The 62,389-nt window shown below is 44.5% G+C and overlaps 2 protein-coding genes and 1 long non-coding RNA gene across 8 annotated transcripts in view; 2 read left to right on the plus strand and 1 right to left on the minus strand.

Moving 5' to 3' along the window:
- Positions 1-13,257: 13,257 nt before the first annotated feature.
- On the minus strand, positions 13,258-17,875 carry LOC147574080 (uncharacterized). Its single transcript, XR_015243903.1, has 3 exons — positions 17,332-17,875; positions 16,814-17,020; positions 13,258-14,175 (listed from the first exon to the last, which is right to left on the minus strand). It is a non-coding gene; the product is annotated as an uncharacterized LOC147574080 (long non-coding RNA).
- On the plus strand, positions 17,859-44,922 carry COPS3 (COP9 signalosome subunit 3). Its single transcript, XM_025920313.2, has 12 exons — positions 17,859-17,991; positions 21,562-21,691; positions 24,758-24,870; positions 24,963-25,012; positions 26,793-26,885; positions 28,305-28,484; positions 31,362-31,502; positions 33,126-33,299; positions 36,206-36,292; positions 42,943-43,056; positions 44,217-44,297; positions 44,598-44,922. The coding sequence occupies exons 1-12, from the start codon at positions 17,937-17,939 to the stop codon at positions 44,649-44,651; spliced, it is 1,272 nt and encodes a 423-aa protein (XP_025776098.1). The 5' UTR covers positions 17,859-17,936; the 3' UTR covers positions 44,652-44,922.
- Positions 44,923-51,864: 6,942 nt separating this feature from the next.
- FLCN (folliculin) overlaps positions 51,865-62,389 on the plus strand; it is a 19,479-nt gene continuing 8,954 nt past the window's right edge. The window contains exons 1-7 of one of the 6 annotated variants that reach the window (XM_086686222.1): positions 51,972-52,086; positions 52,702-52,780; positions 54,633-54,747; positions 56,840-57,112; positions 58,389-58,535; positions 59,881-60,102; positions 61,278-61,438. In XM_086686222.1, the coding sequence (XP_086542348.1) occupies positions 56,864-57,112; positions 58,389-58,535; positions 59,881-60,102; positions 61,278-61,438 (779 nt within the window). In that variant the 5' untranslated portion in view covers positions 51,972-52,086; positions 52,702-52,780; positions 54,633-54,747; positions 56,840-56,863. Of the gene's footprint in view, positions 52,087-52,529; positions 53,734-54,632; positions 54,748-56,839; positions 57,113-58,388; positions 58,536-59,880; positions 60,103-61,277; positions 61,439-62,389 lie in introns of those variants that run through there. The other 5 variants (XM_086686225.1, XM_086686223.1, XM_086686224.1 and 2 more) reach the window with 5 other exon arrangements.

Raw genomic sequence — 62,389 nt, forward strand, 5'->3', positions numbered from 1 at the left:
ACAGGCAGGGTGGTCAGGGAAGGCCTCTTGCAGGAGGTGATGCTGGAGCAGAGACATAAATGATGAGAATAGGGGATGCAAAAAACAGAAAGACCGAGCGGTCCAGAGAGAGAAAGCAGCAAGGTCAAAGTCCTAAAGCAGGGAAAGAGGCTTTAGGGGGTAGAGAGGCCACTGAGACCACAAGCTTCATTCTTATATTTCCTTGGCACCATACTTGCTGAACATCTCCTATGTGCTTGGTGGTGGATATCAAGCAGTGAACAAAGTCCCCACCCTGATGGAACGGACATTTTTGGATCTTTCCGAAATTATGGTGAAGGAAGGGTAAGGTAGTCCACTCTGAGGCCAGAGAGGTAGAGCCACAAGGAAGCAGTGTGGAGCGGTTAAGAAAGTATTTGGGCTGTGCTGTCCCACTGACCCACGCTCCAACCGGGGCACACAGTAGGTCCTCAGCACCTTGGCACAAGTGGTTACTCTCCTGACATCTCCCGGATTCAAGGGAAGAGACCAGGTCTGATTCGTCCCTGCATCCTGAATGAGTGAGTGAGTGAATGAATGTGATCCTGCAAGTAACCTTGTCTGGTTACTCCCTGACCGCCTCAATAAGACTCCCCACTGTGTTTCTCCACTTGGATATTCATTCTTTAATTATGTCACCATGTGTTGCTTCCTAATTTTATTATAAAAGTTTTCACCCAGAGGAGTTGAGAGACTTGTATCATGAAGATACATATGCCCACCACCTGGATTCCACAGTTAACAGTTTGCTGTATTTGCTTTACCATACGTCAGTGCGCCTCCCCATCCATCAGCCCATCTTATTCTTGGATGCATTTCAGAGTAAGCTGCAGACAGCAGCATACCCCACCCCTAAACACATCAGCCTAGGTAGCTTTAAGGGAGTTCAATATATTTAAAGGTAAATTTTATAAATGAAATGCACAAATCTTAACTCTATCATTCCATGAGATTTGACAACTCATCCCTAGGAATTCATCCCTAGGAAGATATGGAACAATGCTATCTGAATACAGTAGCCACTGGCCATGTGTGGTTGTTGAGTAATCAAAATGTGCCTATTGCACCTGTGGAGCCAAAGTTTCCATTTTATTTAACTTTGAATAATTTAATTTAAATAATCCACATGGAGGAGCCTGGGTGGCTCAGTTGGTTAAGCGTCCAACTCTTGATTTTGGCTCAGGTCATGATCTCACAGTTCGTGGGTTCGAGCCTCATGTTGGGCTCTATGCTAATGGCGTTGAGCCTGCTTGGGATACTCCCTGTCTCTCTCTCTCTCTCTCTCTCTCAAAATAAACATTAAAAAAATTAAAAATAAAAACAATAATGATCCACATGACTGGTGGCCTGCATGTCAAACAATGCAGCTCTAGAACATTTCCATCTTCCCAGAAAGTTCCTTCCTGCTCCTCCTCCATCAAACCCATCTCCCACTGTTCTCATTTTTTTTTTCACCATAGATGAGTTTTGCCTGTTCTAGAACTATAAATGGAATCATATGTTATATATTTGTTTTGTGACTTCTTTCACTTAGCATGTTTTTGAATCATTTGTGTTGTTCACGTTGTATCAGAAGATTCTTTTATTGCTGAATTCTATTTAATTGCAGGAATATATGTCATTTTGTCCATTTTCCCATTGATGGGCATTGAACTATTTCTAGTTTGGGGCTATTATGAGTAAAGCATCTATGGACTCATACAAGTCTTGGTGTGGATTTTCTTCTCTCTTGAGTAAATACCTAAAGCGGGATCATTGAGTCCCAGGAAAGGTGTGTGTTTAGTTTTATAAGAAACTTCCAGATATTTTGCGAACTGATTGAGCCATTTTACACACCCATAAGCAATGTATGCGAGTTCTGTTTGTTCCACATACTCACCAACATTTGATGTTGTCAGTCTTTTTAGCCATTCTGGTGGGTTATCTCACTGTATTTTATTTCTCATACAACACCATGTTTTGCTTCCTTTTTCTAAAATGATTTGCTTTATGGGGCACCTGGGTGGCTCAGTCAGTTAAGTATCCAACTTTGGCTCAGGTCATGATCTCACGGTTCATGGGCTCGAGCCCCACATCGGGCTCTGTGCTGACAGCTCAGTGCCTGGAGTCTGCTTTGGATTTTGTGTCTCTCTCTTTTTATGCCCCTCCCCCACCTCTCTCTCAAAAATAAATAAAAACATTAAACTTTTTTTAATAAAATGATTTGCTTTGGGGCACCTGGGTGGCTCAGTCGGTTGAGCGTCCAACTTCAACTCATGTCATGATCTCACAGCTCATGAGTTTGAGCCCCGTGTCGGGCTCTGTGCTGACAGCTCAGAGCCTGGAGCCTGCTTCAGATTCTGTGTCTCCCTCTCTCTCTGCTCCTAACCCACTTGCATTCTGTCTCTCTCAAAAATAAATAAACATTAAAAAAATTTTTTAATGATTTGCTTTATTGTTTACTTGTCGGTTTTTATTTTTTGTCTTCCCCTTTTGGAATGTATGTTGCATAAGGGTAAAACCTTGTCTGGTTTGTTTAGTTTTATGTCCCTAGTGCCTAGAACAGGGCCTGACACATAGTATGTATTCAATAAATTCACTTGTGCATGCATTCAGCAAACAGTTTTTATGTGCCTTGAACAGAGTAGATATCACTAATCCCATTTGATAGGTGAACAAACTGAGACTAAGTGACAAGAGACATAGCCATGTTCAGCATAGCTAATAATAAATGGCAATCAGAGCTAACAGATACGGATGCCTCCTATGTGTCAGGCACCATCTAGGCTCTTTCTGTGAATTGTCTCACTTAACCCACAAAGTTGCTATGAAGAAAACTAATATTAGCCCATTTTAAAGGATAAAAATACTGAAGCACTGAGAGATTAATAACTTGCCCCTTGATGTGGTCATTTTAAATAAATGATTTTGAGACGTGTCCCTTCAAAAGATGGAGCTGAATTCCTGTGCACTGGGATACAGCTGGATTTACTTATTCACTTCTGACCAATAACATGGTAGAAGAATAGGTCATTAAAAGGCATTGTGGCTTCTCTCTCTCTCTCTCTCTCATTACTCTCCCTGCCATGTCTATGGACACTCAAGCAGCCCCATGGAGAGGTCCCCATGTTAAGGAACTCAGGCCTTCTGCCAATACCCAGAGAGGAACTGAGACCACCTGACGTTAAGTAGTCATGTGAGTGAGCCACCTCAGAAACAGACCCTTCCACCCCAGTCAAGCTTTCGGATGATGTATCTTCAACTGATACCTTGACTACAATCTCACGAGAGACCTTGGCTCAGAACCACCCACCTCAGCTGGTCTCAGATTTGTAACTCAGAAACTGTGAGACGGTAAATGTGATTTCAACCCTCCGAGTTTTGGGGTAATTTTACACATCAATAGGTCACTAATACACTAGGTCACTAGCAAGTGTTAGAATTGGGATTCAAATCAGTCGGATTCCAAGCGCCACCAAGACCACAATGACATCGATCTTTCACCGAGTGTCTCTCAGGGGCCAAGCTCTGTGAAATGGTCTCCATGCATTAGTGGCTTTGATCGGAACCCGGTACCTGATCTTTGCACTGTAGTGCAGTGACTGGGGACGCAAGTTCTGGAGTTCGACCGCCTCCATTTTAATCCTGACTCTGGCACTTACCAGCTATGACACTTTGACACATCTTTAAACACCACTCATTAAATTTCCTCATTTGCAAAACAGGAATAATAATAGCACCTGCCTCGTAGGGTTCTTGTGGGATGACATGACTTTTTGCACTTCAAGCTTTCAGAACTGAGTCATACACATAGTAAGCACTCAATGCGTATCGGTTGTATTACCTCACATGTTGTTTTCTTTGTCAGTCATGGTGACCTACACACAGCGTGCAAGCACTTTATCGTGTTGTATCTTCACAATGACCCCACAGGTAGGTATCTTCATTTCACAGGGTAGAAATAGCCTCAGGGAGGTAGAGTAACTCTTCCCAGGTCACACAGCGGGCCTGTAAATCAAGTCCATATGACTTCAAACCAATCCTTTTCATCATATGACCCTCCGACCTCTGAATTAATCTAGATGTTCTGCTAACCGGGTTAGGGCGGACAGAGAACTCACATTTACTGCGGGCTTACTGTGTGCCAGGCACTGCGCCAAAGGCTTTCCATATGTTCTTTCATTCACCCACGGGCCATAGCAGTGATTCACTACATGTTTCCCCAGGTTCCTTCCTATGCTTGGCACGTGAAAGTCACGCAAAGAGTTCTTGGTGAATTAAAAATAGCCTACAGTGTGCCAAGTTGATTTTTATGATAAAAAGGATTATTTTGCCCTATTGGTGGAGGACCCCGCCTGCCAAAAGCATTGTCTTTGCATAAAATAGATAGGATCTCCTCCCACCCCACCGCTTGGACCGGTGTCTTCTTCCACTGTCCAGGCTAGTGTTTGCTGGTGATTCCTCCCAGGCAACATGATGGCCGCAAGAATAAGGCTTCATAACTCCACGGTGGGAGGCGGGCAGAAGCTTGGATCTGCGTGCTGTTCTTTCTGTCTCTACAGCATAGCTGTTTGTACCAATCCCTTCCCCCCCGGCCCCCTGTGCTGGTCTACACTGAGATGCCTGTGGTCCTGGCCTGTTGCCTCTTCACAGAGTCCTTGAACTGCAGCCTCTGTGTTCTGACCGTCTCCTTGCAGCCCTGGGTACACGTGAGCCACAGCATAGCCCGTGCAGGACGCTACCTCAGGTCCACTTGGTGCTGGACACCTCCCTCAGATATTGCAGGCCTGCCAGTGAGGAGCCGTGCTGATCTGGCACCAAGTTAACACGATCCTTCTCCAAGAGGGCTTGCCCCCTTCCCCGTTGATGCCAGGGAAGCTCTGGGAACGCTGTGGTTTCTAACTGACCTGTCCTTTGAGGCTTTCGACTCAAGAGTGAGAAGAAGCCAGGGTCAGCATCTGAGTGCTTCACTATCTAATTTTCCTCTCAAGCTCCTGGTTCCAGAAGCCTTTCCCATTTCTTCCTAGGTGTCTAGAAACTCCCTTTGGATAGAGTGCTCCCCACGGCAAAGAACACCATGCATTTCCTTTGCTATACAGAGGGAATTTTTACAATTTAGAAATTTTTTTTAATATTTATTTATTTTTGAGAGAGACAGAGACAGAATGTGAGTGGGTTAGGGGCAGAGAGAGGGGGGAGACACAGAATCCGAAGCAGGCTCCAGGCTCCCAGCCGTCAGCACAGAGCCTGACGCGGGGCTCGAACTCATGAGCTGTGAGATCATGACCTGAGCCGAAGTCAGATGCTCAACCGACTGAGCCACCCAGGCGCCCCTAGAATTTAGAAATCTTAACCAAAAAGCTGACTTTGAATCCAATGGCCTTTGTATTCTAGCTGCTGCTATTTCCCCTTCCCTTTCTGGGGCTGCATAAACCTCATGGCTTAAGCTTATACAGCAAAAGGGGTAAAGAGAAAGAAGCCAGCTAACTCATAAGGGGAAGGTACGTCAGGAGGTTTTTCAGATATGCTCTGCCCAAGAAAAAAAAGAAAAGGCTTCACCAAAATTTAAAACTTTTTATGCTCCAAAGGGGCCTACCAAGAACGTAAAAGGATAACCCACAGAATGAGAGGAAATGTTTGCGAATCGTATATCTGGAACAGGACTTTTACTCAGAGTCTGGAAAGAACTCTTACAACTCCACAGTGAAAAGACAAATAACTCAACATAAAACGAGCAACGGGTACGAATAGACATTTCTCCAAAGAAGACACGGCCAAGAAGCACAGAGAAGACTCTCCACATCATTGCTCATTAAGGAAATGCTAATCCAAACCACAGTGAGATACCGCTATATACTTACTAGTGGCTAAAACTGAAAAGACTGAAAATTCTGAATGCAGCAAGAACGTAAAGTAACAAGAAATCTCACGCATTACTGGTAGGCTTGTAAAATGTGCCACAACTTTAGAAAATAGTTTGGCCGTGGCCTCTAAAAGTTAAACTTTGGGGCGCCTGGGTGGCGCAGTCGGTTAAGCGTCCGACTTCAGCCAGGTCACGATCTCGCGGTCCGTGAGTTCGAGCCCTGCATCGGGCTCTGGGCTGATGGCTCAGAGCCTGGAGCCTGCTTCCGATTCTGTGTCTCCCTCTCTCTCTGCCCCTCCCCCGTTCATGCTCTGTCTCTCTCTGTCCCAAAAATAAATAAACGTTGAAAAAAAAAAATTTAAAAGTTAAACTTAGAGTTACCATATGACCCAGAAATTCCACTCTTGGATATAAATCCAAGAACACTGAAAGACTATATCCACACCAAAACTTACACATGAATATTCATCACGGCATTACTCATAATAACCAAAAGGTGGTAATAACCCAATTGCCTATCAACTGATAAACAGATAAACAAAATGTGGTATTATTCATGCAATGGAATAGTATTCAGCCTTGAAAAGGAAGGAAATTGTGACCTGCTACACCATGGATGAGCCCTGAAGACATTATGCTAAGTAAAAGAAGCCAGACATAAAAGGTCACATACTGCATAATTTCATTTATCTGCAATTTCCATATTAGGCAAATTCATAGAGATGGAGAGTAGATTAATGGTTGCCAGGGGATGGGACGAGGTAAGAGGGAATGGGGAGTGACTGCTAATAGGAAAGTGACTTCTTTTTGGAGTGAAAAAAATATTCTGGAATTAAGTAGTGGTGATGGTTGCACAACTTCGTGGTATATGAAAAACAGCTGAATTATAAGTAAATTGTAAAAGGGTGAAAGATTATGGCATGTGAGTTATATGTCAAAAACTGAACAGAAAGGGGTGCCTGGGTGGCTCAGTCGGTTGAGCATCTGACTTTGGTTCAGGTCATGATCTCACGGTTTGTGCCCCATGTCGGGCTCTGTGCTGACAGCTCGGAGCCTGGATCCTGCTTCAGATTCTGTCTCCGTCTCTCTGCCCCTCCCCTGCGCATGCTCTCTCTCTCTCTCTCTCTCTCTCTAATATATTAAAAAAAAAAAAACAGAAAAAACTGAAAAGAAAAAATATACTATGCCTCGAGTATGTATGTTTCATAGTTTCCTTACATATGAAGCAGATAGAAGATACCATGACATTTATAGTCCAGTCAGTTCTTATGTCAAAATTAAAGGCTCAAATAAATAATGTTTATTTATTTCTGAGAGAGAGAGAGCGAGTGAGCACGAGCCAGGGAGGGGCACAGACAAAGAGGGAGACACAGAATCCAAAGCAGGCTCCAGGCTCTGAGCTGTCAGCACAGAGCCCAATGCAGAGCTCAAACGCGGGAACCGTGAGATCATGACCTGAGCTGAAGTCGGATACTTAACCGACTGAGCCATCCAGGTGCCTCAAAGCCTCAAAGATTTTAAACACTAAGACATTTGAGTGTTGATTAGCTGTTTTGTTTTAGGATTTTAGAAGACATTTTTGTCTTTTTTCTCATCCTGGGGGAAAGAATTCACTTTTTCACCATTAAGAATCATGTTAGCTGTGAGCTTTCTGTAGATCCCACCCCACCCCCCCCCCCCCCCCCGTTTTTAAATCCAATTAAGGAGTGCCTTTCTATGCCTAGTTTTCTGAGAGTTTTTTAAAATCATGAATGGATGTTGCATATTGACAAATGCTTTTTCTGCATGCAGCAGTTTATATGATCATACAGTTTTCTCTTCTTCATGCTATTGTTGGCTGGATTACAATGATTTTCAAACAATGAACATCTCATACATTCCTGAGAAAAACCCTACTTAGTCATGGTATGACCTTTATTTTTTTATTTTTTTATTTTATTTTATTTTTCAACGTTTATTTATTTTTGGGACAGAGAGAGACAGAGCATGAACGGGGAAGGGGCAGAGAGAGAGGGAGACACAGAAACGGAAACAGGCTCCAGGCTCTGAGCCATCAGCCCAGAGCCTGACGCGGGGCTCGAACTCACGGACCGCGAGATCGTGACCTGGCTGAAGTCGGACGCTCAACCGACTGCGCCACCCAGGCGCCCCCCCTTTTTTTTTTAATCTATTGCTGAATTCAATTTGCTTTTATTCTGTTGGGGTTTATATGCTTATGTTCATGAAGGATATTAGTCTGTAGTTTTTGTGGAAGTTTAAATTGTTGTTTAAGAATTTCTTCTTTTAAATTTTTTTTTTTCAACGTTTATTTATTTTTGGGACAGAGAGAGACAGAGCATGAACGGGGGAGGAGCAGAGAGAGAGGGAGACACAGAATCGGAAACAGGCTCCAGGCTCTGAGCCATCAGCCCAGAGCCTGACGCGGGGCTCGAACTCCCGGACTGCGAGATCGTGACCTGGCTGAAGTCGGACGCTTAACCGACTGCGCCACCCAGGCGCCCCAAGAATTTCTTCTTTTAAAATATAATGTGTAATGCTATACTATTTTCTCTAAGCACTGCTTTAGTTTCATCTCACAGAGTTTGATACATTGTACTTTAATTTTCATTCAGTTCTAATTTTTTTCTAATTTCCCTTGAGACCTCTACCTCAGCCCATAAACTGCTTAGAAGTGTGTTCTTTAATATCCGAATATTTAGAAAATTTTCAGTTATCTTTTTGCTTTTTGATTTCTTCTTTAATTCCATTATTTAGAGAACATGCCTTGTATGATTCCAATTCTTTTAAATTTGTTAAGGCCTGTTTTATGACCCACTACATGGTATATCTTGGTGAATGTTCCACATGCACTTGAAAAGAATGTGTATTGTGCTGTTATCGGGTGAAGGTTATATTAAATGTCAATTAGATACAGTCAGTTGATGGTGTTGTTTGGTTTTTCTGTTTCATTGCTGATTTGTTGTCTACTTATTCTATCAATTACTTACAGGGCAATGTTAAATTCTCCAATTGCAATTATGGATTTGTCCATTTCAGGGTTTTGTTTTCTTTTAATGTTTATTTATTTTTGAGAGAGAAAGAGACAGAGAGCAGGGAAGGGACAGAAAGGGAGGAAGACACAGAATCTGAAGCAGGCTCCGGGCTCTGCGCTGTCAGCACAGAGCCCGACGCGGGGCTCGAACCCACCAACTGTGAGATCACGACCTGAGCTGAAATCTGGTGCTTAACTGACTGAGCCATCTAGGCACCCCAGTTTCAGGGTTTTTAAAGTCAATTTTTGGTTTATACATTTTGTGGTTCTGTTAGGTTTATATATATTTAAGATTGTTTTATCCTCTTGGTGAATTGACTTTTTCAGCATTATTTTTATCTCTGTTAATTTTCCGGGTAGGATTTATCACTACAGAATCTGCAAACACTATAAGGATAGGAGAATACTATGAACAACTGTCTGTACATAATCTTACTATGTTTGATATTAATACAACCACCTCCAACTTTATTTTCACTATGTTTTCAAAGCATCTCTTCCATCCTTTTATTTTTTATCTTTGCACTAATTTGAGCTGAGTTTCTTATAGATAACATACACTTGGATATATTTTTTGATACATTCTGACAATCTCAATTCTCTTATTAGTGTGCTTAAACCATTTATATTTAATGTAATTGTGCATATTGGATTTAGGCCTACTATTTTATTATGTTTTCTCTTTGTTTCCTCTGTTTTTGATTTCCTGCCTTCTTTTGAATTATTTGAAATTTTCAGTAGTTTTAATGTATCGATTGAGTTTTACTTTTTAGTAGTTACAATACATACTTAACTTTCCATATACTACTAGTAATAAATATTTTACCACTTCGAGTAGAATATAGAAACCTTACCACTATAAGGTCCATTTGCACTCCCGTTTTCGGTTGTAGTTGTCACATTTACATCTACAAACACTGGAAATTCCATCAAACCATATTATATACTTTTTTCATCATGCTAAATGTACTCTTTAATCCCCATCACCTATTTCACCCATTCCCTCCCACCGCCCCACCGCCCCATGACCATCAGTTTGTTCTCTAGAGTTAAGAGTCTCTTTCTTGGTTTGTCTTTTTTTCCCCTCTGCTCATGTGTTTTGTTTCTTAAATTCCACATAGGAGTGAGATGACATGGCGTTTGTATTTCTCTGACTGACTTACTTTGCTTAGCATTATACTCTCTAGTTCTAGCTGTTGCAAATGGCAACATTTCATTATTTTTATGGCTGAGTAATATTCCATTATATATATACCACTTCTTCTTTATCCATTCATCTATTGGTGGATACTTGGGCTGCTTCCGTAGTTGGCTATTGTAAATACTGCTGTCATAAGCATAGGGGCGCAGGTATCCCTTTGAATTAGTGTTTTTGTATTGGGGGGGGGAGGGTGTTGTGCCCAGTAGTACAATTACTGGATCCTAGGGTAGTTCTATTTTTTATTTTTTGAGGAACACTCGTACTGTTTCCCACAATGGCTGCACCAGTTTGCATTCCCACCAACAGAGCAAGAGGGTTCCTTTTTCTCCACATTCTTGCCAACACTTGTTTCTTTTTGACATTCTGACAGGGGTGAGGTGATAGCTCATTGGAGTTTTGGTTTGCATTTCCCTGATAATGAGTGATAATGAGCATCTTCTCATGTGTCTGTTGGTCATCTGGATGTCTTCTTTGGAGAAATGCCTGTTCGTGTCTTCTGTCCATTTTTTAATTGGATTATTTGTTTTTTGAGTGTTGGGTTGTATAAGTTCTTTGTATATTTTGGATACTAACCCTTTATTAGACATGCCATTGGCAAATATCTTCTCCCATTCAGTAGGTTGTCTTTTATTTTTGTTGTTTCCTTCACTGCGCAGAGACTTCTTTATTTTGACGTAGTTCCAATGGTTTCTTTTTGCTTTTGTTTCCCTTGCCTCAGGAGACATATCTTAAAAGAAGTTGCTGAGGTTGATGTGAAAGAAGTCACTGCCTATGTTCTTTTCTATGATTTTTGTGGTGTCAGGTCTCACATTTAGGTCTTTGATCCACTTTTAACCTATTTTTGTGTATGGTGAAAGAAAGTGGTGCAGTTTCATTCTCTGGCATGTAAATGTCCAATTTTCCCAACAGCATTTGTTGAAGAGACTATCTTTTTTTCCACTGTATATTCATTCTTCCTTTGTCAAAGACTGATTGACCATATAGTCGTGGGTTCAGTTCTTGATTTTCTATTCTATCCCAGTGATATTTGTGTCTGTTTTTATGCCAGAACCATACTGCCTTAATCACTACCACTTTGAAATATAACTTGAAGTCTGGAATTGGGATACCTCCAGTTTTGTTTTTCTTTTTCAAGATTGTTTTGGCTACTCAAAGACCATAGTGTAAATTTGGCTTTCAAGCATTACTAACTGGACTGAAAAAAAGAATGGGATGCAGCCTAGACTGGAAATAGGCTGTGGTGTGGGCATGACGAATTAAATTAGAGGTATCAAAAATACCTTTTGGAGCTTTAAAAGTAGAAGCAGGGGCGCCTGGGTGGTGCAGTCGGTTGGGCGTCCGACTTCAGCCAGGTCACGGTCTCGCGGCCCGTGGGTTCGGGCCCCGCATCGGGCTCTGGGCTGATGGCTCGGAGCCTGGAGCCTGTTTCCGATTCTGTGTCTCCCTCTCTCTCTCTGCCCCTCCCCCGTTCATGCTCTGTCTCTCTCTGTCCCAAAAATAAATAAAAAACATTGAAAAAAAAATTTAAAAAAAAAAAAAGTAGAAGCAGAAGGAAAGGAGAGTAGATCCTCCAGAATACAGCTAGGAAAGCTCTACCTTGACTACCCTTCTAGCTCCGTACAAGGCACAGCTTGTTTGGAGGAGGTTGTGCTATTAACATATAGAGGCCACTGATACCTGCTTGGTAGCCTTTCTATAAAGTTGCCATATACTGCATGAAAAGAAGCCTGGACTGGGATTCTAGCAATGGAGGTCATATTCCTATATCTGCCACTAGTGTGCTGTGTGACCTCGGGCAAGTTACAGCTCCTCTCTGGCCTTCATCGACTCATCAGTAATAGGAAGGGGTTGACAAAATAGTCTCAGACAAATCGTTCTCGATTCTGTCCATCTTCTAAACAACCAACCAAACAAGCCAATTCTGCATGTGGCTGTGGGTAGAAACTTGGACCTGCTAAAGTGATCAAAGAAAGGTGGTGAATCTGGGAATATAAAGTGCGTTGGAGCAGAGTGCAAGGAAGTAGGGCATGTTTTTGTCTGGGTTCTTTCTTCTCACCCGCTCACCCCACGTTGCTGTATACTCTGGCAGTGATGTGGAGGGCTGCTACTGTCCCACTGACTGAAACTGAAGGCCTTTTCCACCCCCACATTTCACACTTGCACAATGTATACGGTGAATGGAAGTTCAGACTCAGGAGTCAGATATAGATTTAAATCCTAGTTCTGCCAGTAACCAACTATGTATCTTTGGCCAAGCACCTAAATCTCTCTGAGCATCAGTTTCCTCTTCTGAACAATGAAGAAAAAAAGTTGTATTGAGGTGCCTGGGTGGCTCAGTTGGCTCAGGTCATGATCTCCCGGTTCACAAGTTCCAGCTCTGTGTTCGAGCCCGTGTCAGGCTCTGTGCTGACACCTCAGAGCCTGGAGCCTGCTTCAGATTCTGCGTCTTCCTCTCTCTCTCTGCCCGTCCTCTGCTCATGCGCATGCTCTCTCTCTCTCTCTCTCTCTCAAATAAATAAGCATTAAAAATTTTTTTTAAAAGAATAGAAGTTGTATCAAATGAGGATAGTCTACCTTAAGCTGCAGCAGTAATCAACCCCAAATTCTCAGTTGCTTAACAAAAGTTTTCTTCTCACTCATTATGGTAGGCAGCCTCCAAAATGGCTCCCAGGAAGCCCTGCCTCCTGGGAGTCATTCTTGTGAAAAATCCCTGCTCATGGGTGTGGGCTGCACCTAGATTACAAAAAAAGGCTAGGACTTCAGTATTGCATCTTGTCACACCCCTCTCGGAATCCACTTGCCATGTTATGAGTGGCCTTATGGAGAGGACCAAATGGCAAAGAACTGAGAGAGATCTCCAGCCAACCATCAGCAAGCAACTGAGGTCCTAAAGCTGTGAGTACCTGAATCCTTCTAATAACCATGCAAATGAGCTTGGAAGCCAACTGTCTCCCCATCAAGCCTTCAGATGAGATCACAGCCCTGGACAATACCTTGATTGTGGTCTTATGAGAGTCTTAAGGCAGAGGTACCCACGTAAGCTGTGACAGGATTCCTGATCCACAGAAATTGTGAGATAATAAGTGTTTCTGAAACACTAAATGCCAATCCTCTAGATTTTGAGGTCATTTTTACAGAACTCCATGTCCAAAGTGGTCTGAGGAATGCTTGACCCACCCTAGTCAGGGACCCATGCTGATGGAGGTTCCATCTCAACACCTGCATCCATGGGCACCCTGACAGAGGAGGAACCGCACACTGGCACTTAAGACCCCTACCCCAAGAGTGACACATGCCACTTCTACTTGTGTTTCATTGACCAATGAAGTCACATAGTCACAGTCACACTTAACTTCAAAGGAGGGTGGAAGGAAAATAAATGGAATATTTGTGAATAGCCCCTATGCCTCACACAATAAAATCTGCCTCCAAGGATTTTTTGGGAGGACCATTAAAGTGCTGTATCAGGATGCCTGTAGCTACAAGTAAGAGAAAACACCATGGGAACTTAAACAATAAAAGTTTGGGGGTGCCTGGGTGGCTTAGTTAAGCATCTGACTGTTGATTTTGGCTGAGGTCATGATCTCATGGTTCGCGAGATCGAGCCCCACGTCAGGCTCTGCACTGACAGTGCAAAGCCTACTTGGGATTCTCTCTCTCCCTCTCTCTGTGCCCCTCCCCCTCTCAATAATTAAATAAACTTTCAACAGTAAAACTGTAAACAATCAAGGCAAATTTTTGGCTCATACTTTTTGGCGAAAGGTCTAGAAGAAGGATTACTGCAGGTAAAAATGGATCCGGTGACTCAAAGATGCACAGGGCTGGTTTCTGTACCTCTCTTCTCCGTATTTGGAGATATTGGCTTCATTCTAAACCTTGCTCCCCTTGGGGCTCCGAGGTGGTTGTCAGAAGCTGTGGGCTTCCTTGCTCAATCCAGCAGGGAAGAGTGGACACAGAAGTCCCGAGCTTTCCTCTGATTGGATCATCCTAGTCATATGCTCAGGGTGGCTTGAGGGGACTGGTGATGGCCTGTGAGGATGATTTCCCCGGGGTCACTTTGCTCAGATCTCCAAGTCAGGTTCCCTGGAACCACATGGATCTCCAAATAGAAATGGAATGTGTGGATAGTGCCTGACACTGTTTTTTTCTCAGTATTATCTACTATTCCTTTCCTTTTTTTTTTTTTTAACTATTCCCTTCTTTTGAGTCACTTTACTTGGTAAAGCTATTTCACTGATGAATTTGCAAATATCTAGTGGATCTGAAAATGCTTTACAGATTGAAAAAGCTGGACAAGTGGCCAAAATGAACAAATCAGGAGACTATAGATGCTGGCGAGGATGTGGAGAAACGGGAACCCTCTTGCACTGTTGGTGGGAATGCAAATTGGTGCAGCTGCTCTGGAAAGCAGTGTGGAGGTTCCTCACAAAATTAAAAATAGACCTACCCTATGACCCAGCAATAGCACTGCTAGGAATTTACCCAAGGGATACAGGAGTGCTGATGCAGAGGGGCACTTGTACCCCAATGTTTATAGCAGCACTCTCAACAATAGCCAAATGATGGAAAGAGCCTAAATGTCCATCAACTGATGAATGGATAAAGAAATTGTGGTTTATATACACAATGGAGTACTACATGGCAATGAGAAAGAACGAAATATGGCCCTTTGTAACAACGTGGATGGAACTGGAGAGTGTGATGCTAAGTGAAATAAGCCATACAGAGAAAGACAGATACCGTATGTTTTCACTCTTATGTGGATCCTGAGAAACGTAACAGAAACCCATGGAGGAGGGGAAGGAAAAAATAAAGAGGTTAGAGTGGGAGAGAGCCAAAGCATAAGAGACTCTTAAAAACTGAGAACAAACTGAGGGTTGATGGGGGGTGGGAGGGAGGGGAGGGTGGGTGATGGGTATTGAGGAGGGCACCTTTTGGGATGAGCACTGGGTGTTGTATGGAAACCAATTTGACAATAAATTTCATATATTGAAAAAAAAAAAAAAAAGAAAAGAAAAAGCTGGACAAACCTAAGCGATTGTTATTATTGTTACAGACAAGTAGTACTCATGAGAGACACCAGGATCCTTCTCATTCACCATATTTTAGCCACACTGGCATTTTTTTTCCGCCCAGAAACACACCAAGCTTGTTTGGGCCTTAAGATCTTTGTATAGCGTGTTTGCTCCTCTTTCTCTGGAATTTATTCCCCTGGATCTTTTTTTTTTTTTTTTTAATGTTTATTTATTTTTGAGAGAGACAGAGACAGAATGCAAGTGGGTTGGAGGCAGAGAGAGAGGGAGACACAGAATCCGAAGGAGGCTCCAGGCTCTGAGCTGACAGCACAGAGCCCGACACGGGGCTCGAATTCACAGACTGAGAGACCATCACCTGAGCCAAAGTCAGAAGCTCAACCAACTGAGCCACCCAGGCGCCCCTCCCCTGGATCTTTTTTAACGGCTCTTCTCATCCTTCAGACCTCAGAAACATTTCCTGACCTTCCTACACCCAATCACCACGTGACTTCTTCAGACCCTATATTAACTATATGAAGTTATTTTGTGCATTTGCTTGCTTACTGTCTTGCTCCCCAAGCCAGAACTTCATGCAGGCAAGGACCTTCTGTCTTGTTCACAGACACAGGGCTTGACACATATTAGATACAAAGTAGATGTGTGTTCAAAGAATGAAAGAACAAATGATTAAGTGTAGCATCTCCACCCACTGGTGTGTCTTTCTTTATTGTAAAATGTGTCTCAAGTAATTGACGGATTTTACAAATGACTAGCCTTAAAAAAGATGTAAATTAGAATATACTCAAGGTTATCCTTATAACCCCAATCTCTTTCAGTCGGTTCCTTCTGGAGAGGAAGACAGAAAGGTAGAATGGGTCTTAGCTGTTTTGAAAGGAGTGTAATTTGTATCCTGGCTCCTCTCTGCCAATTTAGTGTGCATCAGAATTACCTGTTTATCTCAGATTACAGGTAACCACCCACCCTCAGAGTTCCTGATGCAGTGAATCTAGAGTGTGGGTTCAAGCATTTGCATTTCTAAGAAGTTCCCAGATAATGCTGATGCTACTGGTTGGAGAACCACATTTGGGGAGCGGCTGGCACAATCCAAATAGGCAACAAATTTTAAAGTAGGATTAGCAGCTGTGGCTGTTTTGAATTACTATAGTGCTCTACTCCACAATGTTTTTCAGCTTTCATTCAAATCCATGTATATCCGTAGAAGTGTGTCCCCTAAGTCAAAATATCTGTCCTATGTGTTGCCAAAGATCAAAGATTCAGGGTCAAGTGCTGCCATAGAACATTCAGGGGCATTTCCATCTTAGAGTACAAGCGTTAAAGTCATTCATCTAAGCATATCCCAAATTCACCAATCTATTTCAATCTACTTTTTCAATATACAATTATTATTTCTTGTTGACTACTATAATATCTTCCTAAATGGCTCTTTAAAGTCATCCATGACAACATTTTCTAAGTGCAAACCCAATGACGCTACTCACATAAAACTCTCAGCAGTTTCCCCATCTTCTCAAGGAAAAGTCTAATATCTTTAACACAGCTGACTTGATGTGGTCCCTGCCTACCTCGCAGCCCCATCTCATACCACTGCTCTCCAACCATCCTGATCTACTTTCAATTCCTCAATCTCAGATAGCAAACTCCCTCCCACCATGGCTGTTCTCTCAGGAAAATTCCTTCCCCCTTACCTTACTAACTCCTACTCTTTCTTCAGAGCTCAGCTTATGTCATTTCTTCAAGAAAGTCTTTCCAATTGTTCCCAGGCGAGGTCAGTTTCCTCTGTTGCATGATCCTACAGAACTTTGTTCCATTCCTTCAGAGCACAACTGCTTTTTTCGGGGTCTTTATCTGTTCATTATCTTCAGGGAAGAAGGAGCGGGACTGTTTTTACACACCTAGCAGAGCACATTGTAAATGCTCGATAAATATGTTGGATGAAATTCAAAATGTACGCTAATTTGCTCAGTCCCCACTATGGACCAGATCCCGTGGTAAGCCCTTAGAAGATACAGGAATGAGTAAGAAAGATGCTTCAATTTAAGGGACTCCAGGCCAGTTAAGAGCAATGGGTATGATATGGACTTTGGAGACAATTTTCTGCGACAGAGTGGAAGTGGCTGTATGAGAGGAACAAAGTGCTTTGGGAGTCGGCTGGAAGTAGGACAGATCAATTTCAAATGGGGAAATCAATTCATTCAACATATACCTGAATGAAAATGCAGTCCTCACTATGTGCTGTGCACTGTTCTGTTTTAGTGATTGAGGTTATTGTAAGAATCTTACAGATGGGTAATACAAGGCAGGGGACGGCCAAGTAAACTTGTCCAAATTCACGCAGCTACTAAGTAGTAGGAAAGGGATCTGAATCCAGGCAGCCTGCCTGGCTCCAGTCTTCGTTACAGGAAAAGCCTCGTGGAAGAGGTGGCAATTAATCCAGGCGTGAAGGATTTGTCTAGGTGGAAAACGGGACGGTCATTCCAAGCAAAATCCGGGAAATATGCGCCTAATTATGAGTTTAGCGTCTTCCTTTGCTCACAGGCCCACTAAACAGCAGGAGGAGTTTCACAAGGGAACGGGATAAAAAGCGAAGGAAAAGAAAGCCAACTTCCGGCTACGGTGAGTAGCGGAGCTGTTTCCATGGAAACAGTAACTGGCCCCCAGGTAGGTGAGATCTCGCGGTGCTTGAGCCGGCGGAAGTGACGTCCGGCTGCTGTCGAGGCCCTGTGGTGGATCGCCGCGGCCCCTCCTCCCAGAGCAGCCTCCTTTTCCCGCGTGAGCTGCCTCTGCTGCTCGGGCCGCCGGGGGGGAAACATGGCGTCTGCCCTGGAGCAGTTCGTGAACAGTGTCCGACAGCTCTCGGCTCAAGGTGAGGCCCTGGGCCGCCGAGCTGGGCCTGGGAGGGCCCCCCGGGCCGCGGGGACGGGCTTGCATCCCTAGCCGCCAGCGCGGACGGCTGGGACGTCCCTGTTAGTGCCGAACCTCGCCTCCGGGGCTGGTCTCGGGGTTGCGGCGCTTAGACCAGGGCGGGATCGGGCGAGGCTGAGTTCAAGCAGCCCTCTCGCGCTCTCGGTCTTCGTTGCTCTAGTCTGCCGGCCAGTGTGCTCGGCCGCCTGGCTATCTCCCCTCCCTGGGGCCGCCCGGACCCTCCTCCCCCCGGCCCGGGCCCCTTCCACTCGGGCGCTTCGCTTGACAGTTTTGGGGGCGGTGACTTCCGCTGGACGCCTTCCCGAGCGCCCGTTGGTCTCTTCGGCCTCCCTTCCCTGCGCTGATTGGTGCACCGCCTCGTCTGTCCCGGTGGCGCCTGGCCGCCTCCGGCCTAGGCCGCGGGTAGCGGGCGCGAGGCGAATCCTTTCTGGGTGCCTTGGCTCGGAGGCTCGCCTTGGCCGGCCGGCGTGCCCTCGGGAAGCCTCCGCGCCTATTTTAGTCCCGCTGAATGCCGAGGGAGCACTCACTCGTAGGGCTGCATTTCCAGGGGTAGAACTGTGACCATTACTACTTAAATTTTCGTGCTTTTTGGTTCATTCAGCTCATCACCTGAGTATAGAGCGCTGGACTCCGAATGAATTAGCTGCAGGCTGTGAAGGTCCCTTTAAGTACCCTGTTTCTTCATCTCTAAAATAAAAATAAGACCCTACTTCAGAGGGTTGTTGGGATTGAATGAGAGAAATCATGTAAAAGTACTTGAAACAGTACCTGTTATTTCGGGTGCGATAGATACAGTTGCAAATGATTGCTAACAGCTGTTAATTGTAAACTTCTAGGAGCTGCCTACCTTGGATAAGTCACCTTTAATCTCTTGAATCTTTATCTCCATTTGTAAAAATGGAGGAGTGCGATTTACCTCACTGGTGCAAGTTAACTGACCGGGTTGAAGCCATGCCTAATGAAATACTTTTTTCCCCTTATTATTGATAGAAACTAGGTTCACAGGTAAGACACAAACTTGCAGCCTCCATGAATGAAGGAACCATTCATTCATTCGTTTATGCTACAAGTATTTGGTTTCTCCTTCCTGGGGTGTAGTATGGTTATTTAGATTTGGTTCGGAATCCTGACAGTGGCTTCTTGGGCCAGTTTTCTCATTTACAAAATGGGACTGGGACTATTTAGCATCAAGTGAGATCACTTATCTGAAAAGCTCTGTATGAGTGCTCTGCGAGTCACTGCGTTAGGAACAGTCAGGCAGAGATAAACAAGATACTTTGACTGCCTATGGCTTCTGTGCCTCATGCTCAGTGCATAGGAAATGTTTATGAGGTTTCTGTTTTTTCTGCACTTACTCAGAGTTTCCTAACATGGACCTTAAGTGAAGGGAACTTCATAATTTCCAGCTTTCTTTGATTAGAGGGAATTTCATTGGCCACATCTCTGGGCTCATGTCAGATGCACCCTGTGGCACTGCACTTACTGTTAATTCTTCCCTTGGCCCACAGTAGTTAACTATCTTACGATTTCATAATGACCCAGCTTTTATTTTAAGTCTCAGCTCTATATTGGCTATTTAATTGGGGGGAAATGATGGACTGAAATGCTTGTTTCTGTGTGGTTCTTATCATTGTAAGTGTAATTATAGAGTAGTGAGTAAAAAGGGGAGGGGAGCCAATTATTTAACTAGAAGAAGCTATTTTGTATTTACCAGTGAGATTTGTAATAAAATGATGGTATTTTCCTGTTCAACTTGTGTTATCATGAGAGATAGTACATAATCAGATCACAGATTTTTTTTATTCCTGCTTTGCAGTGCATGTGATAATAATAGTATATTTCTTTATTTTTGGAAAAAATTTTAAAGTATAGTATAGAAACCTCAGAAACAAAATTACCAAGCTGCAGTCACTTGGATTTTAAATTTTTTGGTATTCACGTGGGTTTTTTTTTTTTTTTTGGGGGGGATATGGGAAAAAATCCCTCAGCTACTAAATAGAAATAGCTGATATATATAGCTTGAACTTCAAAATGTGAAAGAGAACTATAAAGGAGGAAACTTAAGAAGTTGTTGCCCATGCCCTTATATACATTTTTTTAAATGTTTATTTATTTTTGAGAGAGAGAGTGAGTGAGGGCCAGAGAGCAAGGGAGACACAGAATCCGAGGCAGGCTCCAGATTCCGAGCTGTCAGCACAGAACCCGACATGGGGCTCGGACCCATGAACCGTGAGATCACAACCTGAGCTGAAGTCGGATGCTTAATCGACTGAACTGTCCAGGCACCCCTGCCCATTCCCTTATATAAACTCCATACATACCACCAACCACCACCAAAAAGATAGCTAGTGGAATTTGGAGGTATAGAGTGTGGCCATGGTGTCTCGGAATAGCCCATCAAAATCAGTGAGTCTACTTCAGAGTACCAATTCAGGCCTAATTAGATGCTATACCTTAGTTGTGAAAACATAACATTGTGGTATGGGGGGGGGGCGGGGAATCGATGGATCAATTAGGAGATTAATTAACAGGCTGTTGATTGATTCGCTGGTAAGTAAGCACTGTATTCTGAAACTGGAGACATGAGACAGCCTCTCCTCCTGAGTTTATGTTGAGTTACCCAACCACCACAATCCTAGGTGATGCAGAGAGGGCACAGAGAGAACACATTTTTCAAGTTAGCTTGGGGAAAGGGGGTAAGATGAGGGTCCAAAGTCCCAGGCCGATTGCTGCATGAAGTGTATGAGTCAGGTAGTGGAAGACCCAGGAGAGCAGAGTGAAGGGAGGAACAGCAAGCTTGCAGAATAGGATGTGTAGAGGCAGAAAGGTGAGACGACATGGAATGTTGAGTGAATTTTGTGAACTCAGTGTGACTAGAGAGTGTGTGTTGGGGGAGAGAGGGGTGGAAGCAGGTGGTAAGGCTGGGGAGGTGCAGCGGCCTCTTACCAGGCTGAAGCATTTGGACTTCTTAAAGCCTTTGGAGTAATTTGATTGGATTTTACATTTTGGAAAGGTCATACAGGTACAATATGAAGTATGGGTTGGAGGAGAGAAAGAGTGAGGTAAGGGGACCGTTTAGAAGATTTATGATGTAGTCCAGGCAAGAAGTGATGAGGGTCTGAATAAGGCAGGGGATGGAGAAAGGAACGGAGCCAAGAGACTTAGGAAGTAAAATTAAAAGTAAAATCGTATTTGGTGGCATTTTGGATACAGAGAGGGAGGTGAGGGTGGTGGTGATAGTAATGTGTGCATTTCTGGCTTGGGGAATCGAAGAGGGAATAGAGGAAAAGTAGAAACTTTCAGGGCCAGAAGGAAATAGGAGGTCTAGTTTTGAGTCAAGGCCATTTCACTTCTCTGACCCTGCTGGCCCATTTCCCCACCTGAAATGAAGGAGATACAAGAAGTCACCTTTAGATTATTTCTCGCTCTGAGGAATGAAGTCTGTGGTTATAGAGTTTCTCTAGTTTGGTTAGTGCTGTAACTGAATGATGGTGTTATTCCTGTTTTCCAGGGCAAATGACTCAGCTTTGTGAACTGATCAACAAGAGTGGGGAGCTCCTTGCAAAGAACCTATCCCATCTGGACACTGTGCTCGGGGCTCTGGACGTACAAGAGCACTCCTTGGGTGTCCTTGCTGTTCTGTAAGAGGCGTCTCCTTTTACAGTTTAGTGCTAAACCCGAACGCTTGCTAAACCTGAACGCTACAGCCTTTCTGGCTATAGGTGTTTTTGTTTTTGTTTTTTTGGTGTAGAAAGTATACCATGTTAAACAACAGTGAGCTCTTTTGCACAATTATAAAGTCAAGTCCTCACAGTTACATTTTACTCCTCCTAGCTAATCCTTGTTTGTTATATTTCCAATTTTGTTATTTTTTAATTCTGTTTGTACAAATTTTGAAATGTATTAAAAATTTTTTTTTTCATGTTTTATTTCTTTTTGAGACAGAGAGAGACAGAGCGTGAGCAGGGGAGGGGCAGAGAGAGAGGGACACACAGAATCTGAAGCAGGCTCCAGGCTCTGAGCTGCCAGCACAGAGCCCAACGTGGGGCTAGAAATCACAAACCGCGAGGTCATGACCTGAGCCGAAGTCGGACGCTCAACCGACTGAGCCACCCAGGCGCCCCTTGAAATTTATTTTAAAAAATAAGTGGCCATCTCAGCCGTGAGCACTATAGTTTGCATTTATCTGAATACTTTTATTCACATAATCTGTCAGATTGCCCACATTTTCTAACTTGGAAAGAAACTAGGGAAGGGTGATGGAATAGGACACAGTGGAATACGTTGAGTGAAATTACCAGCGATCCAAAGGAACTTTGCTTCAGATTGCCTTCAAACAAGTTCAAGCCGTTTAAGACCAAATTAAATAGACCTTATTTCAGTTGGGGTTCCTTGTAATTCTGTGCGCTTGACAGAATTCTTTTCCTTTTGATGTTTTAGTATTAGAAATTGGGATGTTAGGGTTGTCATGAAAGTTGAAGCAATATAAATAAACTGAGAGGAAATGGACTTAAAGCGAGGGTCTGGCTTCGCTGGCGCAGGGACCCCTGAGACAAAGATGTGTCAGGAATAGAGTTTAGAGAAGAAACTTTATCAGCATGAAAGGGTCAAGAGCAGTGCTCTACCACACAGTAGCCACTAGCCACAGGTGGCTATTTAAACGTAAATTAATTAAAATTAAAGCTTCAGTTGCTCTGTCGCACTAGCCACTTGTCAAGTACTCAGTAGCCACCTGTAGCCACTGTGTTGGACAGCACAGATACAGAACGGGTCTACCGTTGCAGCAAGTTCTTTTGGATGGTGCTGGCGGATAAAGATTTTTGCTGTCTGTGTTTGCTGGCTAACAAAATGGATAGCGTGCATATTTTATGCACATACAACCTTCTATGTGGCTGTGTATCAGGTGAGGTAAGGTGCATGACAGCATTTTGAAGCTATAAGGCATTTTACCATTGTATATCTGTAAAAGAAAACCTGGAGAGAACCCTGAACTTGTTTCCCAGTACCCTGGATTTGAATTATGTTCTTCCGATTATAAGCCTTGGGGTCCTGAGCTGCCTGTTTTTGTTTGTAAGATGGAAATCACAATGCCATGCTGACCTCTTGTAAAGCCCAAATGAGATCGTTTGATTGCATGTTGATGACGAGAAAAGTTCAGTTACAGATGTGAGGTGACATTGTTAAGTTGAATGATACTACAGAGAGGAAAGGACAAATGCAAATATGTAAGAGAGATTGGGTTCAGGCAGTAATATCCATTTTGTTTTACTTGAAGTTAGTTTCAACAGTTCTCTAAAAAAAATAAATAAATAAAAAGCTGGAAGTTTACTTGTAAGCAATACCTGAGTGGTAGTAGCTTATCTGATTTCTTCCCCAAAACCTGTCTCTGGTCCCCTCTCAGAGTGTTTGTTGAAAGGCCCCATCTGCCCAGTGACTCAGGGTGGACCATCCACATCCTGCCTCTTATCTCCCCCACTCCTCTGTCCTGCACATCAGCTGGTTCTTTCTCCCATATGGACCTCAGCACCCCCTGAAGTACAGTCACAGTCTCCAGCCAGTCGGAACTTAGTCCTTGTGCCCCTTCAATCTGTCATCCTTAGAGCAAGAAAAATGACTGGGTTTTTTTTGTTGTTGTTTTAATGTTTGGTTATTTTTAAGAGAGAGAGAGAAACAGAGAGAGTGTGAATTGGGGAGGGGCAGAGAGAGAGGGAGACACAGAATCCAAAGCAGGCTCCAGGCTCTGATCTGTCAGCACAGAGCCCGACGCGGGGCTCAAACCCATAAACCGCGAGATCGTGACCTGAGCCGAAGTTGGACGCTTAACCGACTGAGCCACCCAGGCACCCCTACAACTGGTTTTTTTTTTTTTGTTTTTTTTTTTTTAATTTTTTTTTCAACGTTTATTTATTTTTTGGGACAGAGAGAGACAGAGCATGAACAGAGGAGGGGCAGAGAGAGAGGGAGACACAGAATCGGAAACAGGCTCCAGGCTCTGAGCCGTCAGCCCAGAGCCCGACGCGGGGCTCGAACTCACGGACCGCGAGATCGTGACCTGGTTGAAGTCGGACGCTTAACCGACTGCGCCACCCAGGCGCCCCCCTACAACTGGTTTTTAAATGACTAAATAGCCCTAACTACATGGGAGCTCAAAAGAAAACTGGTTTTGAAAACTTTGGGTTAAAAGTTCACGTTCAGTTCCTTCACGAATATTAGCCTGATATTTGGCCTCGTTTAATGGAGTTTTCTTTTTTGAAAATTCTTTTTTGGGGCGCCTGGGTGGCTCAGTCAGTTGGGCGTCTGGCTTCGGCTCAGGCCATGATCTCACGGCTGTGAGTTCAAGCGCCTCATCGGGCTCTATGCTGACAGCTCAGAGCCTGGAGCCTGCTTCAGATTCTGTGTCTTCCTCTCTCTCTGCTCCTCCCCTGCTCACGCTATGTCTCTCTCTCTTTCAAAAATAAATAAACGTTAAAAAAAAAAATTCTTTTTTAAGCATATTTTTCTCAGCCTTCATCTGTGTCTGTGTTCTGTGTTTTGACCTTGCAAAGAACCGGGCCAGTCCCATATACTCTTTCCTAGTTTTTAAAAATATCGGTGACTCATTTACTTTCATAGAGCACTGGAGATAGGATGAACTTCTGTCCCCAGTGGCTTCTTCATTTTCCCTTGTAAAATATCAGGAGGAATTGATTCTTTTCTCTTTATTCCAGATTTGTGAAGTTTTCCATGCCCAGTGTTCCTGACTTCGAAACCTTATTCTCACAGGTTCAGCTTTTTATCAGCACTTGTAATGGGGAGCACATTCGATACGCAACAGACACTTGTAAGCCAACTAACATTTTGTTATTTCCCACCGAATGCATTTTACCTGTGTAGTCATTGATGTTGTCAACATTTTGTCCTTGCCGTCTCTAGTTGCCGGGCTTTGCCATCAGCTGACAAACGCACTTGTGGAAAGGAAACAGGTAAGCAATGTTAGTCAAATATTTTAAGAAATCTCTGATTTACACAATGAACTCCTTTGTTAAGGTTCCAGGTTAGTACTGAGTATCCTAACAGATCTGTGTGGTCGCCAGGCATCTGCTGTGAGGACCTCCAGTTCGTACATCAGGTGAGGCCTCTCAGATGCATGGGAAGTAGGGCCTCAAGGGAGGCTGCTGCTGGCAGTGGATGTTTTTGGAGCTACCGTTCTGGTGCCCTTTATGTAGTAATATACTGGGTTTTTGTTTGCTCAGACTTTGAACTTTTAATTATGACATTTTAGCTTTACAATATGAAGAATCCCCATGTACCTTTCACCCAGATTCTCCGGATGTCAACATTTTACCCCACTTACCCTTTCTCTCTCTCTCTCTCTCTCTCTCTCTCTCTCTCTCTCTCGCCATTGGAAAGAAAATTGCAGATATGTTACCACTTACCCTGAATACTTCAATGAGTGTTTCCTAAAAATTAGGACATTCTCTCCTACAACCACAGCACAATGATAAATATCAGGAGATGAACGTTGATACCATCTTTTAAACAAATCTGGCCTTATTCATATTTTGCCACTTACTTCCCTAATGTCCTTTACAACAGAAGAAAATCTCAGGTCATGAATTCCATTAGGGTGTCCTATGTCTTTCATCTCCTTTAATCTGAAACAGTTCTTTGGTCTTTAACTTTTGTGATACTGACACAAGTTATAATTTGGAGTGTTTTCAATTATTATTTGAAATTGAACTTGAAGATGGAGCTTGGAAGGAGACCAGACAGAAAGAACCATTTGGGATTTTGTAGGAATATTAAACAAATTGTGGTTTGAAAGAAATGGTTAAAAAAAATCTTTATTGAAAACCTCATGTGAGTTATTTAGCTATTTTATATATATATATGTATAAGTATATATGTATGTGTGTATATATATGTGTATGTATGTATATGTGTGTGTGTATACGTGTGTGTGTGTGTGTGTGTGTGTATGTATATATATATTTAACGTTTATTTTTGAAAGAGAGAACACGGAGGTGCAGAGAGAGGGGGGACAGAATCCAAAGCAGGCTCCAGGCTCCGAGCTGTCAACACAGAGCCCGACAGAGGGCTCGAACTCACGGGCCGCGAGATCATGACCTGAACCAAAGTCATACACTCAACCAACTGAGCCACCCAGATGCCCCTTATTAGCTATTCTAGAGTCATATCTCCTGTTCAGAAACTGACTGCCTCACTTGAAACTTTGTCTTGTTATTTATCATCAGGGCAGGAAATGATCTGTTTATAAGTTATGATATTGGTTTCAATTGTCATTTATAATCCATTAAGAGATGGTGGTGGTGGAGAGAATTTACAGACGATATCTAGACTGCCCTATGGTAAGATGCCAACGTCCTTAGCCATAGTTACGCTTACTAAGCACAGGCTCTTTATTGTAAATGATTTGGAAATTTTTTGTTTGTTGCAATGTAAATACAATGAACTGTTGACAAAGTAATATTGCTTTTGATTATTGATCTTCATCATAAGAAAAAAAGGTTTATAACCTAAAAAATGGTGCTGAATTACTCTAAAATAGTGCAAGAAACAGCTTAAGAAAGCGTTTTTTGACTGAATAGGGACAGATATTTCCTGAAAGAGTATGGAAACCTCATATTGTTCTTTAAAGGAACCTATCAATTAGTGTTATTTTTTATTTGTAAGTGACAACATAAGATCCAATGTGCTGCCATCTTTGAGAACTTATCTGAAAGAGATGTCATTTCTGACAGCCCCTGCGAGGAATTGGCGTCCTTAAGCAAGCCATAGACAAGATGCAGATGAATACAAACCAGCTGACCTCAGTCCACGCTGATCTCTGCCAGGTAAGCAGCAGGGGAGTGAGTCACATGGGGTCAAAGGTGGAAGTTGGGCTGTGCGCTTGCTCAATAAAGGAGAGCGATTTGGTGGGGACTGTGATGTGTTCTAGAAGTTGAAATGTGTAGGGACGTTATCAGTGCGGGAATTTGCAACTGGCTGCTAGAACGCAAACTATCGAATGGGTCTCAGCCAGCGGGCTGCTGAGATGAGTAAGCAGACTGGTTAACGTTTGCAATGTTAAAAATGTCCCAAGTCACTTTTATGTTATTTTATGTGGTTCAAACTCCGGAAGGCAAAAGGGAAGGTGGATAATGAAGTCACCTTGCTCATGAGCCACCCATCTCTTCTTTCCAGAGGAAATCAGTGTTAGTTTTTTGTGTATCCTTCCAAAGATATTTTATGCACATAAAAGCAAATATGTGTATTTTTCTCTCAGTTTTTTCGTACCAGTAGCAATAATCTGTATGAACTCATATGTACATTGTTTTTTTTCTACTTGATGTATCTTGGAGAGGTCTCCGTATCAATGTTTTACAGCTACAGATTATACCATAATGCTCTGGGGTTTAACCAGCTCCTGTGGGGTATGGATTGTTTCATTAATAACATGGTACCTGGATTATTCCAAACACATGTTCTAGTTTCACATCAAGGTGCTTTCTTTCTATTTTTTAAAAAACTTTTGTGCTTGAGGTATGACCTACACACAGTAAAGTACATTAGTCTTAATTGTACAGCTCTGAGTTTGTACCTGTAACTACACCTGTACCAGCATCATCCAGCTACAAAACGTTGCCATGTGCTTGCTGTCTTGAGTTTGAGTTGAGCAATTCCCTACGCTTATGGAAACGATTCAGAAATTAAAAAGAAATAATTGAAGAAAACTGCCATTTTTATCACACCATATTGGTCTATTTCTATTCTGCTAATTCAAAAAGAAAAAGGACTCACTTGTTTGTGCATCTATAAGCCGAGTGGGTGCTGGGCAGGCTAAGTAATTAGCTGAGCTTTAATTCGTCTGTGGAGTACTTTATCTCCTGCCTGCTTAGTCTTTTATAAACACATGCTGTTTGGTTCTGAATGCTTAGGAAAACGGAGTAATGTGTCAACACTTAGAACAGTTTTAATCAGTAAGATGGTTTAAAATGTTTTCTTCAGGGGCGCCTGGGTGGCTCAGTCAGTAAGTGTCTAACCTTAGCTCAGGTCATGATCTTGCAGTTCATGGGTTCAAGCCCACACGTTAGTGCAGAGCCTGCTTGGGATTCTGTCTCCACTCCTCCCTCACTTGCTCGCTCGCTCTCAAATTTAAAAAAATAAATAGTAAATAAAATGTTTTCTTGAACTTTCTGGAATCTATGAATTTGCTCCTGCTAAAGCCTGCCAAGTACAATTAAAATGACGATTCAATGTAAAATTTTTCACAGCTTTGTTTGCTGGCAAAATGCTTTAAGCCTGCCCTTCCATATCTTGATGTGGACATGATGGATATCTGTAAAGAGAATGGAGCCTATGATGCAAAGCACTTTCTATGTTACTATTATTATGGAGGGATGATCTATACCGGGCTGAAGAACTTTGAAAGAGCACTGTACTTTTATGAACAGGTAATCATCTCTCTAAATGCCCCTGAGGTTCTGTTGAACTTGTATGCTCGAAGAAGTGCACAGCTGGTGTGGATTGATCTTGGGCCTCTGAGTTTCAGGTGGAGGTCCTTTCAAAGATCATTTGTCTGGGATCATCGTGTACATGGTGGTAAACTGTCCTTGAGTTGAAGGGCAGTAGGAGTGGAGGGAAGAGCACTAATGAGTGGGGTCTGATCTAGGCTTTGCCACTCGTATCCTGTGTGATTCAGGTTAAGTTCTGTATGTCTCTTGACCTTTACACAAAGGGAAGAGATTGAGCTGAATGATCTTTGAAATGTCTTTTTGTTCTAAAACAATGTGTGGTGTTTTGTTAAGTTTTATTTATTTTAATAAGTAAAACAGTCTCATGGTTCAAAATTCAAAGGGTATTGAGCATACAGTGGAAAGCCCCTACCTGCTTTGTCTATGTGATGGCCCCTGGTCTGTGTAATGACCTGTATAGTGCATAATTTGGTAGAATGTTTTAGAGTCTGAAAAAGAGATACAATATTGGCTAATACTAGAATTTTAAGAAATTTGTCAGAGGTTTAATATTTCTTATATTCCTATCAATTTAGTTGAAAATGCTAAGACATAAATACACATGCATGTATTTATTAGCATTGCCTCAGGGAATTGTCACCAGAAGGTGCTGTTGGGCAGGGATGATGTCATTAGAACATGTCTAGTCAGGAGCATTCAACTGGCTCCGTCGGTAGAACGTGCAAGTCTTGATCTCAAGGTCGTGAGTTCAAGCCCCATGTTGGGTGTAGAGCTTACTCAAAGAAAAAAAAGGGGGATGTGTCTAGTCAAGTAAGGACCTTCAAGGTGACTTCTCTTTTTTTTTTTTTTTTTTTAACATTTGTTTATTTTTGAGACAGAGACAGAGCATGAACGGGGGGAGGGTCAGAGAGAGAGAGGGGGAGACACAGAATCCGAAACAGGCTCCAGGCTCTGAGCTGTCAGCACAGAGCCCGACACAGGGCTCGAACTCACGGACCACGAGATCATGGCCTGAGCCAAAGTCGGACGCCTAACTGACTGAGCCACCCAGGCGCCCCAAGGTGACTTCTCTTTAAGAGTACATAGTCAAAAGCTTTAGTTCTTCAGAAAATTATAAACATATTTCATAGCCACTGGGCAAATGATTTTATAGTCCAGTATGATAGCTGACAACATATTGATGATCCAGAAATATCAAGGTGATGAGGGCTTTGGAAAAGGCAGGAAAGTATGTAATGCACTTAGAAAAGATATTTCTATCCCAAATAATTAAAATGTTAAAAGTAAAACATTTTTGGTACAGATAGGAACGTTTTTGCTGAAAATCTATTTATACCCTGATTTTGCCTTGACCAGCATTGTCTAGTGTTAGGGTACTTCATGCAACTGTGTTTTAATAATATACATGAAGCTATAGATGGTATTAGTACCTTAATTTCAGAAGGTGATATAGATTTCTTACTGCTTAAAAAAAAGAATCCAAGAGACGGATGTACTTAGTGGAAAAAAATCAGATCATTCAGCATTACATAAAGCAAAAAGTGAAAGAAAGCAGCTTTGTCTTCTCATATCACACCACACTTTGACCTACTTAGTTTACTGGTCTTCGGTTGGTGGGAATGTAAGTCAATTGCAGTTTTTCACTGTTTAAGCAATGCTGTAGTAGAAATCATTGCACGTGTAAACATATGCACTCATTTGAATGTTTCTGTAGCATCTCAAAGAAGCACCTTACAGGCTCAGTGGTTTGGGTTTTGATTTGGAATGTTTGAGCTGATTTGGGTACGATAGTTTTCATTTCTCCCTGACCTTCATAAATCCGGGTGAAAGAGAGTAGAAAGTCAGCCACAAAAGAGGAGAAGACATTTGCAGATCTCTGATAAGAGACTTGCAACCAGAATGTACAAAGACCTCTTACAACTCAACAGTAAAAAAACCTAAAATTTAAAAATGGCCAACGAAGAGATTCTCCAAAGAAGATACACCAACGACCCATCGGTACATGAAGAGATACTCCTCATCAGTAGTCATCAAGGACATGCAAATCACAACCACAGTGATACCACGAGGACAGCCCGAATTAAAAAGAGACAGCCAACAAAAACGAGCATTGACGAGCAGGTGGAGAATTTGGGATCCTCATAACTGCCGACGGGAGTGTGAAATGGTGCAGCCACTAGGGAAAACAGTCTGCAGCTCCTCAAAGTGTTAAACATAGAGTTACCACCCTGGCCCAGCAATTCCACTCCTAGAAATATACCTGAGAGAAATGAAGACAAATGTCTGCCCCCAAACACGTACACTGATGTTCGTGGCAGCTTCGTTCGGAGTGGCCGGGAGGGGAGACAGATGCCCGTCACCTGAGGATGAGTAAACAAAATGTGGTCTGTCCATATGGTGGGATATCATTCAACCATAAAATGGAATGATGCACCAGTACCTGCTACAACACTGAAGAACCTTGGAAACAGAGAGGCCAGTGACAAAAGACCACAGATTTATCTGAACTGTCCAGACTAGGCAGATCCATAGAGACAAAGTGGCATGGTGGTTTCCTGGGGCTGGAGGGAGAAGAGAATGAGGAATGACTGCTAGTGGATATGGGGTTTCTTCTTGGTGGGGTGAAAATGTTCTGAAATTTGGTAATGGTAATAGTTGCACAGTACGGTGAATATACTGAAGCCACTGTCTGGTATACTTGAAGAGGGTAATTTTATAGCACGAGAATCCGTTCTCAAGACATTATTAAAAATACTCATAGGGCACGAAATGTAAGAATTGTTTTTAATTAAAGTGATACGTGTGGCTGATTGATTGCCCTTTCTGCCCTGGTGTGCTCTCTCTTCTCTTGCTCAGGCCATAACTACTCCTGCCATGGCGGTCAGTCATATCATGTTGGAATCATATAAAAAGTATATTCTAGTTTCTTTGATATTACTTGGAAAAGTACAACAGCTACCAAAATATACGTCTCAAATTGTGGGTAGATTCATTAAGGTGAGTTTTTTAAATTGATTTCTTAGGTGACATGTTAAGTCCATAAGGAAATTATAATGATACGTAGTTCTGTAATTTTATTTTATAGTGATTTGGCTCTCCCGGCAGCTTCAAGTTAGCAGACATTTAATACGTTTCATAGTGGACGTTATTGTCTGGGAGCTGCTGTTCTTGCAGAATCTTGGCCTCTATTCCAGTCCATGCACCCTCTGATCACTGACCCGGGGGGGAATGTTACTTAGAAATCTGTTTTCAAACTTTTGCTCTGAGTAATTATTGCCATAGATGCCAAAGCTCCTGTAAAGGTTGATGATGATGATGATCTTCTTCGTTACAGTTTAGCGAAAGTACTGAAAAGACAGTGCTGAGTTTATGGAACTGCATCTGCCCGAGTGTTAGGAAATCTTTCTAGAGCCCCTGAATGAAAACCACAAGTTCTGCTCACTGAACTTTTGTTTCCACTGAGGACCCAGCTTTGGACCACATTGAAAAATAGATTTTTTTTTTTTTTTTGAAATACATCCTCATGGTTTAGAATAAAATCGGGCAGTTCAAAAGGTTATAAGGTCACAGTCATTTGGATAACAATTTTAACCCTGTTATTCGTACAGAACTCAGAATTTCAGGGTATCAATTTGAAAATCTTCCTAATGAGAAGATTTTTATGCTGTCTTGTTGCAGACAGCCCTGTGTCCTTCACTACAGAGCCTTGCTGTGGTTCTTAGGGCTCTGGGCTGCCTAGTCACAGATGAGGGAGGAGAGGGAGGTCCCTTGAATCCCATGAAAGAGTCAGAGGCAGGGTAAGTTTAGGGTAGCCATTCTCAGATCATTTGGGAGAACTCCCATGGTCCCTTGAGCTGGCCTGTTCGAGGAAGAGTAGTTGCGTAAGACGACGTCTTCATGACTGTCCTTCACAGCATTCGTGGTTTATGAGGCTAGCATCCATGGTGAAGAACACAGACTTCGGAGGAGAGACACAGATTTGAATCCGCGTTACACCTGTGCTCCTCATGACCATCCCACATTCTCTCAGACCTCCGCCCCAATCTCCTAATATTTAAAGTAGAGGATAATGTATATAAAATGCATAAAGCAGCTCAGGCTCTTAGGAGGCCCTCAGCTGCTATTGGTTCTCTTGCTCCTATCTTCCTTTTTGTCAAAAATAGATTGTCCTGTTGCATCTGGTGAGGGGTGTGTGTGTGTGTGTGTGAGAGAGAGAGAGAGAGAGAGAGAGAGCAAGAGAGTTGAGAATGATAGGAATCTTGCCTTCTTTTTTTCCCAGTGTAATTTATCAATAGGAAAAGAAAAAAGACGCATGCATTTATTAAGTGCAATATACTTTCACCTGCTATGCCGTTCAGAGCAAATGTTATTTGCTCTGAAATAACAGTTTTTTTTTGACAATATGTCACTCCATAGTGAATTTCTATGTTTGGTCTTAAAAACTAGGCATTTGCTCTGGGTAACAATAGGTTAAGGTTAAGCAATAGATTGCTTAGGTAACAATAAAGGATATTGAATATACTTGCACATGATATAGTACCGTGTTTTCTTTTTGCTTCCTATACAAATTTTATATCTCTAATGTTTTAATCTGATTTCTTCCCACCTTTAAACCTTCAGCCTCTTAGCAACGCATACCACGAGTTAGCACAAGTTTATTCAACCAATAACCCCTCAGAACTCCGCAACCTGGTGAGCAAGCACAGTGAAACTTTTACTCGTGATAACAACATGGGGCTGGTGAAGCAGTGCTTGTCTTCTCTTTATAAGAAGAATATTCAAAGGCTAACCAAGGTGAGGCAAGCGACGCCCTCAGATAGCATCTCCTGGTTCCCCCGGGGCCTCCCCCTCTTCTCTCTCTTCCTTCTCAGTGCTGAGGAAGCAGATACAGGGATAAAGTGTGGCAGGATTTCTTTACTAAGCAAGAACTCTCACAACCGATGACTTAGAAAGAGTTTGATTTATACCTTTTGGTCTTTTCAGGGCTAGAACAGGGTTTTTGAGAAGAGGAACAGGTGAAGAGGAAGACAGGTAGGAGGTACGGCTACATGGGGAGGCAGAGACAGGTAGCCTGAGAGAGGTAAACAGTCCCATGGGCAGAGGGGTGGCGCTAACAATGCAGACACAAGTCCCTTGAGACCAGCCGTGGACCCTCCCGGGCTGTGCTCATCTGTACTTGAACTTCTTGCTCGAACACTCAGCACTACCTCGACGTTGCCATTTAGGCCACAGATGAATGAGCTATGTGCAGTTGAACTGTAGGAAGTAATGAAAACGACCTGCTGCTTTTGGATTAGAGGAAATATGCTTATTACCCGGTGTTCAAACGATACCAAAAAGCATGAGAGAGAAATGAAATCCCACGTGACCTCCAAAGGCATGTGCTGCAAGTAACAGGAAGCGAACAGCCGCTTCAGCAAACAGGATTGCTTTTTCCTCTTGAGAAGTAGTGTAGACAGAGGGGGCGTTTCACAGCTGGCGAGAATGTGGTCAGTCTGGCTCTGGGCATACCCTTTACCCTGCGGTAGCTGCGGGACGGGGCAGAGAGGCAGAGGAGCCAGAAGAGGGGGTGTCTGCTGCTGGGTGCCCTCTCCGTGGGAGGGTCGCTGGGCTCTGGGTGGAGTGTCAGGCAGTGAGAGCCTGGAGAAGCCAGAGGAGAGTGGTGACAAGGGGACGGTCATGGAGGCAAGTGAGCCGCGCAGGGGGGAGAGGGAGGAAGGCGAGGAGACGGCCAATGAACAAGAGGAAGAAACTCCTTCCAAATACTCTAGAGAGAGCGACCCTAGCTGCCCCACTCACATACGGAAATCAGAGGATTTGTAAAAAGTTGGTTTGTAGAAGGAAAATGAAAGAGAAAGTAGCTCAAGAAATATTAGAAACAAATGTAACCTGTCTGCCAGAGGAAAACTGACTTTATCTATGGGCAGACAAGGCCAGGACCTAAGAGATTCAGGGTAACAAGCAGCCTGATTCTCCCCACAAAAGTTTTTCTTTTGAGAACCACTGTCCCTTGCTGTGTCACCATTGAGAGGTAGCTGTTGACAAACAGATGCCCCCTGCTTGTGACTAGCACTTGCACGTTAGCTAAAAGAATCAAAATGTTAACACAGGTAAGAGAGGGTACCTTTCAGAAAAATGTTAAATTGCAGAATGGCAAATAAAAGTTAAATGAAGAAGGTTAAATCTTCACTGGTGGCTGTTGTGCTTTTAGGCATCATGTCTTAGTGCCAGAATTCTAGAAGGGGGAATAATCCACAGATTTTCTAGCCACGCCAGGCTCTTTCTTATTCCAAAGTCATAAAACCAGAAGTTTTTCAGAAAGTCTCAACAAGGAGACCGTGTGTCCATGTCGGTGACGGGAATGATGTTCTGTGACATTGCTGGCTGGAAGGCAACTAGGGACAAGGGGTTCTCACATGGGGCTGAAATCTGCCACTTCATGTTAATGTTTTGATGGACATTTTTCTAGATTCTTCTTGCTTCTCTCTCTTCTCTCTATGTATATGGAGACACTCACAATTAAATGTGATTAGGGTTATGTTCTAAACCTCTTTCCCTGGCAAAGTAAGCCTGTATCACAGCTTCCCTACATAGTAGTCTGTTTTATGGATGAATCACGATTGATTCATTCAACTGGTCCTCTACTGATGGACATTCAGGTGGAAGTTTCTCTTTATTTTGAAACAGGAAAAATGACCCATGTATTTAGAAATGTTGACTTTTAAGTCTTCATTTGTGTTCAACTGCTTATGTACTTTAAAAATTAACAATTACATTTTCTTGGATGCTACTCCCTGAACTAAAGTATACATAGACTTTTTGGTCATTGGCTTATTAATTTTCAACATCAGGGTTTGAACATGCTCTGCTCTGAAAAGGCCATTGCTGTAAATATTGCCAGCTTTCCTTAAAAAAGAGCTCTTTTAATTTGTTCCTGAAGGGGAACATTTTCATCAAGTCCCAAGCAGAGTTGTGGGAAACACTGGCTTCCTTCTAACGCCCCATGTGTTTATACATTTTAGCTTTGCATTGTGAAGAATGAAAGTGATGTTGTCAATTTTATTTAATAGGTAGTATGTTTACAATACAAAATTCAAAAGACACACAAATCTCCATGCAGGTCCTATACCCCAGCCACCCCTCTTCTTTCTCTCTGAAGAAAGTGTTGCCAGTTTCTTGGGTGTCCTAGAGGTTGTCTGTGTGCATATACGTACATATCCATACACACTCTCACGGGTACATAAAGTTTCCTTCCATTTACACATCATGCCATGCACACTGTTCTTCATTGAATGGTGTACATTATCTTAGATTCCATTTCAGTTCATGAGAAGTATCCTTTTTAATTTTTTTTTTTTTTTTTAACAACAGCATAGTCATCTATAGACTCAATTACACCAGACGGCACCAACCAATCCTTCTAGGTGGTCCCGGTGCTGCAGTAAAGAACTTTGTGTGTGTGTCACTTCACTTGCGTGTCTGTGTAGGATACATTTCCAGAAGTCCTTACACCTCTAGGAAACCGAGGACTAAAATTTACACGGGTTTCCTCAACTCTAAGTCATCTTCACAACAAAGAATTATTTTGCACAGTCACAGAAAGCAGATTTTGAGTGATTCATTAGAGCTCTGTACACATTTAGTGAAATTTATGTCCTCCGTTGTTTCTACCTGTGATTAATTCTACTTCTGAATTTCAGACCTTTTTAACACTATCATTACAAGATATGGCAAGTCGTGTGCAGTTATCTGGACCTCAGGAGGCAGAGAAATATGTCCTACATATGGTGAGTGTGTCTTCATTTCTAAAAAGTTCCTTGGTGGATTTTTGTCCTTAGAAAAGTAACAGGTGTTCATTATAGAAAATACAAAGAGAGAGAGAGAAAGAGAGGGACATCCAGAGTCAACCTCTGGACATTTTGGTTCATTTCCTTACAATCTATGGGGTTTTCCAGTCATAGGTACCCATGTGATATACATGGTATGTCCTGTTTGTCCTCCTTACTTATATTTGTAAAACACTTGTGAAGTACAGAGTCCTAGAGCAGTGCTACTCAACATGCTGCTCTACAGTGAGGACATGAACTTGTAGCTGTATGGAGGTCAGGGCACACACACTCCTGCCCACACCGACCAAGTCCTGTTCAGCTAGAGAGGGAGCAGTCGTTGACTGTGATGTGACTTGCGCTCCTTCCCTCCTTGTGGGCCATTGTCAGTTCATTAGTACGCTTAGAGTTAGCATTAACAATAAAGGGGGCTAAAGCAGACACTATCTCAGCACCTGCCTTCAGAAGTCAGATACTACCAGCATCCCTGTTTAAAGTGTCCCAGATGCATCTGTCCACTCCCCAAATTTAGAGAAGCATTATTTAAATATGCACAGGGTAACCCACCGAGTTGGTAGATTGTAATCTACCTACCTATTCAGTTATGTAAATACATGGCTAAGATCTGACCCGTCAGACCAGACTTATGTCCTCAGCCCAGGTCAAGCAAATCTTAGGTGTAGAAAGTCAGCATTTTACATTTTTCTGCTGATGATGTCCCCTTTGATTTTAGGAACACTGCCATATCAGGATTAGGAATAATGAAACTATTTTCCACTGTGATAACGGAGTACTTTATTTCCATAGTGCAATTTACAAACGTCTTGAAGTTTTAATCTTTCATCCTAATTCTCAAAACACGCGCTCATCCCAAACAAACAAAACCTGTCTGACTTGACCAACCTTGGAGTGCTCGCTAGGAGCACCTTGCTAAACCTCCCCAGGGGTTTAAGCATCAGTGAGCCACACAGTACCCCCAGGAAACTCACTATTTGGTGGGTGAGAAGAAATACATGAGTGGTTATGACACCAGCAAGGAGTCAGAAGCTATGCTTTGAGGGATCAAAGGAGGAGGAAGGGGCTTTGAACACTGCATGACCAACCCAGACGAACCCTGACAGGCTCTGGATCAACCAGGGGTGTTTTGTCTGCCAGGGGACATTTGGCAATGTCTGAAGACATTTTTGGTTGTTACAGCTAGGGATACTACCATCTAGTGGATAGAGGCCAAGGATGCTGCTGTACGTCCTACGATGCAGAGGACAGTTTCCACGACAGAGAATTCTCTGGCCTGGTATATCCATCCTGCCAAGCTTGAGTGTAAGCTCAAGACTTGCCCTAGAATATAAGGTCTATGAGGGTAGGGATTTTTTTTTTTTTTTTTTAAAGAAGACATTTTTTTTTAAAGCAGTTTGAGGTTGATAGCAAAATTAAGAGGAAGGTACAGAGATTTCCCGTATGTCCCCCGCCGCTGCACATCCATGACTTTCCCCATCATCACTAACCCTCACCAGAGTGGTGTGTTATAGTTGTGACACGTGTGCGTGTGTCATGGTTGGTGAGCCAACCTGACACGTGGCCACTGCTGTACTTTCTGCAGGTTTGCACAGACATATAATGCTATGTATCCATCATTATGGTGTCACACAGAGTTATTTTTACTGCCCTAAAAAATCCTCCGTGCTCTGAGACAACCACTGATAATTTTTATTGTCTCCATCGTTGTGCATTTTCCAGAATGTCCCGTCGTTGGAATCATGCAGTATGTAGCCCTTACAGACCGGCTTCTTTCATTTAGTAATCAAGATTTAAGGTTCCTTAATGTCTTCCCATGGCTTGATAGCTCCTTTCTTTTTAGCGCTGAATCATATTCCATTCCTTGGATGTGGCACGGTTTATCCATTCACCTCCTGAAGGACATCTTGATTTGCTTTCAAAGTTTGGCAATTACGAGTAAAGCTGCCGTAAACATCCCTGTGCAGGTTTTTGTGTGGACATAAGCTTTCAACTCCCTTGGGTAAATACCACGGAGTGTGATTGCTGACTCAGATGGTAAGACTATATTTAGTTTGGTACCAAGCTGCCAAACTGTCTTCTCAAATGGTGGCAACATTTTGCATTTCCGCCAGCAGTGAAAGAGAGGTCTGATTGGCCCACATCCTGACCAGCATTTGATATTGTCAGTGTTCCAGATTTTGGCCACTCTAATAGGCGTATAGTGGTATCTTGTTTTATTTTTATTTTTATTTTTTTTTTATTTTTTTTTCAACGTTTATTTATTTTTGGGACAGAGAGAGACAGAGCATGAACGGGGGAGGGGCAGAGAGAGAGGGAGACACAGAATCGGCAACAGGCTCCAGGCTCTGAGCCATCAGCCCAGAGCCTGACGCGGGGCTCGAACTCACGGACCGCGAGATCGTGACCTGGCTGAAGTCGGACGCTTAACCGACTGCGCCACCCAGGCGCCCCTGGTATCTTGTTTTAATTTGCACTTCCCTGATGACATGCGATGTGGAGCAACTTTTCATATGCTTATTTAACATCTGTATATCTTCTTTGGTGAAGTCCCTGTTCAGATATTTGGCCCATTTTTTAGTCTGTTTGTTTTCTTGTTGAGTTTTAAGAGTTCTCTGTATGTATTTTTCTTTTATTTTAAAATAATCTCTCTGTCCAGTGTGGGGCTCAAACTCAGGACCCCCGAGATCAGGAGTTGCGTGCTCCACCCCCTGAGCCCGGTGCCCCAGTCCTTTGTATATTTTGCATAACAATTCTTTGTCAGATGTGTCTTTTGCAAATATTTTTTCCCAGTCTGTGGCTTGTCTTCTCATCTTCCTGACATTGTCTTTTGCAGAAAGAAGCTTTTACGTTTAATGGAGCCCAACTTACCCATCATTTCTTTCCTGGATTGTGTCTTTAGTGTTCTAGCTAAAAAGTTATCATCACACCCAAGATCATCTAGGCTTTCTCCTGTGTGGTATTCTGGGAGTTTTATAAGTTTTGCGTCTTACATTTAGGTCTGTGACCCATTTGATTTAATTTTTAAGGGTGTAGCGGCTGCACCTAGATTCAGTTTTTTGCTTGTGGATGTCCAGTTGTTCCAGCACCATTTGCTGAAAGGAGGATCTTTGCTCCTTTGTCAAAGATCTGTTGACTGTTTATGTGGGTCTATTTCCGGGCTGGCTATTCTGTTCCATTGATACATTTGTCTGTTCTTTCACCAATACCACATTGCCATGATTACCGTAGGTGTATAGTAAGTTTTCTTTTCTTTTTAAGATTTTATTTTAAATAATTTCTACACCCAGTGTGGGGCTTGAACTCACAACCCGAGATCAAGAGTTGCATGCTCCACCAACTGAGCCAGCCAGGCGCCCCTTTAGAGAAGAGTCTTAAGGTCAGGTAGTGCCAGTCCTCCAACTTTGTTCTTCTCCTTTAATATCGTGTTGGCTATTCTGGGTCTTTTGTCTCTTCATGTAAATGAGAATCCATTTATTGATATCCATAAAAATAACTTGCTGGGATTTTGATTGGGATTGTGTTGAATCTATGAATTGAATTGGGAGGAACTGACATCTTCATGATACTGTCTTCCTATTTAAGAACATGGAATATCGCTCCATTTATTTAGTCCTTTTGGACTTCCTTCCTCATCCTTTGATTTCCTCATAGATCTTGTACATCTATTGTTAGATTTATTCTTAAGTGCTTCATTTGGGGTGGGGAGGATGCTAATTGTATCGTTTTTTTTTTATTTCAAATTCCACTTATTCATTGCTGGTATGCAGGAGAGCAATTCACTTTTCCATATTAACCTTGTATCCTGCAACCTTGTTGTAATTACTTATTAGTTCCAGGAGGGTTTTTTGTTGTTGATACTTTCAGGTTTTCCATATAGACAAACTTATCATCTATAAACAAAGACACTTTTGTTTTTCTTTTCCTAACTTTTTATTTCCTTTTCTTGTCTTCCTAGACTTCCAGTACAATGTTGAAAAGGAGTGGTATGAGGGTGCATCTTTGCCTGGTTCCTGATCTTTGTGGGGAAGCTTTGAGTTTCTCACCATTAAGTGTGATGTTAGCTGTAGGATTTTTGTAGATTTTTTTTTTTTAATTTTTTTTTAACGAGAGATAGAGAAAGACTGAGCATGAGCAGGGGAGGGGGAGAGAGAGGGGGAGACACAGAATGCGAAGCAGGCTCCAGGCTCTGAGCTGTCAGCACAGAGCCCGATGCGGGGCTCAAACTCACAAATCATGAGATCATGACCTGAGCCGAAGCCAGACACCCAACCGACTGAGCCATCCAGGCACCCCTGTAGATATTCTTTATGAAGTTGAAGAAGTTCCCCCTCTAGACTTAGTTTACCAGAGTTTTTATCATGAATTTTCATTGGATTTTATGAAACACTTTTTCTGCGTCAATTGATAGGATCATGATCTCTTTAGCCTGCTGATGTGATGAATTACATTAATTGATTCTTGAATGTCCATCCCGCCTTGCGTACCTGGGGTAAATCTCACTTGGTTGTGGTGTATAATTCTTATATATTATTGGATTTGTTTATATTTTCTTGAGGATTTTTGCACTTATGTTCATGAGACAGGTTGGTCTGTAGTTTTCTTGTAATTTTTTGTCAGGTTTTATTAATATCAGGGTAATGCTGGCTTCATAGTAGTTGGAAACTATTCTCGTTGCTTTTGTCGTTGAAAGAGATCGTACAGATTGGTATAATTTCCTCCTTAATTGTTTGGTAGGATTCACCAGTGAATCCTTCTGGGCCTGGTGGTTTTGTTTTAGAAGATTATTGATTCATTTTCTTTAATAGATATTGGCCTATTCCGATTGTATGTCTGGGATTTTTAAAAAAAATTTTCAATGTTTATTTTTGAGAGACAGGACATGAGCAGGGAAGGGGCAGAGAGAGAGGGAGACACAGAGTCTGAAGCAGGATCTGGGCTTTGGGCTGTCAGCACAGAAGCCTATGCAGGGCTTGAACCCACAAGCTGTGAAATCATGACCTGAGCCGAAGTCAGATGCTTTACTGACTGAGCCACCCAGGTACCCCAGGAACTTTTTTCAGTAAACATTTATTGAAGTATCACCTGCCCAGAGAAAAGTACACTTAAGTTTATAGCTAAATACATTTGCACAAAGAGAAGACACCTGTGAAACCAATACCTAGGTCAAAAATCAGAGTATCAGCATCCCAGAAACATCTCTCATGCCTGCTTCCAGCCCTACTCCTGGCTCGCCAGGTTCTTATCCTGGCTTCTCACATTCTACTTTGTATTTGTTTCTGAGCTGTATATAAAAGGAAATATACAGTATATATTTTGGGGGGTCTGGCTTTTTTTGCTCAATATTATGAGCAAAATGTTGTATGTGGCTCCATTCATTTTCAGGGCTACAGTGTCTCACTGTGATTATACTCATTTCAGTTGTTTCTAGTTCTGGTTATTACAAGAAGAGCTGCTGTGGTAAAGCTAGGTTTGCATTTCATTTGGGCATGTTCTGTCCACGTTTAAAGAGGCAGCTCTCCGTGATCACACAGAGAATGATGTATTCCATTTAATGTGTGTTGGGCTGGTTGCTGTTTCATTAAGCAGCATCTGTCCCTTCCAAAGCTAGAATGTGGAGCAGTGTGTTAGGAATAACAAGTCCTATTCAAGACTTCCTGGTTTCTCACTTTTTAACTTCAGGGCAGGATTTGGCTGTGAGGGTCAAATAACTCCTCAGTCACTGATGCAAATAAAGAACATAGCCGTGAAACTACCTTGGAATCAGCATTAGCAGAAGAGTTTTCTTGAAGGATCAGAAGAGAATTTGTACGGGGGTGAACCAAATGTGTTAGGGTTTCACGTTTTAAGGTACAAGGCACTCGGACGTTATGCTGGCTGATGCAGGAAACAAAAGAAACATACACAATTCAATTCATGTGAAGTGTCCAGAACAGGCAGATCCCTAGAGCAGGAAGTAGTAGATTGGTGGTTGCCAGGGACGGAGAGGATGGGAAAAGGAGTCACTGCTCAGTGGGGACAGGGTTTCCTTTTGGGCGATGCAAATGTTTTCGAACTAGACAGAGTTGGTGGTTACACATTGCAAATTACACTGAATTGTTCACTTTGTTTTATTTATTGATTTATTGAGAGAGAGAGAGAGAGAGAGAGAGAGAGAGAAGGCAAGTGAGGGGGAGGGAGAGGGAGAGAGAACCCCAAGCAGGCTCCACGCTCAGCGCCAAGAGCGATGCGGGACTGACCTCACGACCGAGAGATCATGACCTGAGCTGAAATTAAGAGTTGGATGTCCAAGGCACCCCTGAATTGCTTACTTTAAAATGGTTAATTTATATTATGTGAAACTTAGCTCAGTAAAAAAAAATACAAGAGCGGGTATACGTGTCTCTGTATGAGTTTTGTAGCCCTTAGTATCTGCAGTGCTGTCTAGCACATAGTAGGCGTTCAGTAAATACTTGTTGAAGAAACAGATGGTGCCTAAAAATAAACATACAAATTTATTTATTGTTTTTTGTCCCCCCCCCCCCGATTATATTGAAACATTATATATCCACATAGTATCTGAGTCTAAACTACTTTCCTGATTTCTTTTTTTACAGATAGAAGATGGTGAAATTTTTGCAAGTATTAATCAGAAGGATGGTATGGTCAGTTTCCATGATAACCCTGAAAAATATAATAACCCAGCCATGCTTCATAACATTGATCAGGAGGTAAATCTGAATGCCAGGTTTTGATTGATGTTTGAGATGCTGTATTTGAAATACTGCTCCCATGCTCCAGGATAATTTTAGTTGTTTGTTTTTTGAGAGAGAGTGCACGCAAGTAGGGGAGGGGCAGAGAGAGAGAATCCCAGGCAGGCTGTGCGCTGTCAGTGCAGAGCCTGATGCAGGGCTCGAATTCACAAACTGTGAGATCATGACCTGAGCCGAAATCAACAGTCAGATGCTTAAGCGACTGAGCCACCCAGGCACCCCTTACATACAGGTAGTTCCCAGCTAGTTTCTGGGAACATTTTAGTTCCTACAAAGTTGTTTTGAATATGAGCATTGCTTAACCCTCTTCCAGATTGTATGGTTATAAGTCTGTGGTGGGTTGGATTTCCCAGCAGCTCACCACAGCCTAGTTTAGCTACTGAAACACTTTAGGGTCTTACAGTCAGTATGCTTTTATCCACACCCAACCACCTTTCATAATGCAGAGCCTCATTTCTGCGGTAAAGTATAGTCAGAAGGTCAGAAACCTCTGTGTGTCAGGAGAGGGAGGAAGGGGGGTAGCTGGAGGAAGAAAGTCCTCCGTTGGGCATGGCCAGAGTGGTCCCTTTGCATCTTCTGAGGTCACGTGTTCTGACTGCCACTCTGGGTTCCAGACAGGAGTCGGGATTGTGTGGGCGTCTGTGTTTCTTACCTCACATTATGGAAGTAGATGGAACCAGATATTAAATCTCCGAAACCTGAAAGCAATGCATAGTAACATAGTAGACTTCCACACTCCTTGTTTTGCAATTTAAAATCCAAAAAAACCATGACAACTGGAGGTTTTGGTAACTAAGTGTGATGGCGAATTACACCTGAAATGATGCATAGTCTTTATCCCACTTTGTGCATATTTTTAGGCCTCACTGCAAAAGATATTAACGTGTTTGATTATGGGGCATACCCTAGATCCTACTGGGATGTTAGGTAATATACAGTACTTGTACAGTATTAACTTTCCGCATTCAAAAAATTCTGATTCCAAACCTGTGTCGCCCCAGGGGTTTCAGATCATGGGACTGTGAACTTGTAGCACCCATATTAGTAGCCTAGGTTAAAAAGGAGTTAACTGACCTAGACTCGCTTACTAACCACCTTCAAACATGTCTTATCACCAGATGCTGAAGTGCATAGAGCTGGATGAGCGACTGAAGGCCATGGACCAGGAGATCACAGTGAACCCCCAGTTCGTACAAAAGGTGATTAGGGTTCCCTTCATTAATTAGAAGTGGCCTGGACAGAAAAGGAACATGAACTTGATTTGAGGTTAAATGCTTATTAGTTGCCTGAAGTTCTTGAAAACCTTTGTGACCAAGTTCATGGAGAGATTCACTGAGAGCATTATCAAACTGCAGCCTGGAAGTATGCAAACTATGGCCTGTTTGTACACAGGGTGACCGACTGTCCTCACAGAAGAACAGGGTGTGCTTGTTTGGGGCCGGTGGGAAATCTCTGGCAAGGGCAAGTGTGAATACATCGTCTCACTTTCTTCTTTACAGAGCATGGGATCACAAGAAGATGATTCTGGAAACAAACCGTCTAGTTACTCTTGAAACTAACATCCATCCTGAGTTAGATGAGAGAAACTGATCACCTTGGCCAGTGGCAAGCGGTAGGAGGGCAGCAGGGAGGACCAAGCCTGTTTCACCTGGACATTAAGAAATTACATTTTGTTTTGACATCTTCAGTCCCATATGCTTTAAGAAAACCATTCTCTCTGCAAAGAAAGGAAAAAAAAATGCAAACTTTAAAGTCTGTTGTGGATTTATTTATCCTCAGATTAATGTTGTTATTGCATTAAATCTACCTTTTTGTTTTAAATTACTTGAACATTAATGTGTCTTCTGTATCGCTTTTTTCCCCCTCTGAAAAGTTTTTAAGGGCTATGTTCATTGTGAACAGAAATGGTTAAACTTGGGGAATTTTTGGAAGATTTGAAAAGTCTGGGAGTCCATAACACAGAAGCTAATTTTTTTTTTTTTCAATGTTTATTTAACTTTGGGACAGAGAGAGACAGAGCATGAACAGGGGAGGGGCAGAGAGAGGGAGACACAGAATCGGAAACAGGCTCCAGGCTCTGAGCCATCAGCCCAGAGCCTGACGCGGGGCTCGAACTCACGGACCGCGAGATCGTGACCTGGCTGAAGTCGGACGCTTAACCAACTGCGCCACCCAGGCGCCCCAGAAGCTAATTTTTTTATAATTAGAAGTAACCTGCGCCTTAGTGACAGTACCCGCTGTGAATCCGAGATGCTTTGTGCTCTTTCTGACCTGTGGGGTGGGCTCCACTCTTCTGCAGTCTTGAGACCAGGGCCGGACTTTGCTACATTTTCTTCCAGAAGGATTTTCAGTGAAGCTGCACAGCTGCCTTGTGATTATTCCCAGGGTCTCTCTGCAGAACTCTGCAATTTGTCTGACAGGGCTCACCAGTTAAGCCCGGGAATGGTGTGGAGTCTTTGTAAAGTATGAGAAGCCTGAATTAGAATTTAGTCCTTAAAAATGTCCCTCTCTTGCTAGCAACATTTCACTTTTTTAAATGTGTCAACTTTATAGTCGGTCACATTTTCATTATCAAAAAGAAATCTCATGAGTCATGTAAAAAGTTGCCCCTGCTAGGCTTTGGGGGGGCATGTGGTCTGTTGTGGTAACTACTCTGTTTTGCCGCAGGAAAACAGCCACAGTGAGTCCCAAGAAAATGAACACAAAAATAGGCTGAGGGCTGGATTTGACCCTTCGTCAAAACCCTCAAATTCTCAAGCTCAGATTAGTGCCGCTTGTGGACTACATCATTTCCACTTACTTTTACATGTGACTATACTAAGGAGAGAACAGTTATTTCACAGAAATTTTCCTTTTATCAGCATAGCAAATTCCAGACTTTTTTTAAAAAACAAGTTGGACAACTTCTGATTTACCTGGATGTACATTAAAATCACCTAAGATGTGTTTGAGAATCTTAGTAGCTGTGAGTCATGACTGTTTAAAGAATAATTCTCTCGTGGGCTTCAAAACGAATTCATTAAAACACCACATTATTTTGAGACCGAAACTATGGTATTTAGGGCCTGGTCCTACTATATGCAAACCACATCCTGGCCCCTCCTCTGTCAGTGTTGTCTCCACTTAACGCCCGCCTTATTCTTTCTGATTCTAGGGCTAGAACTCTGCATACCGCATTTCTTTTTTTGCCAGCTAGAGGCAGACTGGAAGGCTAGAGAGGAAAAAAGGACAGGCTTCCTACTGTCTGCTTCCTGTTGAAGAGTAAAACCCCAGCAACAGCTCTTCGCCCTCACAAGGATGGTTCAGCGCAAGAGCGAGTCCCAGGCTGTGATTCCCATGCTCCTAGTATTAACCTCATCACACCCCTGAAGAGATTCCAGAATCGGAAGGCGGGCCTCCCCCGCCTGCCCCCATAGCCCAGTTAGTTCCACTGGGCACCTCCCACCTTCTAAATTCTGTTACTGCTAATATCTTCCCTTTGTTCCCCCAGCCCTGAGGGTGGGATCTTTCCTGCAGTTACTACCTTGGTGAGACATTTTCCCCCTTTCTCCAATACCTAGCTAATGCATCGATTAAATTATTTCTGTTAAAGAAACGGGTGAGTGGTTTCTCTCCCTTGACAGGAGTTACCTTTGAAAATCTTGGGTCAAGGAGATGAGTGGCCTCATTTGTTACTAAGAGAATGTAAGGTTTCACACATGCTGCCTCTGAAAAATCTGGAGCCTGGCTATGCCCAGTGTCTTGGTTGAACAGGAATCAGAATCTGTTTGCATGAATAGTTAAGCTGAGTTCTTCTCAGCAGCAAATTACTTTCTGAACACGTTTACTTATGGATACCTGTTGCCTTTTGATGGTGCCAAAAAATGGTGAGTTTGTACCTAGGGAATTAAGGCAGTTCTGAGGACCAGGGATATAGCCTTGGGCTGGTGTTCATTGATGGACCTACCAGTTTTTTGAGGAATTTTCAAGTTTCATCTTTTCATGGTGATATCGGTGTTAATAAATACTCTGGATTAATGAGAACAATTGCCCTCAGATTTCAGTACCTGCTTCATGTATTTGTTTCTATGTTTCTATTTCCTGCAGTTACTACCTTGGTGAGACATTTTCCCCCTTTCTCCAATAGGTGCCAAGTAAACCACCCAAAGGGACAACATTTAGCTTTTAATACAGGCTTTCTTAAATGTGTGTGCTTGATCTGAGTGACCTCAGATTTGGGATCTTGTAGTAGAAGGTATTATTCAAAGAAACCTCTGGTTGCACGTTTTTGTATGGTAGATGTTTTCTGCGCCCGATAATGATAGCGATGAGCAATAAAGTGGGGGACTTCTGCCTTGGATGGACGGCACCTCCTTTGTTTAGTAAATTGAAACTCTAAACAAAGCTAGGTGATAGTACTGTAACGGATGCCTTAGTAACAGTAATGCCTTGCAGTCTAATCAGGGACAAATACTTGCACTTTTCTAACAGTTTGGCAGAGGGGAAAGTTAAGTCTTGGGTTTTTAGGTGTGCCGAATCCTTGGTGTCCATTGGTGGACCTTGTTCAAGTTCCCTCCTCTGTTTATGCCAATGGTCAGAATGGTATTCTGATTCTCTCCCACTGCTTGCTTTACAGAGATAGAGTTTGGGTTTGTAAGTTCTGAGTTTCTGGGTTTGCGACTTGAAATGGTAAGCAATTTGTAGAAGAAAACATTATTTGCACACAAGTCTGAGAAGTTGTGAAGGGCCCAGAGAAAATAAATGACGGCAAATCAGGTATTTATGAATAAGAGAAATCAATGGTATCCTTTTAAGGCAGTTGAATCAACAATGGTAAGCAGAGACAAACTCCTATCTGCATCCTTTCCTAAAATCAGAAGTTGAGACGAGAGAATTTCTGTTAATTGTAAAAGGCATTTAACAAGCCTGGATCCATAATGACCTGGTAAAGTTTATCAGACATAAAGAAGCCACGTGGCATTTAATATTTAACCAGCAGCTAGTATTAGGTTAAAACACAAAAAGCTAATCAGTTGAATTCTGAGGGGAAGGGTTTCTTAAAAGATTTCTGAAAGTGCTATGGTTAAAAAAAATGCTAAATTAACATTAGCGGCTTTTTTTTTTTTAAGAGAAAATATTACACTATTAATAGTTCTTGCAACTAGCTGGACACCTTATACGCAGAGTTAATTGTCTAATAACCTAAAACTTCAAACTGACTTAGAGGCTTTGCATGAGTTCCACCTTCAGAACTCACTGTTTGCAGCCTTTCGACAGCCCCCCAAACTTAAACACCTCTGAGAACACAGAAAGTTATTTTAGATGTTGGACGAAAGGAAAGCTTAGATTATTTTTATAACAGAGAATCTATTGTAATAGCCTTAAAATAATGAGATGTGATTAAAAATATTAGATATGGGGTGCCTGGGTGGCTCAGTCGGTTAAGCATCCGACTTCAGCTCGGGTCACGATCTCACAGTCCGTGAGTTCGAGCCCCGCGTCGGGCTCTGGGCTGATGGCTCAGAGCCTGGAGCCTGCTTCTGATTCTGTGTCTCCCTCTCTCTCTCTGCCCCTCCCCTGTTCATGCTCTGTCTCTCTCTGTCTCAAAAATAAATAAACGTTAAAAAATTAAAAAAATATATTAGATATAATTGCTTACAAATGAAACACACTTCTTCCTGAAACTGAAAACTGATTTAGGGATATGGTGGTTTGACTCATAAAGCCCAACTGTATTGTATAGCCATATAAGACCGTATGTTGGTAAGGGCATACCTAAAAACCTCTATGAGGAATTTCACAGTGAGAATTTGTTCAGTGGTCTTGGTTCAGTGGTTCAATGGTCTTGGCAACTTGTGTCCCTAAAGCACTCCATCAGTCTGGATGATGAGCTGGTCAATACCTAGTCAGTCAAGCCTTTTGATTAGTAGTAGGAAGGCAGAAAAGCATCAAGAAATCTTTAGTTCTGATTGAGCCCATTTCACTGGTGAGAAAACACGTTCTGGACTGTAAATGCCAGGACCCAGGAAGAGGGGCAGAGGGAGAGAGAGAATCTTAAGCTCCCCGCTGAGCGCGGAGCCTGATGTGGTGCCCAGTCCCATGACCCCAGAATCATGACCTGAGCCAAAAATCAAAAGTTGGACCCTTAACTGACTGAACCACTCAGGCACCCCCATAAAATTCTTATTATGGGATAGAAGCTTTGAGCTTAGCATGGTATTTCATTTCGTTGAACATTGTTCGGCATTATTGCCTGCTTTGCTTTCTCACTGATAATGTGGACTACATTTTCTGGCTTCCAAGATGTCTCTTTCAACTGAATGTCCTTGAAAGTTTGTACTGTGTGGCAGCATAGTTTAATCTTTGGCACAATTCATTGAGGCAAGGAATTGACATGTAGTTGTTACTTTTAAACAGATTTATAGGTTTGAGAAAGCACCTCCAGAAGATGTAGGGGGTGGTTCTGGAAAGGATACTTAATGACACAAATGGAGTCCAGCTATAGTCAAATGCACACTGAATTGCATTGAAAATGGCAGTGGTTGAATAAACTGTCCTCCACTTGGCACAGTCATTAGCCTATCATTATGAAAATAAGGATAATCTGAGCTAGGTGGTGTCCTCCACTAACAAATCGAGGAAGTTAATTCTTCAAATCAGTTACAATACAGGAACAGATATTTGTTGTTTCTTGGCTTAAAACCTGTCTAACCAATGTCAGTTTCAAGAATAGCTACCACTAAGAGAAAAAATGGGAAAAAACCCCAAAGATTACCAAAAAAAGTAAAAAAAAAAAGCATTTTCCTGGCTTTCTTGAAACAATAGAATATGCAAGCAGCTTATATACATGATGTAATATATATATATAATATATAATATGTAATATATTAATCTTGTAAAATAAAAATAGTCATGAAATTTTTGGAAAGGATTGTAAATTACTTCCTTATAGTGTGGAAGTCAGTTAATCAGATTTGTATTTAGCATTGCTGCTATGGTAATTTTTCAGGGTAAATCCTGTTCACTTTGACAAATGTTGGCAACGATGTTTTTTTTTAGAAATTGGAAAGGCACAGTCACATGAGGTGGCTGCAAACATTTCTTGCATCTTTCCACTAAGGCTTTCAAAGAATTCCGCAAACAATAAAATTCAAGTACCTGAAATTAAAAAAAAATTTTTTTTACATTTATTTATTTATTGTTGAGAGACAGAGACAGCACAAGCAGGGGATGGGCAGAGAGAGAAGGAGACACAGAATCCCAAGCAGGCTCCAGGCTCCGAGCTGTCAGCACAGAGCCTGATGTGGGGCTCGAACTCACAAACTGTGAGATCATGACCTGTGCCAAAGTCGGCCGCTCAACCAACTGAGCCACCCAGGCACCCCTGAATTAAAAAAAAAAAAAAAAAAAAAATTATGTTAATTATTTTTGAGAGAGAGAGAGAGTGAGTGGGGGAGGAACAGAGAAAGGGGGACAGAAATCAAAGCAGGCTCCAAGCTTTACCAACTGAGCCACCCAGGCACTCCTCAAGTATCTGAATTGTTGATGGCAAAAATAAAAAAAACAGAATTCCAAATCAGTATATCCTTGTGGGTTTTCTGTTATTTCCCTCAAAAATTATCTTGTGACTTACTAGCCAATATATTCAGTTTGTGCTGTTCAGTATCAAGAGGAACTGGAGCGGTAGGAGAAGTAAACATATAAAGGCAATGCCTAACCTCGTAACTCCCATAGTCCTTCATCTTTTATCACACCACTAAAAGAAGACAGAAAACAAATTGTAATTTTGTCTCTGTCTTCTAACATGGAAATTCAGAGAGAGAAAGAAATGACCCGGCTACTTGAAATAACACAACCACCTACTTCTACTTCAAAATGGTTCATGCTTTTTCCCCAACACTTGAGACAACCGCCCTCTGGACACCCCCGGCGGCAGTCACAGGGACCAGGATTCCGCCATAAGGCGCCCAGAGAGGTCGGCGGTCTCTGGACCGGCCCGGACACAAGGTGGCAGCACCATCTCGTAGGTCAAACCGAATTTCCTGCGGTTCAGGGTGTGATTCACATCCCTCTAGCTCTTCACTTTAAGGACGGATGTGACACCTTGCACTGATGGCCTTAAAATTAATCTTTGAGTAGACAGACTCAATAACAGGCACCCGGGTCTTAAAGATATATATTGCTTAATAATTGACTCATATTTTTAAAAAGCCTGGATGAATTATAGTTCGGGTAGGTGAGTGGGTCACGCACATGCGCACTCAAGCCGCACCCCACCTCCAGTTACCGAACCGGCCACAGCACAGCGTCGCGCGCTTGCCCACGGTCATGTGACGGCCACCTCCCGGCCACCTGCCCGCACGTCCCACCGAAGACGGGGTCCGTCGGCAATTTAATAAAAGCCGCAGGTGACACTATAAGACATTACCTCGCTCTAACGTCAGCCATTCTCTTTCATTTTCTCTTCGGTGTGGACCGGGAGTACTATACTAAGCTGGCTATATTTTTCCTCAAATCTCTTTTGAAAATGTTTTTTAATTTTAAGCATCCTCCCCTCCCTCCCCCCGTAGTTTCCTCCATTCGCCGGGCCGGCGCGGCTGAAACCATTCCGTACTTCTCGGTGGGGGGAGGCGCGGAAGCCTGGCGGCGAAAGACGGGGGTGTCCGGCAGCCGCTTCGGGTTCAGGTCAGAGCTCGCGTGGCCGGGCTCGCGCGGTCTTCCCGAGGGTGCGGGCTGGGTAAGGCCCCGCTCGCGTCGCGGTGCAGAGGCGCCCTCGGCCGGCCCGCACGCCCCCCCCCCCGCGGGGGTGGGCGGATGGTCCGGCCCGGCCGAGTCACGCGCCTCGGGCTGGGCGCCGCGGCTGCAGCGGCCGCTGGTGAGTGAGGCGGCCGGGGTCCGAACCGAGGCTTCCCCTGCCGGCCGGGAGGCGCGGGGACGGGCGGGTGTCCCCGCGGGCCGACGAGCTCGAGCAGGGGCGCAGGGCGGGTCCTGTGAGGAAGACGCCGTCAGGTGCGCCGCGGCCCGGGCGCCGGAGCTGGGCTCGGAGCTCTCTCCGCCCCCTGGAATTCAGCCCCGCCGCGGCCCCCGGGGCGACCCGGGCCCCGACTGCCCTTGCGGGAGCGAGCCCCGGAGCGGTCCCCTGGCTTGTCCAGGCAGTTCGAAGAGGGGCTGTCGGGGCTGCTTCGTGGAACTTGAAGGGAGCCTGGCTTCCGGGAGGAGGGTGGTGGCGGCGGGAGGGAGTCCCTGGGGGCGGGGAAGGGGAATGGGTCCGCGCCTGTGGGCCTTGGAGAAGCCTGACCGCCTTCGGGTTAGCTGCGGGGACCCAGCCGGGCTCTGAGTTGCTGTGCGGTGTTAGTGATCGGAGTGGCGGGGGGCCAGAGCGGAAGGGGTTGCAGAGAACCTGAGATGTGGATGGAGGCGGGGCGGGGTAGGGTGCGGGGCAAATCCACGAACCGTAAAGGGATGGGGAACGTGACATGGGTTCAGACCCCATCAGCGTCGTCGGTTTATTCTCCAACGTTAGAGATGCTGCCGGGAGACTGCACTCTTGGCATCCCTCCCACCCGGGTTTTGCCTTCCTTCTGGTTTAGGAAAGAGGGTGTGTCAAAATTCTTTTTTCCTCAGGCTGGCGTTCTGAGGCGGGCACTCTGATGAGCCGATAGGCCTAGAAGGATGGTAGAAGAGCACATTTCCCTCCAGTTCGGTGGGTATTGTTAGATGCGCCCTTATCACCTGGGAAAAATGTTTCCCCAAGAATTGGCTCATTGTGGGTTGAGGTCCCAGCTATTGGAGGCAGAGGGCAAGGGTTCGCTGAAAGGAGGTACTGGTTCTCCAGCCCGTGGTGTCCCGCCAGAGTGGCCCTAGGGGCTCCGTGTCACAGCAGAGAAAGTGCTGGAGGCATTGGGTTACCAACATTGTTAGGAAGAGATTGGGAAATAGTGGCAGGTGACTGTGTGTGCCCTACTGGTGTCACACATCAGGACACTTCGTAAACCAAAAACCAGGTGAAGACAGTGGGAATAGGAAAGCCACCATGGTGTGACTGCGCTGGAGCTGGAAGTAATCCCCTGTGGGACTTTTCAGTTTGCACCTGCCGAGATCCAGCTGCTGACCTAGTGAGACTCCCCTGTGGGAGACTAGGTGGAGAAGCCGCAGGGGATTCTGATGGTCATTACTGGCTAAGAGCTACTATGATACTGGATTTCTTTGCAAAGCCCTCTGTGATCCTCTGTGGTCCTATAAGAAGACCACAGAAAGCGGGGATGAAATAGGCCCAGGGCCAGCCTCAGCCACTGGGGGAGGGGGGCCGTGGGAAGGGCCCTGCCTCCTCCAGTTGTTTGGATTCTTTCTTGGAATATAAAGTCGAAGAGATTTGGCCAGGGTGGGGTGTGAGCGCGTGTGCAGATTTCTGCCTCCTTGGATTCCGGAAGGCTCGCTGGAAGCGAAGAACTGTTAGGCGTACTCAAGCCAGTTTGTTTTCTTCAGTAAACATCTGATGAGATTGGAATTGGAGAATGAATAGAGAACTGATCTCCTGCTACTCAGAATTCTGCTGCTGCGTGCAGTGGTTAACCGGAGAGGTGGGGGTTCCTCTGTTTCTCAGCTTTAGGGTGGTGCCAGATGAGGATAAATAAGATATTGGGCATCACCTGGCAGGTAAGAGCTGGAGACAGGCTTTTTCTGTGTGACTTCAGAGCCAAGTGGTACCTCCCTGTCTTCCACTGGCTGCCTGGCACCATAGTACTCCTGATCGGAAGAGTCAGAAGTCTGTCCTCTTGTCCGACAGGACTGCTTTTCTTTAAAAAAACAAAACAAGGGGGTGCCTGGGTGGCTCTGTCCGTCAAGCGCCTGATTTCAGCTCAGGTCTTGATCTCACGGTTCGTGAGTTCGAGCCCTGCGTCGGGCTCTGTGCTGACAGCTCAGAGCCTGGAGCCTGTTTCAGTTTCTGTGTCTCCCTCTCTCTCTGCCCCCCCCCCCTCCCCCCGCTTGACTCTATCTCTTTCTTAAAAATAAATAAACATTAAAAAATAAAAACAAAATAAACACCAAAGCAAAACCAAAAAGCTATTAGTGAGAATCACCCAGGCTGACCATGGGTGCTGGGAAGTAGCTTAGCAACATCATCTCTGATCTTTCCTTTCCATTCGAGGAAGAGAGAAACTTGTAGGTCTAAGGTCTGAAGGGTTGAATTGGCATGGTGTGGGTGCTGCCAAGGCAGTCCCCTTGTAACCAAGGGTAGGAAGGATGATGACCTTATATTTTTAAATATTTTGTATTTTTAAAAAGACATATTTCTATCTAAAGAAATCCTTTACGAAATATTCCTGTAGAGGTGTAAAAGTTCAGCTCACATTTTGGCTGCAAACCCAGCTTGCTGTCCGCTGCTGCTCAAAAGGCAAGAGGCCCGCGAAGCCATTCAGAGCCGTGGGCAGCCCCACGTCTTCTTCTGTGATGTTCTGATTTTAAGTCGGCGGTAACTGCTTGCTTTTTGTGTATCACTAAGTCAGTTGCTCTTAGAATTCACTCTAGTTTTTTTTTTTTTTTTTCTTCACTAGAAAACGTCAGGTCTTAGAACTGAAGTATGGCCGCCCTGCCTGACTCATCTGGAAATGGCCTTGCACGCTGTTGTGTAGGCGGGACGGTGGACGTGTGACTTTGCCGAGTGTAAAGGTTCGTGTGGATGCTCTACATGTCGGGTGAAGCTTAGCCAAGTGCTGCTTTCATGCGAATGTTTTGCTGGAAGGAACCTTATTTCTCTTCCCTTTTATGTCTCTCAAGGAAGATGTGGCCTCTTTTTCCAGGGTTAATGCCTCTGCCTTTGGGTCTTAGTACTAATTTTCTGAGGTTCTTACTCCATCAGTGGTCACCTCACCACCCCTTTCACAATGGATTCTTAAACCATCATTTTCCTTAATCTCACCAGAATGAGCCTGGTGGAACCCCTATTTAAATTTGGCTTACTTGGGTCTCGTGCCACTAGGCCCTCAGACTGCTGTTCCCATGGTTGTGCTCTTGAACCTCTCCTGCCCATAGAGATCCTCAGTGAGTTCTCCACTTCCTGTGGCAGCAAGTGCCCCCTTGTTACAGGCAGCTCCCAAATCCCCTGTCCAGTATTTTAATGTGGCGCCTACTGTGCGTGTCAGGAACTGTTGTAGATACAACCTCAGGCTGACTCCTGTCGCCACTTAGGGAATGTTTGTACAGGGAAGCACAGTGCAGAGGAGGGGAGAGTGAGGCGGTGGGAGTGAGCGAGTGTTCTGGGGTGCTGGTTCGGGAGGCCTCTCAGCAGGAACGTGCCAGGCAGAACGAAATGGTGAGGATGGGGAGTCGGGTAGAGGTCTGTGGAGTGGCTCGGGGCTCCCTGATAGCGCGGTCTGGAATCTCCACACAGCTCTCAGGGTTTTCCAGCTACATGTCCTGCTGTCTCTCTAACCATGTCTCCTCTCCCACTGCCACTTCCCTCTGGGAGGTGCCCCAGCTCTCCCTACGTGCCAGGCACGTAATCCCCGTCTGATCCCCATGCCTGACTCACATCAGCCCAGCTGATCTTCTCTCCAGTTTCTGTTTTGTGTTGGCCTCTGCCATTCCCACTGTAACATTTGAGCTGCAGCCCCTCCCTCAGGGACAGGGGCAGGGCAGGGGCAGTAGTAGTCGTGGCAGCTGAGAGATGGTCTGCGAGATGCCAGCTGGGTGGCAGAGTAAGCGAGCTGGCTGGAGAAGGGAGGCTGCTGGGAGGACGTAGTGACGGACACACCACGTGGGGTTTTGAGGACCCTGTCACCCAGGACTTGCTCACCGCCCCCCATGCGTGTTCGCACTGGATCTGCCACTTTGTCTCCCTGGGTTCAGCTTCCTGGGCAGGTGCCTCTGACTGGCCAAGCCTTGGTCATGTCCGTGCGGGGGGATGAGGACGGAGGATGTCTCGCCTTCTTCGGCTCCGTGATGGGGGAGGGGGTCCCCAAAGAGAAGAGGGTTTAGATCCTGGCCACTGGCCACTATGCTCCTTTACCATGTTTTTCATCAGAACCTATCAAAGGCTCTCCAATCTGTAGATAATTCCAGTCTTTACTAAGGCCTAGAAGGCTTCCTAAAATCCACCTCCTCCTCATCTTCTGCCTTCGTCACCCATCTCTGTAGACAGACCCCTAGTCCTGCCCCCTCCGCCTCCACGGCTCCCTTCAGCTCTCACTCAGCGAGCCCTTGTGTCCAAAACCGCATCCCACCTCTCCAGCACTTCTCTGCCCTGGCCTTGCCGTACTTTCCTTCCCAAGGCTGGCACCGTAGGAGAGCAAGCAGTCTGTCGTGTGTCCCTTCCCTCCTAAGGGTAAGCTCCGTGAGGGCGGTGGCCTATCACCCAGCACAACTGCTATTGATTGAATACATTGAAAAAGTGTCTCCTCCAAACCCCACTGTTACTTATTTGTGTCACGTTTGCCCCATCGTCACTCGCACATGTGTTCTCTTCCGTGCTGTCTACTCTGTAGCCCTGTCACAGCTGTAACGAAGGGTTTTCTGTGTGATCCTTGAATTACATCCTCCTTCCTCTGTTGTGACTCCTGGTCAGCATGGACCGAAGACGTGGTTTTTCCCATACACCTGACACAGTGCTGGGTGGGTGACCCACCTCTGCTGGCCAGGAAGCCTGTTGGTGGCGTCTCCCCAGTGCCTGTGCTTGCTCCAGAGGAGTTGGCAGGTTCTGTAGTGTGAACACAGGCTGGGCACTGATGTTGTTTCCTCTCTTCCCCACCCCCCATACACACAGGCCCCCTTCTGTCTCCAGGACACCATGAACGCCATCGTCGCTCTCTGTCACTTCTGTGAGCTCCACGGCCCCCGCACTCTCTTTTGCACCGAAGTTCTGCACGCCCCACTTCCTCAGGGGGCTGGGAATGGGGACAGCCCTGGGCAGGGCGAACAGGCCGAGGAGGAGGAAGGTGGCATTCAGATGAGTAGTCGGATCCGCGCTCACAGCCCGGCGGAAGGGGCCAGCGCGGAGTCCAGCAGCCCGGGGCCCAAAAAGTCAGACATGTGCGAGGCAAGTGTCTCTCAGGGTGTTGGAGACGTTTCTTTCTCAACAGGGACTCATGCTGTGTATTTGACCTCCTGGAGAGTGGGCAGGACACCCTGTGGGACTAAGAGCAGTGGACGTGACCTCACAGAAAGGTGTGAGCACGGACCGTTCTTTGTGGGCCCTGTGGAATATGCTTGCTTCTTCTCATGTCCTTTTAGTTCTTTTCCTTCACCCCAGCGTTTGCTTTTTCAGCCCTCCCCTCTGCTGCTCATGTCTGCATGCCAGCCCATCGTAGGCTCCGCTTCCTTTAGTCCAGTATTCTCTGGAAGTTTTCTCGTGGGGTCCTGGCTGTTACTTCTGGTGTCATTTTGTGAGCTCTGGGGAATGAGGTTTAAGTTCCCTCAACAGGCTGCTGCTTTGAGTGACAGCTCTAGGTCGGGACCTGAAATCAGAGGCAGTGTTAGACCTGTCACTGCAGTGTGAACAGGAATCCAACTGCATGAGCTTGATTCCACTGCGAAGCAGGTAGCATGCCCAGGATTGCTGTGTTTATTGCCGGAAACACCCGTGAGGAAGCAGAAGGTGGGGAGAGCCTCGCTGCTGTGAACAAGTCTGACAGCTGTGAAGAAGGAGGAAGGAAAGAGGAGGGCTGGGCAGACAGTGTCCTTGAGCTGGAATTGCCATGTCCTGCATCTCACGGGAGGGGCTTGCCTCCATACCCTCTTGTGCAGTCTCAGGGTGGGGAGAGCCTCCGGGACGCGTGATCTCGGCACCAAGGTGGTGGTGGCTCCGGAGGGGCAGCAGCTGGGGCCACCAGTCGATCTGCTCCACAGCACACGATCTGAGCTTGTGTTCTCAGGCTGCTGCAGCAGCTTGGAAGTCTGGCAACCTCCTGAGGCCCTCACTAAGTGGCTATGTCAGGACCAAGGACAGAGGCTGGCACATAGTGTGTGAGCCACTTTGCAGCCCCGAGCCTCAGCTTTGCCTTCTGTAAAATGGGGATTCTCACCATAATTATCTCATAGGGTTGCGCTTTGGATTATATGAGGTAATGTATGCAGAGCTCTTCATAATACCTGCTACGTAAGTGCTCAGATTAGACCTCTTATTCAGACTCTTGATGATCGTTGTGATCGCTCTGTCCTGGTTTTCCTATTCAGGAAACATTTGAGATCTTCAGATAAGTACTCTAGAAGCCAGTTATTTTTATATGAAAATCGATGGAGTCTTTTGTTCCCATGTACACAAGAAAGTTTGTTACCTGCTTCCTAATTGGTTTTCTTTTCCTTCTGGGGGGCAGGGCTGCCGGTCACTTGCTGCAGGCCATCCTGGGTATATCAGCCATGATAAAGAGACCTCGATTAAATATGTCAGTCACCAGCACCCCAACCACCCCCAGCTCTTCAGCATTGTTCGCCAGGCCTGTGTGCGGAGCTTGAGCTGTGAGGTGAGCACCATGACCCCAGGGGGCACTCTGGGGATATCACACACATCCAAGGTGCTCCGAACAAGTTCAGTACTGGTTACAATGAGGAAGACAGAGTCCTGCCCTGAAGAGGACGTGGATCAGTGAGTAGGAGCACAGAGCAGCCCCAGGTCTCTAGAACGCCAGAATAGGTTGGGTTGGACTCCAGTTTTCTAAATGGTTGCTAGCTTATAATTTCAAGCAACAGACTTCTGTTATCTGTTCATTCTTGGTGAATATATTTCTAAGATATTAAGTATTTCTAGGATATTTCATTTACCATATCAGATACCACTTTTTTATCGTCTCTGTCATGATTACAAGCCTTAGTGGTCACCGTGTGCTCTTAGAACCTGCTGAAGGGTAAATCAGTTTGTTCCTTAGCTATACCCTGCTGCTGTTTTGATTTCAAGTCTTAGTTCAAGTCTTTTGATTTCAAGTTCTTAGTCTATGTTTGTATCTGTCACGAATTCATAATCCCAGTTGTAAAATTTCCCTTTTCCATACTGACTTGAGCAGACACACTGAGCGCCTCTCTGTTTTCACTTATGGTCGCTGTGTGCCTACCTTCAGCTCGTTCCCTCTTTTTTTTTTTTTTTTTTTAATTTTTTTTTTCAACGTTTTTATTTTTTTATTTTTGGGACAGAGAGAGACAGAGCATGAACGGGGGAGGGGCAGAGAGAGAGGGAGACACAGAATCGGAAACAGCCTCCAGGCTCCGAGCCATCAGCCCAGAGCCTGACGCGGGGCTCGAACTCACAGACCGCGAGATCGTGACCTGGCTGAAGTCGGACGCTTAACCGACTGCGCCACCCAGGCGCCCCTCGTTCCCTCTTTTTGATTTCCTGTTGGCTAATCTGCTAGAAGCAGATGATTGTGCCAGATAGAATTGTGTATAAAGTAAGAGTGAGTATGTCATGAGGGAGACCTAACTTTTCTCCTATAAACGAAGTATGCAGATTTCATTGAATGGACCCTACGGTGACTCTTTTGACCTTCTCCAGTATATTCCAGATGAGTGACAATGGCAAATTTGAGTCTGGAGTATTTACAATATTTGAATAGGAGTTATTTATGGCTCAAGGTAGAAAAAAGTCATGAACCTACTTGCCCTTGCAATCCATGATAACGAATGTGATCATTAGACAGTTTGATCCCAGGAGCAGATGAAAGCAGTTTTCCTGTCTTGGCCCCCACCTTTCCCACTCTTCCTATGACAGATGCTAGTTAATTAGGCCAGAGAGATAAGTCTGAGGAGGAGGATTTGACTTTGTGTCACCAAAGCCAGCACAGGACTGTGTCCTGGAATGACTGCTGATTTTCACAGGTCTGCCCTGGCCGTGAAGGCCCCATCTTCTTTGGAGATGAGCAGCATGGTTTCGTGTTTAGCCACACTTTCTTCATCAAAGACAGCCTGGCCCGGGGCTTCCAGCGCTGGTACAGCATCATCGCCATCATGATGGACCGGATTTACCTCATCAACTCCTGGCCCTTCCTGCTTGGAAAGATCCGAGGGATCATTGACGAACTTCAGGGCAAAGCACTCAAGGTGACCCCACAGAAAGAGTGGGTGGCAGTGGGGGAGGAACTTCACGCTGACAGGGGGGGTCAGAGCACGGGTGGCTGTTGCTCTGTCTGAATCTTCTGCCTTCAGACTCAGGGCTGGTGATGAGCCTCACCGTCAGTCCTGCTTGCTTTACTGGGCTCTCTGGAGTCCGCTGTTGTCCCAGTTCTCCTCCAGCTCTGGCTTCTTTACTGCGGTCGAATGCCCTGGTGTCTCCCTGGTGCCTGTGCTTCCTCTGACCTTCATTTCCGAAGCCTGTCCATTAATCGTGTTGTAGACCCACCACCAGCGTAGGCCTCTAGCTGTGGCATCACGTCTCTCAGGATAGGCTGGGTCATGCTGTGGTAACAGACAGCCCCCGGACCTCGGTGGCTCAAAGCCACAGTTTGGTTTTTGTTCATGTTCTGTGTCCATGGCAGGGAAGTGGGGGGATCTGCTTACTGCAGTCAGCCCAGCAGGCGGAGCCACAGCCAAAGGGGAATGTTGCTCGTTTCTCCGTTGGAGGGGTAGACGGTGCTGGAGGGCCTTGTCTCTCTCCGTCATTGCCAGAACTGGGCACGTGTCCCCCCCCACACCGGGTCCCTCCGTGGAAGCCTCCGGGGGCCTGGGACTGGAAATACTTGCAGAGCAACACTGATGACCACCCCCACACGTGCCACCCGAGTACTGTCAAGTGCCTAATGAGCGGGTTGTGGGAGAGGGACAGGAGGGCACTTACCCCATTCCTCTTCCTCGGGTGGCTTCTAATCAAGATGCAAAGCAAAACCATCCTGTTTGGAATTGTGAGGCTGGCGGCACTTTCTGTGCCCTTCAGAGGGGGACTGAGTTTTCAGGAGCAGGATCCAGGATGTTGGCTGTGAATGAGCTGGCTCTGGGTTTCTTGGCTGGTTTGGTTTGGTTTGGTTAGGTTAAAAGGCTACCTCTTCCCAGGGCGTGTGGGTGGCTCATTCGGATCAGCGTCCGACTTTGGCTCAGGTCATGATCTCACAGTCTGTGAGTTCGAGCCCTGTGTTGGGCTCTGCTGACAGCTCGGGGCCTGGAGCCTGCTTCAGATTTTGTGTCTCCCTCTGTCTTTGCCTCTCCCCCTCTCACATTCTATCTCTCTCTCAAAAGTAAACATTAAAAAAAAAAAAAGACTAACCCTTCCCTTTCCATTTCAGGTATTTGAAGCAGAGCAGTTCGGATGCCCACAGCGTGCCCAGAGGATGAACACGGCCTTTACACCATTCCTGCACCAAAGGAACGGTAATGCCGCTCGTTCGCTGACCTCCTTGACCAGCGATGACAACTTGTGGGCGTGCCTGCACACGTCCTTTGCTTGGTAAGGAGATTTTCAGGTCTTTTAGCACCAGTTAGAATGGGTACAGTCACGGTATAGTGGTTGGGTTATGCGTGAATCTGGGGAGAAAGGTTGTTGGATGAGTTCCCCTCAGTGCCTCTCTGCTGTGTACTTGTTGGCAGGCACCGACCTGGGCTACAGTCCTCCTTTCCCTCCAGGCGTCTCCCCCTGAGTGTGTGGAAGATTTACTTAGGTGGCACTCACTTCCCTGTGGTCTGTTGGTTTATTATTTAAAAAAAAATTTTTTTTTTCAGTGTTTATTTTTGAGAGACAAAGAGTGAGCGGGGGAGGGGCAGAGAGGGAGACACAGAATCTGATGCAGGCTCCAGGCTCCAAGCTGTCAGCACAGAGCCCAACGAACCGTGGGATCATGACCTGAGCTGAAGTCGGATGCTTAATCGACTGAGCCCAGGTGCCCCTATTTATCTGGTTTTTTAATTAATGTTTAAGAGAGAGAGAGACAGAGAGCATGAGCAGGGGAGGGGCAGAGACAGAGAATGTCAAGCAGACTCCACACTATCAGTGCAGAGCCCTGCTCGGGGCTCAAACTCATGAACCTTGAGATCATGACCTGAGCCGAAACCAAGAGTTAGATGCTTAACTGGCTGAACCACCCAGACGCCCCTCCCCGTGATATGTTTAAAATGATGCTCCCATACCAAGAGCAGTGATCACCTCCCTTTTTTGTCTACAACAATAAACGTTTCTCTCACACAGCTCTGTGGGTCAGGAATTCGGGAGTGGCTTAGCTGAGTGGTTCTGGCTCAGGTTCTCAGGAGTTTATCGGTTGGGTCTGCAGTCATCTGGCAAGCTGGTGGTGCTGTGGGCGTGGTCACGTCAAGCACCTGTTGTTTGTGAGGAGTGTGCCATTTGCTAACACCTGTCAAGTCAGGAGGAAAGGATTGCCTTTGAAAACCACCATAGTCTGGCCTC

This window comes from Puma concolor, chromosome E1, assembly GCF_028749965.1.
Source record: "Puma concolor isolate L17-30 chromosome E1, mPumCon1.1.hap2, whole genome shotgun sequence".
In the NCBI taxonomy this organism is placed as follows: domain Eukaryota; kingdom Metazoa; phylum Chordata; class Mammalia; order Carnivora; family Felidae; genus Puma; species Puma concolor.

Coding starts and splice junctions, on each gene's coding strand:
- COPS3 (XM_025920313.2), top strand. CDS start 17,937: ATGGCGTCTGCCCTGGAGCAGTTCGTGAACAGTGTCCGACAGCTCTCG. Junction 21,692..24,757: donor TTGGGTGTCCTTGCTGTTCT/GTAAGAGGCGTC, acceptor TCTTTATTCCAG/ATTTGTGAAGTTTTCCATGC. Junction 33,300..36,205: donor ATATTCAAAGGCTAACCAAG/GTGAGGCAAGCG, acceptor TCTGAATTTCAG/ACCTTTTTAACACTATCATT.